The 72089-nt window shown below is 36.0% G+C and overlaps 2 protein-coding genes and 2 pseudogenes across 2 annotated transcripts; all 4 read left to right on the top strand.

Moving 5' to 3' along the window:
• The first annotated feature begins 12735 nt into the window (after positions 1-12735).
• Positions 12736-13605, top strand: LOC114046822 (annotated as a pseudogene).
• A 20630-nt stretch (positions 13606-34235) lies between these two features.
• LOC114047276 lies at positions 34236-35172 on the top strand (annotated as a pseudogene).
• A 19210-nt stretch (positions 35173-54382) lies between these two features.
• Positions 54383-55330, top strand: LOC114047277 (olfactory receptor 2D2-like). Its single transcript, XM_027868053.1, has one exon. The coding sequence runs from the start codon at positions 54395-54397 to the stop codon at positions 55328-55330; it is 936 nt and encodes a 311-aa protein (XP_027723854.1). The 5' UTR covers positions 54383-54394.
• Positions 55331-66804: 11474 nt separating this feature from the next.
• LOC114047278 (olfactory receptor 2D2-like) lies at positions 66805-67749 on the top strand. Its single transcript, XM_027868054.1, has one exon. It carries the CDS (start codon positions 66805-66807, stop codon positions 67747-67749), a length of 945 nt encoding a protein of 314 aa, XP_027723855.1.
• The last annotated feature ends 4340 nt before the right edge of the window (positions 67750-72089 follow it).

Consider the following 72089-nt stretch of genomic DNA (forward strand, 5'->3'; position numbering starts at 1 on the left):
ATGGGGACAACCATCTCAGAGTTAGCCTCCTGTTACCCAGGCAGAGTTCATTAGGAGTGTTTCCTCTAGCCTGAATTAATTAGCTCCCTCTCCCCATCTAATTCTGATTGCTACCCTGGGCCTATCCACCATGATTTAGATAGGCCACTGGGAGTCCCATTCAATCAGATTCCCTGAGCTGCCCACAAACCTCATTAATAACTTTTTAACAAGATAGCTCATTAGGAGAGATAAGTTGTTTTGCAGCCTCAGGGGTCATGGAGGAATCTGGGGACAGTAGGCAACAGTTACTGCACAGAACTAGATTTCTTAGGAGAATCTCTGGTTTTATTTGGTGACCACCAAAAATAACCTTTGCCCCATCCACAATCCTGCAATATCACCTCAATTCGCACAATCTAACTAGCCATGGGATCAGAAGTCTCAGATCAGGGATCTACCTAGTTCTTTTCCTCCACTAGGTTGAACTTTCCACTACTGAGTGCAGGCCCTTTACAGGGTTCTTTGTACTGGCTGGGTCCTCTAGACCTAGCTCAGGATGAATCAAAGGGGACTGGATAAGTGGGGTTTGGCTAGACTTGGAAACCCAGTAGACTCACTAGTTAGACTGAGGTTGGACTAAGAGGGAGGGAGAGTTAGTCTGGGAAGGAAGGTCAGGAATGGATTCAGTTTAGTCCAGTGATTGCAAGTTTAGCTAGGTTAGAACTTCCCTACCTTGGCTGTTTTCAGTCTGAAGAGCTTAGGAGCATGACTTCCCTATATCTTCAACAACTTCCTCTTAGTGTCAGCTGAGTAAAGGAAATTCCATGTAGCTGATGCTGAGTTTCAGTGTTGTCTTCATTTAGGATCTCATTTGAACCAAGTATGTTCAGTTCTTGGGTTTATATGAAAACACATTCACCTCTATATTGGAGAACACTGCAGATTTTCTCAGGGAGATGCAGTATGTACAAACATTTACTTAGCAGAGGAAAATATATTCACTTGCAGCAGGGTGGGTTTACTAAGAACAATCAAATCAAACTAATCTAGTTTAATAGTATTATCAGTCTAACTCATGAGAGGAATGCCATAAACATAGTGTATCTGGATTGAAGTAAGATTTTTGACCAAGTCTACCATGATACTTTCGTAGATAGATTATCTCATATTTTTCATGGAAGAATGTGATTGATGTAGTTAGGTAGATTAATGATTTGTTGAATGATTATAGCTAAAGAATATATGGAACCTTGAAATTTTCTTTGGACTCTTTCTTCTTTTTAACCTCTAATTTCCAGGCAATTATTACATCATCATGTACTATAAATTCCACCTCCAAATATCCCTTACATCAGACTTCTTCTCTACATAAACCATGACCACCACCCTCATTCATGTTTTCATTGCTTAACACAGTGCCTGCCACATAATAAGTGCTTAATAAATGTATTTTGATTGACTGGCAAATTCAGTCCCTCATTGCCACTTAGTAGACTGTTGTAATAACCTTTTAGCAGTTCTTCTCTCCTCCTCTCTCACCTCTATCCTGTCCTTCCTTCCCACCACTACAAGATAAATGTCTGTTTGCATATCATCATACATGTTTTGCCTTCAACTTTTCAATGGTCTGATGCTGCCTTCACCCCTGAATAGACCCTCATTACTCATTGCCTGGACTATGGCATATAAAAAAGATATTATAAGGTGGAAAGACAAATTGGATGTGGTGGGGTTGTGTGTGTGAGAGATAGTGAGAAGATGAAGATAACTCCTAGGTTGGGAGTCTGAGGGACTGGGAGGATGATGTTGCCATCTACAGTAACATAAAAAAAGATGAGGTGGGGGAGGGGAAGGGCTTAGGGGGAACAATAATGAGTTCTGTTTCAGACATATTTAGTTTAAGATGTCTCCTGGACATCTAGTTCAAGATGGTAATTGGAGGCAATTGTAAATGTGAGATTGGAGGTGGATAGAGTGTCGGGCCTGGAGTCAGGAATTCTCGTCTTTGTGAGTTCAAATCTGGCCTCAGACAGACACTAGCTGTTTGACCTTAGACAAGTCACCTAATCCTGTTTGCCTCAGTTTCCTCATCTATAAAATGAGCTATAGAAGGAAATGGCAAACCACTCTAGTGTCTTTGCCAAGAAAATCTCCAAATGGGGTCACAAAGAATCAGACATGACTGGACAACAACAAAAAATAATGCATCTACCTAATAGTGTTTCTCCTGCCACCTTCTGACACACACACACACACACACACACACACACACACACACATACACACACATTTCCTAATTTCCTATATGGTGTGTGCTGGGGAAAGGGGATCACTCATCAGAAAAGTAAGGGAACATTAGGGACCACACCCAAGAGAAATGTAGGCTCCTTTTCCCCCTCCCTGATAGGATCCATTTCCAGCAAGCATATGAGGTCTGCATGCCTGTATGAATCTTGATGAAAGTCACTTCTCAGGCAGTACTGATATAATTCACCATCATTATTTTCAATTCAACAAAAATTTTTTTTAAACTAGTTTTATTTTTGCTATTTATTTTTAACCTTGCAATAATTTCCCCTTAATAACACTATCCCCAACAAAGAAACTTTCCTTATAGCAACAAAAAACCCTACCCAAACCATTGAGACAAAGCTGATTCTGTAACAATTGCATGGCGCTTGCCACAATTCTTAGCCATGCTCTCTTCCCCCTGCTGAAGTATGTCTGGGTTCTCTAGGACTGAGATTTCAACAAATACTCATTTAGCACCTATGTGGGCCTATAGGACAGTTAGTTGGCTCAGTGTATGGAGTGCCAGCCCTGGAGTTAGGAAGACCTGAGTTCAAATCTGGCCTCAGACCTTTGTTAGCTGTGTGACCCTGGGAAAGTCACTTAATCCTATTTGCCTCAGTGTCCTCACCTGAAAATGAGCTGGAGAAGGAAATGGCAAACCACTCCAGTATCTTTGCCAAGAAAATCCCAAACAGGGTAATGAAGAGTCTGAAAAAGACTGAAAATGACTAAGCAACAATGACAAATGTGTAGCATTGTACTTGACACTGGAAATTATTGAACTGAAACCATGTACCATCTCTGAACATTGAGGAACTTTTAGTCTCATTATGGAATAGCGGGAGGAGGAGACCACATATAAATAATCATCATAAAAGACAAATGCAAAAGAGGATTCCAAAGGACTGTTAGAAGTTTGAAGATAGAGAGATCACTTCCAGTTTAGAGGTGTGAGTGCAGATCAAGGAAATCTTTCTGCAGGAGGAGATGATGCCTGAGTTGGACATTGAAAGAAAAACTTTCAATAGTCACAGATGGGGTGGGTGGAGGACCACAGGAATTCCAGGAATGGAAAACAGTGAGAGAAAAAAGTGTGAAGGTGGGAGAGGGGTCATTATTATCAACATTTATTGTGCAACTATTATGTGCAGGGCACTGTGATATGTTTAGACAGTGTGAAACATAATCCTTCCACTCAGGGATTTTTGTAATCTAGCTGGAGAGACAATGCATACACACAAATGCACAGTATAAAGTAGCCTTCCTTTCCTTCTCTGAAATGGAGAATGGATAGTGGATAGAGTGCTGGACTTGGAGTCAGGAGGGCATAATTTTGGAGCTTCCATCAGATGCTTGCAGGCCTTAACGTGCTATATTAAATGTCAGCTATTATTATTATTTGAGACTAGTAGGGGAGCACCTTCTTGAAGGAATAAGATGCCTTGTTGGGAGAGGCCAGATGGGTGGGCAAGAAGGTGATCACCTAATACAGTGCTTTGCATACAATAGACACTCAATAAATGCTCAGTTGTTTCATAGAGGTAGAGTGAGACCCGAGTTCTATCTGCTACTAACTAGTTGTGTGACCTTAGACAGATCACATCCCCTCTCTGATCCTCAACTTCCTTATTTGTCAAATGAGGGGATTGAACCATTTGATCTCTAAGATTCAAAGTAATGGAAAGAGCGCTATGATGGACGTTTCAGGACTGGGTTCAAATTTTGGCTCTACTTCTAACAGGGGTCTTGGACAACTCATTAACTTTTTTACTTCCTGTCCTCAAGATATAAAATGGTATTAGGAATCATTGCTCTGCTTACATCATAAGCATGTTGTGAAGACCAAGGAAAATATTGAATGTGAAAATGCTTTAAAAAATGTATAAAGCATGACACATATAAGATTATCTGAAGATAACTGGTGAGCTCAAGGGAAAGGGATGATTTTAGGGGCAGTGTGTTGCCAGCAGTGAGAGCTTCCAGTAAGCCTAATTTTGGTAGAAGAATGAGGTGAATCATGGAACTGTGACGAAGGAGATTTGATCACTGTAGGATAGCAATGATAATAATAACTAGCAGTTATATTTTACCTTAGAGTTTGCAAAGTGCTTTACAAAGATGATCTCATTTGATCCTCACAACAATTCTATGAGGGAGGCTCTTTTATTATTCTCATTTTACAGATGAGGAAACTGAGGCAAATAGAGGCTAAGTGTCTTACCCAGGGTCACACAGCTAAAACTGCATTCAAATTTAGGTCTTCCTGATTCCAAGTCCAGCACTGTATCCACTATATCACTTAACTGGCTCTAAATTCAACAAATCAGAAACTTTGTCATAATTCCACCTCTCTAAGGGGATTTCAGGGCAGCAACAGAATGTATTCTCAGGAACTCTGAGAAGCAGGCTCCACTGGCACAGCTCCCCCCCCCCCCCCCCCGCCTTTTTATGGTGGAAAAGACAAGAAAATCAGCCATTCATCACAGGGCTGTGTCCAGGCTGATTGGGGGGGGGGGTTGGTGTCCCCACCAGAGACAACTTGGCTGGCTATGGATACTCTGGCTACTCTTTTTTCTTCCATGAACTGTTTTGAGGGAATTCTGGGAAGGACCCTGAAGGTAGTGGAGGGTAGGACTCTAAAAGTTTCAGATTCCTCAGAAAATAATTCCTTGCATTCTTCTCTGCTCCTGGAATGCCCTTTCTCTGTTATCAATACTGTTGTTGCTGTTGTTATCATTACTGTGTACAGTTCTGAATGCTACATTTTAGGAAAAATATTGACAAATTGCAATACTTCTAGAGGAGAGTGATTGTCCAGGTCAGTCAATCAACAAGCATTTATTAAGCACCTCCCAAGTGACAGGCATTGTGCTAAGAGTACACAAGAAAAATGCAAAACATCTCTGGCCTCAAGAAGCTTACATTCTAATGAGAGACACAACATGTACATATATATGTTTATATATATGTGTGTGTGTTTATATATATGTATATGTATATATACTTACTGTAAACCTCCCTCCCCCATTTTCCTGCATTCCTTCTAATCTTGGCTGCATTGGTTTGTTTTTTACAAAACCTTTTTATTTTGATGTAAATGAAATGATCTATTTTGTATTGTATAATGTCCTCTATCACTTGCTTGGTCATAAATTCTTCCCTTATCCACAGATCTGACAGGTAAAATCTTCCATGTTCCCCTAATTTGCTTCTGCTATAACCCTTTATGTCTGAATCATGTTCCTATTTTGACCTTATCTTAATATACAGTGTGAGATGTTAGTCCATGTCTAATTTCTGCCAAAATGTTTTCTAGTTTTCCCAGCAGTTTTTGTCAAATAGTGAGTTCTTGTCCCCAAATCTTGGATCTTTGGGTTTATCCAACACTAGATTACTATGGTCATTTACTACTGTGTATTGTGCACCCAATCTATTCCACTGATCCATCACTCTATTTCTTAGCTAGAAGCAGATTGTTTTTATGATTACCACTTTGTAACACAGTTGGTACTGCTAAGCCACTTTCACATTTTTTTTATTGATTTCCTTGATATTCTTGACCTTTTGTTCTTCCAGATAAGTTTTGTTATTGTTTTTTCTAGCTGTATAAAATAATTTTTTTTTGGTAATTTGATTGGTATGGCACTAAATAAGTAAATTAATTTAGGTAGATTTGTCATTTTTATTATATTGACTCAGTTTACCCATGAGCAATTAATATTTTTTCCAACTGTTTACATTTGACTTTGTGTGAAAAGTATTTTGTAATTTTGTTCATATAGTTCCTGGGTTTGTCTTGGCAGGTAGACTCTCAAATATTTTATATTGTCTGCAGTTATTTTAAATGGAATTTCTCTTTCTATTTCTTGCTGTTATATTTTGTTGGTAATATGTATAAATGAAAATGATTTATGTGGGTTTATTTTACACCCTGCAACTATGCTGAAATTGTTAATTATTTCAAATAGTTTTTTAGTTGATTCTCTAAAATTCTCCAAGTTTACTATCATATCATCTTCAAAGAGTGATTTTTTTTACTTATGCCTGTTCTAATTCCTTCATTTTCTTTTTCTTCTCTTATTGGTATAGATAGAATTTCTAGAACAATATGGAATAATAGTGGTTATAGTGGGAATCCTTGCTTCACTCTGATCTTATTGGAAAGATTTCTAGCTTATCCCCATTATATATAATGCTTGCTGAGGATTTTAAATAGATACTATTTGTCATTTTAAGAAAAGTTCCTTTTATTCCTATGCTTTCTAGTATTTTAAAAATAGGAATGGATGTTATATTTTGTCAAAAGCTTTTTCTGCATTTATTGAGATAATTATGATTTCTATTAGTTTTATTATTCATATTATCAATTATGCTGATGGTTTTCTTAATATTGAACCAGTCCTGCATTAGTGGTATAAACCCTACCAGGTCATAGTGCATGATCTTTGTGATATATGGCTGTAATCTCCTTGTTAGTATGTTAAAAATATTTTTTACATGATTATTTATTACAGAAAATGGTCTTTCTTCATTTTTGCTCTTCCTAGTTTAGATATCAGAGCCATATTTGTGTTGGGAAAGGAATTTAGTAGGACTCCTTCTTAGCCTATTTCCCCTCACCCCCAATAGTTTATATAGTGTTGGAATTAATTGTTCTTTAAATGTTTGGTAGAATGCACTCGTGAATCCATCCAGTCCTGGGGATTTTTCCCTAGGGAGTTCATTGATGGCTTGTTCAATTCTCTGCCCCTGCCCTCATGGGGTTATTTAAGTATTCTATTTCCTCTTCTGTTAAGCTGGGCAATTTGTATTTTTGTAAATATTTATCCATTTCACTTAGACTATCAGATTTAATGCTATATAATTGGGCAAAATAGCTCTGAATAATTGCTTTAATTTTATCTTTATTGGTGATGAATTCACCCTTTTCATTTTTAATATGAGTAATTTGGTTTTCTTTTCTCTTTTCTAATCAAATTAGCCAATGGCTTATCTAGCTTATTCTTTTTTCCCATAATGCTGGCTCCTAGTTTTATTGATTAGTTTAATAGTTTTCTTATTTTCGATTTTATTAATCTCTCCTTTAATTTTCAGGATTTCCAATTTGATGTTTAATTGGGAATTTTTAATTTGTTCTTTTTCTAGTTTCTGTTTTTTTTTAGCCATATGCCCAATTCATTGATCTGCTCTTTCTCTATTTTATTGATGTAAGCATTTAGAGATATAAATTTCCCCCTAAGTACTGCTTTGGCTGCATCCCATAAATTTTGCTATATTGTCTCATTGTTGTCATTCTCTTTAATGAAATTATTGATTGTTTCTATGATTTGTTCTTTGACACACTCACTCTTCTGATTCAATTATTTAGTTTCCAATTAATTTTAAATCTGTTTCCACAGGCCTTTATTGAATATTTTTTTTTGCATTATGGTCTGAAAAGGATGTATTTAATATTTCTGCTTTTCTGCATTTGGTTGTGAGATTTTTATGCCCTAATTCATGGTCAATTTTTTTGTGAACATGCCATGTACCACTGAGAAAATGGCATACTCCTTTCTATTTCCATTCAATTTCTTTAGAGGTCTGTCATATCTAACTTATCTAAAGTTTTATTTATCTCCTTAAACTTCTTTCTTGTTTATTTTATGGTTAGATTTATCTAGTTCTGAGAGGGGAAAGTTGAAGTCCCCCACTAGTATAGTTTTACTTTCTATTTCCTCTTGTAACTCATTTAACTTTTCCTTTAAGAATTTAGATGCTATGCCATTTGGTGTATATATGTTTAATATTGATATTACTTCATAGTCTATGGCACCTTTTAGAAAAATGTAGTTTCCCTGCTTATTTCTGTTAATTAAATCTATTTTTGCTTTTGCTTTCTCTGAGATGCTGATTGTTACCTCTGCTTTTTTTTTTAACTTCAGCTGGAGCATAGTAGATCCTGCTCATCTCTTTTAAAAAATTCTTTGTGTGTCTCTCTGTTTCAAGTGTATTTCTTGTAAACAACATATTGTTGGATTCAGGTTTTTAATCAATTCTGCTATCTGCTTCCATTTTATTGGTAAGTTCATCCCATTCACATTTACAGTTATGTTTATTAACTGTATTTATTCTCATGCTATTTCCACCTTCTTTATCCTTCTATCTCGCTCTTTTTTTAATCCTGTCTCTTCAAAAATCTGGTTTGTTTCTCATTACTACCTCCCTTAATCTGCTCTTCCTTCTTTTATCCTCCTCCCTTTGTCCTCTTTCTCTTCTAATTCCCTATAGGGTAAGGCAGATTATTATACCCAACTGAGGATGTATGTTATTCCCTCTTTGAGCCAATTCCAAAGAGATTAAGGATCAAGTAATTCCCACCACCCCCATTTTGCCGTCCATTAGAAAAGCTCTTTCAAATCTCTTATGTGATATAATTTTCCTCGTTCTTCCTCTCCCTACCCCCTTCTCACAATGTATTCCTCTTTCTTACCCCTTATTTTTATTTTTCTGATATCTTCTCATCATGGTCAACTCACACCTAGTCCCTCTGTCTATATATTCTCCTTCTAACTGCTCTAATAATGACAAAGTTCTTAGAAGTTACAATCTTCCCACATAGGAATATAAACATTTTAACCTTATTGATTCCCTCATGATTTATCCTTCATATTTACCTTTTTTATATTTCTCTTGATTCAGTCTTGTATTTGAAAGTTAAATTTTCTATTCAACTCTGGTCTCCATCAAGAATGCTTGAAAGTCCTCTATTTCATTAAATATCTTTTTTTTCTCCTGAAGGACTCTACTCAGTTTTGCTGAATAGGTTATTTTTGGTTGTAATTCTAGCTACTTTGCCTTCTGGCTTATAATATTCCAAACCCTCTGATCCAGGGTGGAAGCTGTTAAATCCTGTGTGATCCTGACTATGGCTCCATGTTATTTGAACTGTTTCTTTCTGGCTGCTTACAATGTTTTCTTTTTTACCCGGAAGCTCTGGAATTTGAGTATAATTTTCCTGGGAGTTTTCATTGTGGAATCTCTTTCAGAAGGTGATTGGTGGATTCTTTCAATTTCCATTTTACCTTCTGGTTCTAGGATATCAGAACAGTTTTCCTTGATAATTTCTTGAAATATGATATTTGGATTCTTTTTTTTAAAATCATACTTTTAGATAGTCCAAGAATTCTTAAATTATCTCTCTTCAATTTATTTTCCAAGTCAGTTCTTTTTCTAATGAGATAGTTCATGTTCTATTTTTTCATTCTTTTGATTTTGCTTTATTGTTTCTTGGTGTCTCATGTAGTCATCAGCTTCTACTTGCCCAATTTTAATTTTTAATGAATTATTTTCTTCAGTGAGTTTTTGTACCCCCCCCACCCATTTTGCCAACTTTACTTTTTAAGGAGTTCTTTACATCAATGGATTTTTGGACCTCTTTTCCATTTGGTCTATTCTGCTTTTCAAAGCGCTCTTTTCTTCAGTGGATTTCTGTGCTTCTTCTTACCATTTGGCCAATTCTGTTTTTTAAGGTGTTATTTTCTTTATTATTGTTTTGTGCCCCTTTTACCTAGCTGTTAACTTTCTTTTCACAATTTTCTTACACCATTCTCATTTATTTTCTTTTCTTCTTCTTCTCTTATTTGATTTTTTTTTTTGGCTAGACAATTGGGGTTAAGTGACTTGTGCAGGGTCGCACAGCTAGTAAGTGTCAAGTGCCTGAGGCTGGATTTGAACTCAGGTCCTCCTGACTCCAGGGCTGGTGCTTTCTCCACTGCACCACCTCTCTTCCCCTCTCTTATTTGGTGTAAAAATCATTTTTGAGCTCTTCTAGGAATTCTCGTAAGGCCTGTATCCAATTCACAATTTTTTTTGAGGCTTTGCTTATAGCAGCTTTGACATCATTGTCTTCTTCTGAGTTTGTGTCTTAATCTTTCCTGTCATTAAACTAACTTGTTATGGTCAGGTTCTTTTTTTGTTTGTTTGCTCATTTTTCCAGTCTATTTCTTAACTTTTAACTTTATATTAAAGTTGGGCTCTGCTTCTGGGATGGAGGTGGCACTGTCCCAAGGTTTAGGCCTTTCTTGCTGATGTTTTTAGAGCTGGCTCTGAGGATCTATAGGATTTTGGTGCTTTCAAGGTGGCATGAACCGAGGAGATATGTGGTCACTGCTGTCCTATCCTTTGCTCTAGTCTTTACCAGAAAAGGACCTAGTTTCCCTGTAGTCATCAGTACTAGCATTCTTCCTGGCCCTGGCACTGTGACCAGGTTCCCCATTCTCTTGTAACCACAATTGCTATTACTCCCTTTTGTCTTGGAATTGAGGCCAGGGTCTTTATTCCCTCATGAGTGACCATAAGTACTCCTCTCTGCCCTGGAAACACTACCATGACCCTGTTCCCTTGCAACCACAAGGGCTATTGTCCTTTTTGGCCCTGGGACAGTGACCTAGAACTTTTCTAGTCCTGAACCCAGTGCCAGCAAAGGGTCCTCTGCAATTTTCTTTTGACCAGTGTTCCTATTTCCCCTCCCCCACTGTTCATGGGCTGAGATCTACTGGAGCTGCTGCTGCCACCAATGCAGCTGCCTCCAAGGCCTGCTTCTGGCACTGTAATGCACCACTCTGCATGGTCTGACCTGAGTTCCAAGCTGATCACCCCACAGTGAGACAGACCTTTACTATCTGACCTCCTAAGTTATCTTGGGCTAGAATATTATTTTACTTGGCCTTTTGTTGGTTTTGTCACTCCAGAATTCAATTTGAGGCATCATTTTAGAGTTATTGGGAGGAGAATTTGGGAAAGCTCAACTGAGCACTTCTCCATTCTGCCACCATGGCTCTGCATCTTGTTTTCTTAATTAATGCTTGTCAATTGACTTATTATGTTTAATTGAATCCACTTGAATTGTTATCTACCTCTATGGATGGAATACCCATACTAATGAAAGCATAGTTATTTTAAAGTATCAAAATCAGTTCTATGAACTGATTGCAATGTTAAGAACCATAACCGGCAATTTTAACAACCAGGGAAAGAGCATTAATTCAGTCCTTAAATCAACTTTGCAATTCATGAGGTGACTGTATATGTATATGTATATGTATATGTATATGTATTCAGGCTGGAGGTATAGTCCCAATCCCACTACAGATCTACATGGGAGCTTTGACTTGCTCTGGTTACAGCCTGGGCCAGTTCACTCTTCTTAGGAAACTTGGTGATCCCTTATTCCTTGGGGCCCACCATATCAATGCTAAACTTAATGAGGACACCTGATTAGCATATACACTGTAGCTCAGAATTCCCAAATTCAAGAGATCAATTAGCCTCAGCTTCCTTGGTAGCTGATATTAGGTATTGGTTCACCATGTCTAGCTGTCCATTTCTAATAAGTATATATTTATAATATTCCTATATTTACTCATGGACTTCTTAAGATTTCTGTGTTGGTGGAGCACAAAGGAGACTGTTTTTTTGCTCTAGACTTATTTTATCTTTCTTAAGTCATGGAATCACAGAATCCTAATATTGGAAAAGACCACAGAAGTCACCTCAGCTAACCCAAACCTGATCAGTTCATAGAAATATTAGTATCCCCATTTGATGGAGGTAAGAGGCCCAAATCTGTGACTGAGTTGCTCCAGGGAACAAACTCCAGGGTGAACTTCCCCTACCAGTGCAATTCAGTAATTCATCTCTAATTCATAGTCTAACAGAGCTGCCTTGTATAAGGAATGGTTAGATGACTTGCTCATGGGCATACAGTACTTTCAGAAGCAGGACTTCAACACAGGTATTCCTGATTCCATAACTAGCCTTCTATTTTCTATATCATGCTGCCTCTCACCAGCCTTGTTTTACTAGTGAGGAAATAGAGGATTAGAAAAGTGAAAAGGCTAATTCATCAGCACACAGCTAGTATCAGAGTTGATATTGTCCTTTAGAATAGTTGACATTTGTATAGTTCTTTACATTTTACAAATCACTTTCCTCACAACAATCTTCTGGGGGTAGATGGCACAAATATGATTATTCTAATTTTAAAGATAATAAGAGACTCAGAGAGGCCGAGGCACTTTCCTATAGCCATATAGCTAACCAGGATTCAAGCCTATCACTCAATTCTGCTCTACAGTGTTTTGCCCTCCACGTTCTTTAGTGATTCCTCCAAAAGAACAAATCCTGGGTGGGATAGACCCAAGACAGCAATTCTTACCTTTTTTGTGTTCATAATGGGTAAGCTACACTGTTCCAAAGGTTGACCCAGCCCTGTCTCAGAGCTCAATCTATAGGTTTTTTTGCTTGTGTCCTCAGTCTTTTGCTGTACTGGGGACCTTCTTCCTCTAACCAAGATCTTCTTGTCCTCCCATCTACTCCCTGGGGTACAGCAGAGAATTCTCAATTGGGAAACTAGACTCTGCTTTTTCCAGTAAAAACTTATCTGTCTCTATCTGTAGCTTGGGAGCAATCTCTGTTCCAATGACTGAAGAGAATTGGACAACAGTGGATGAATTTGTCCTCCTGAGTTTCTCTGCCCTACAACTTGAGCTCCAACTCCTGATCTTTGTACTCCTTCTCACCATTCAACTTGTCACCTTGTTGGGCAACATTCTCATTATAGTGGTGACTACTGCTGACTCAGCCTTGCACTGTCCCACGTACTTCTTCCTCAGGGATCTTTCTGTGTTAGAGATTGGCTTTAATATGATCATTGTACCCAAGATGCTGGGGACCCTATTGGTTCATGATACAACTACTTCCTTTCTTAGCTGTGCCACTCAGATGTATTTCTTCTTCTTTGGGGTCTCAGAGTGCTGCTTTCTGGAAACAATGGCAAAAGACCTCTATGGGGTCAGCTATGATCCCCCGTGCTGCCCAGTCATCATGAATCTCAAGTCCTTTGTCAGTCTGGCTGCTGCTTCAAGTATATTGGGTTTTCCCATAGCTACCATTTCTGTGTGTGTGCGTGTGTGATGGCCTACCTGTGCTGCGACTTGGTCTATGGAGACATAACACTTTTAGAGGTCTATGCTATTATAGGAACCATTGTATTCATCATGACACCTTGTCTCTTTATCCTAAACTTTTATGACCACGTTGTTGCTGCCATCCTCAGGGTGCCCTCAGCTGAGGGAAAATGCAAAGCCTTCTCTACCTGCTCTTCCTATCTTGTCATAGTGTATGGATCTCTTAGACTCATCTATTTTTAGTCCAAATCTGATGCTTTCACTGTCCTATAAAGTAGTGACCCCTATGCTGAATCTCATTATCTATTGTCTGAGAAATAATAAAATAAAAGCAGCAATATTCAAGACCTTCTTCAAAGCAATACATTTCTGTAAACTGTGATATTCAGCTGTAGGAGTTATTCTCCATTCTGACTTTGAAAGGACTGGAGAGTTGGGAGAGAAGGAAAAAACAATCCTTTTGGTTTGTGAGCTTCTACTTTTCTCTGAGTGGGCTTCTACTCTTCTCTATTTTGGAGGTACTTCAAAATAAGATTGAAGTTCCTTAAAAAAGTGGGTTTTGCCAACAGTAGTGTGAATACTGTAAATTGGATATACTCTTTTCTGCCTATCTCATCAGAAGGAACCAAACCAGCCAAAAGGCTGCTGACATTTTCTTCCAATATGGCTTCCAGAATTTTCTTTGAAGGAGAGAGGGCAGAGAGAGAGATAGTTTAAATTGGATAAACACACTACCAAGTACCTAAGGTTGATCTTGAGTTAACATTCCTTCCCACTAAAAACTGGGATCCATAATTTCTCTCTACTAGTACAAGTAGCATTTCAGCGCTACTCTGGCTGAATTACTGAAACACTCCGCTTTGTACCATGGTAACAATAATTATGGAAAAAAAATTTTGGGTGATTCAAGTATTTGAGGAATAGCTTTGTCCTTAGATGTCTTAAATAGCTAGCCTGCCCTTTAAATCCATTGATCTCTCCCTATTGTTTTATTGATGACCCTGGAATGTTTGAAAGGAGCCTCCCTCTATAAAAGGAGCCAAATTCACTGAGATGTAAGTCTAGATTGACTCCCCAAACTGTGACTTTAGGCTGAATTAATAGAAGTACTAGACATTTGCCTAGAGTGAGGTGATAGTTTGGCCTAGGCAGATCCCATCTGGAGGATCATGTCCAGTTCTGGGTACCACTCTTTAGAGAAACCTTTGAAAAGGTAGAATGAGAGTGACCAAAATCATGGTGGAGTAGAATGGGATTCAAAACCACACTGTAGAAGGATTATTTGAAGAATATTGAGGTGTTTAGCTTACAGAAGAACAATAGTGAGGATATGATAACTATTTTCAAATATTTTAAATTCTGTCATAAGAAGAGGCCTTAGACTTACTTTGCTTGACCAAGGGGAAATAGATTAAAGCTAAATGGGTGGAAGTCAGAATTCAAATAAAGGGAAATGTCTTAATGATTGTTTCTGTTAAAAACACATGGATGGGCTGCCTGAGGAGGTGCTGAACTTTTCTTCCCTGGAGGTCCTTGGTCAAAAAGTGGATTATCATTTCTTAGTTTTAGTGATAGTTTTATTGCAGATTAGATTCATGTTTCAAGTAGTGGTGGGACTAAATGAAGAGGAGCTGATTGAAATGTTACTTCAACTAATCATGTAAGGTAAAGGCAAGAATGTGCTGGAGCCATTTTGGACCTACTTGTGAGAGCCAATTGGTAAATTCTCAGTGTGTTTATCTACATTTTGAAAATTGGCAAACCCTACAAACCAGGGTTTGATTTATTATTTTTTTAAAACTATCTAGACTTAAGAAAGTGATGCATATATTCACCCCACCTAGAACCAATTGTTAAGCATTTACCAGCACACTCCTTGATAAAGGTTCATTAAACTATCACTTTTCTCCTGTGTCATCAATCTTCATAACTATAGGTGATGTGCATTTGAAAGGTTTTTTTGGAAGTTATAACGTTATGATAACATGATATTCATCAAGTGTCCAAAGCACTGCAACTATGGGTACTATTCCACAGAACCTTTCCTCAACCAACTGATTGTTATTTTCTAGATTCATTTGGCTAATAAATGTATCTAGATTCTCTTTGTTTACTACTTTTTCTACGTATCCTTATCTGTAAAATGAGTTGGAGAAGGAAATGCCAAACCACGTCAATATCTCTGCCAAGAAAACCTCAAATAGGGTCATGAAGAATCAGACACGATTGAAATGACTGAACATAAGTTACCAAATCTCCAGTCTGGTGATGACTTTATTCCCTGAGCCTTCTACTGTATTCCTGAGCTCAAGCAATGTTTGTGGAACAATAGAAGGGTGTACTGGTAAATTTTTAAAAATCAAACTCTCAAGGAGAAAATGCATGCAACATACTTTTAACTTTAATCTGTGTTATTGACATTATAGACAGTCAACAAACTAGTAAGTGTAGACAATCAAACCAATTAATTAAGCCCTGTTTTGTAGTGAATGCTGATTTCTGAGGTGTAAACACTCCCAATGAAAATTTCAGTTAGCTCTCAGAAGCAGGTTTGAGTTGCCTCTGAAACATCCTTGTTAAGTTTATCCACCAAGTCATCAGCTCTTCTGGCTCAGCAGACAATAAGAGGACTCAGTCATCACACAGAATAAACTTCTCAGTCATGCATGTCTAGAAGCAGGGTCTCCCTAAGGTTACATAATGATCAGGCAGGGAATATCTGTGTTTACTCTAAGGAATGGCCCTATAGGTCAGTTCATCCACCTTACAAATTTAATAAGCTCTTTATTTAAAAAATACTTTTTATTCTTTATTTTTCTGAATGTGACAAACACCAACAAACCAATAGTCCCTTTATGAACCTTGTGGCCTTCATTAAAACTGTCCTTCAGTTTCCTTTTTCACATGATGAATGACTGAAGTTTTTATAGCTTTCCTTTAGATCTTTTATTTCAATGCTTGGATCCTATGTGTTTTTTTTCCCCTTAAGTGTCATTTTGTTCTCATCACAAGGAATTTAGAGATCTTTTAATCCGCCTTTTTCATTTCAGAGATGAAAAAAATGAGACCCAGAGGAGTTAAATAATTTGCCAAAGATTATATATGGTAAAGCCATGACTTGAACCTCAGTCCTGTGATCCTGATACTGTGCTTATGCTATTACTCTACATTGCCTCTCTCTGGGTGATGGTGATTTGAGTAGAGAGTGATAAATGTAGACACACATGTCTTGCCAGAGTACACACTGCTCTAAAGTGTAGGAAGGCATAGGATTGGAGAGGAAAATAAAGGATCTGTGACGTGCAGCTCTGGGGCCTTCTTCATTTCATTGCAGTTATGGTACAGACTTTCATGCTGAGAGTGAAGGGAATTCACAAAATTGTTATTAAGCATTGGGAATAGACTTGCTGAATGCCATAGAGAAAGTGGCAGTTGATTGGGGTCAAGACTACCTGCTTTCCGTAAGAGAGACAGGGAATGAGGAGGTGCTGTAAACAGACAGAGACAACTGATTAGAGACAACACTGTGTATGTAATTGTCAGCTTCTAGAGCAGAGACAATCAATAGAAGAAGAGAAATCTCTGAATAGCTGAAACTGTCAGCTATCAATAATCTTGTCAGCTGGTGAGCAAGACAGGGAAGACCATTTTCTTTCACAACTCTTTTGCTGATTTCCTTGCAATTATTTCCTGTGATTAGAAAGTTTAGGAATTTTCTCCCATCACTTCAAGAAACATGAAAAGGCAAATAGGAGTAGATTTGGTAGCTGACTTAACATGGATGACTTCATATAGGAATACTTAATCCAATTCCTTTGATTTTCACTATGCTCAATAAACTATGTAGCCACAGCATGGTGAATATCTGATTCTTATGAATATGTGGGAGGAGGGGTTATGAGGGGTAGAGTTAAGTACATTACAAAGGAAAGTCCAGGTGAGAGGTTGGGGCTCTAGAGGTGTAGATTTCTTATTTTATGTATTTTGAGTAATATTCCATTTTATACCCTAGATAACTCTGAGCCCTGTCAGTGTGGGTTTGAACTGCGCAGGTCTGAGATTTACCCCAGATATTTGCAGGCTGAGCACCTTCTGTTGGCTAATGGGGACATGGATATTTTTAAGAAGACTATATCCATTCATGGGCCAGAAGACATCTATAGTAACTGGCAGCTTAAAGATAGTGCCACCTGGTGAGCAACACAGATATTGCACTCCCTCTCTGGATAATTGCTGTAATGATTAGACTTTTTCTTTAACGGTAGCACATAAGTCTGTATATACTACTTACACCGCAGAGTTCAACTACTGCAGTGCCTCGGATATTGGATGTAGTATACCAAATAACAACTTTTTTGTCCTCATGCTATTTCATCTTTTAAAATCATTTTACTATTTATTCCTTTACTTGAATTTGACAGTATTGGCATCCCCTTCCATCTTTTTTATTGTAATTTTTACAATTAGAAAACACATCTACAAATTGGAATGGATTTGAAGAAAATTGTTGCAAAAGTTTATGATCCAAAATGGATAATACACTACATTTTCAATAGTGCAATTTTAAGTACATATTTTTGACTGTGTTACACAGAATTACAACTCGACACTTCAACAAACAACATGCTGATAGCTCCTAACATACTTTAAAAATAAGAAAAGCATAACCCACATGTTCTCTCATTTGACCAATTCTATTTAAGTTTAGATTTGTAGACAGGTTTAGATATATCCAGAATAACCCAAATGAAACATATTACTTGCACAATTTTGCAAAATAAAGTTTCAGCACAATAACAGTAAGATAAAGGGAAGAAATAACCATGTACGAATAAAATCCTAATTGCTATATATGCATATTCTTTTGACCATGTGTATGTAGAGTACCTTTTACAGATAAATTATAAAAAAAAGGCAAATACCTTTGTACAAGAAATTTATCACATTCTGTACAATGCCTTCTCTTTGCTGTCATAATTTCTATAAATTCTTCATCTATTCAAATTCTTTTAACCATTTAGCTTCCTTGAATATTACCATCAACATAATTTCATCAACCTTTTTATTAATTTGTTAATAATATTTGTTAATAAATTCTTTTCCAATATAAAACTGTAAATGACGGGACTGAAGCTATTCAGGTCTTTGGAGGAATGATTACTCACTAGTCAGTGTTCATATTTTTTATAAGGTCTGAAATGAAGTCCATTTATTTTCTTTAATTTGTAAATAAGCCTTTTTCTAATTTAAAAATTCTTCTCCCAAGTTTTTTAATCACATAGTAAAGTTCTGCTGCACTAATATAGTCAAATACAGGAATACTTCTCTAATTTTTTCTTCAATGGTGACCACTTAGTTGGAGGAATAGGCATTTTCTCCAATCTCTGTGACCTCTCAAATTTCTCCAAACTAGAAATTATGCATGAGATAAAGCAATTTAGTTTTCTCCATAGTCTGAGACACCCATAAACCTAATGAGGTACCAGCTTGATGAACTAAGAACAGAAAAGGTTAACCCCTAAGCCTTACCTCACTCAGCAACTCCTTCCCTACCAGCCCCAATGCCTTGGTCCATCCCATCCCACACTATGGAAAGCAGAAGCTTGCTCTAAGACAACAGCAAGATTGTGCACTGTGCTAGGAAAGTGCTTAGCTAAAGAACTGAGGAAAAGAGAAAATTGGGCAGAGTGTGAGTATATGAAGCTCTGCTTGGCCTGAAGGAAGGATCTTGGAACTCAACTGAGACTGGTTCTATCTTCTCCCCACTCCACTGGAAATCACTTGGGGCAGAGACTGAAAGAAGTGAGAAGTGAATTCTCCAGTATGGTAGGAGGTATGGACAATTTTGAGGTCCAGCCTCTGGGGAAATAGGAGAAAGGATTCAGAAAGTGAATAACAAAGGAATATAAGGGAAAAAAAGACTTAAATTACCAAATAACTCAAGAGAAGGAAAACTCAGTTAAAGACTTAGAGCACAAGGAGAAAAACCAACAGGGAATATATTAATAACAGAAGTGAATATGGCCTCTATATTATCAAAATAAGCCCAAGCACTTCTGAATAAATATTTCAAGATGAAGGAAAATGAATCCACACCTAGTTAGTCAGAGTATCCTCTGGATTCTCAGAACATAGAACCACAACAACATGTTCTGGAATGATTCAAGAGAAAAATGAGAATTGTGAAAGTAAGATTAAAATCTTTCATAGCAGAAATAATAGGCAGAATAGAAAATTTTGAATCAAGGGTGGTAAATCTCACCAATGAAACAAAAAGAACAAATGATTGGGAATGTATTCACACATTTGTGAGAAAATCTGGAAGAAGAAAAGCAAAAAACAATAACATTAAAAATTATCTCTATGAATGCAAAACATATTGATCTTGAAGACAGGATACGTAGAAGCATCTTCAAGATTATAAGTCTTCTAAAAGAATTCATTGAGTAAAAAAAAAACACTTGAACACTAAGTCAAGAAATGATACAAGAAAATTTTCCAGAACTACTGAACATGGAAAATAAAATGCTAATCAAAGGAGTCCACAAATGACCTTCATTAAAAAAAGCAAGCGAACAAAAAACTCTTTTTCTACTCTTCTTTTTTTACTGTTCATATCTTCCATTTTTCTTTGCATCGTTGTCAGAAGTTCTAGAAAATCAATAGTAGCATTGTTGTTAGCACCTGCTTCATGAATCATATCTTTTAATTCAACTACTATTGGGTACCTCTCTTATTATGATCTCTATCCTTGTTAAACAACAAAAAGCTTCTTTGGATTCTGCATTCTGTTTTTCTCATAGCTGACTAGCCAGGCTGCAAGTGCTACTGGTGCTTAAGTTCTTCTCAGGTAACTTCTATGCTCACTGGCCACACATGAACTCTGCTCCTTTCTTAAATACTTCTCTTGGCTTCCGTGGAACTTCATTCCTACCATTTTCTCTTCCTACCTCTCTAACCACTCTTCCTCTGGTTCCTTTACTTTTTCATCTTCATTCTCTCACACCTTAATATTGATATTTTCCAAGGTTTTATCCTCAGTTTACTCTTCTTTTCATGCTACAAAATCTCCCTTGGGGGAACTTATCCACCCTAAATCATTAATTCATTCAATAACATTTATTAAATGCCTCTTGTTTGTTTATAATTCCTGCCAAGGTGGAATTTACAGGTCAGTAAAGGCATTAAATACAAATAGAAATTAAAGTTTTTTCCCTCTTAGTCTATGTTTTCGTTGAACAATTTTCAGTTGATGGAAACTCCTGGATGTGGAAAACCCCTTCACTGAAGCAGATTAGCAACTTTTTTGCAACTTATAGTCTTAGAGAGGTACCTGGGGGAACTGAGAGGTTAGTGACTTGTCAAGGTTTATACAAGTAATATATGTAAGAGTCAGGAGTCAAATCCCATTCTTTCTCTGAGACTGACCTTCAAACTATTATACCACATTGTATTTCACACATGGCTAAATCTCTCCAACAACTATAATGTATAGAATTATACAATAAAGACATTAGAAAGGTGCAAAACAAATTTGAAATCCTGGAGGTGGGTGCTTACTGATAGGAGAAATCAGGGAAGATTTCATGGACAAGATGGTATTTGCATTAAACATTAAAGAAGAGATAGAAATTTGATAAATAAAATAGGGTGAAGAAGGACTTTTTTTGTGTGCAGAAAACATTTGTGCTCTACCACAAATGTGGTAGAATATTTTGTGTATTCATGGGGCATAGAATAGTTCAGGTTATCTAGAACATCATTTGTCTGGAAGACAGTAATGTGAGATAAATAAGGTAGTGTGGCACTAGATTTTGGGAACCTTTTAATGATAAAAAAAGGGAGTTTGAATTTTATTTTAAGTGATTTTCTAGACTGTTCAGATATATGCTCTGGATTTTCCTATTGCTTATGTCAAATTGGCAGGTAGCTGCCTTACTACATCTCAGCAGGGAAGGATGAACCAACATAGATATTTTTTTCTTCCTCTGACCAATACTTGATGACTTTTATCCATTCAATGTCAAAATCACAGACATAGACAGACATGTATAGAATGATGCAGAGTGAAATGAGAAGAAACAAAATTATAATTTACATTATAATATCAATATTATAAAAATGGACAATTTTGAGCTTTTAAATACTAATGAAAAAAGAAAGTCACAGAACCAGGAGAACAATTTACACAACAGTAACACTATAAAAACAAAGAACTTTGGAAGCTGTTAGAACCAATGCAATGACCATTAATAAATCCAGAGGACTGATGATTATGAAATATACAATCTATTACACAGAAGTGATGGGTTTAGAGTATGAAATAAAATAGATGATATAGTAATTGGGAGTAATTTGTTTTGCTTGACTGCATATTTATTACATTAAATTTACTTTATTTTTTATTTTTTTTCTAATGGGATAGGAGGTGCGAGGGAGAAGAAATAGATTTTTGTTCATCTAAAAAATAGAGAATTGGAGGGGTGATATCAGTTGTGAAATATTGCATGAACTTTCAGATGAGGTCACTGTATTATTGATTTTACATAACTATTTTACTTTGTTACTAGAGCCCTCACAAAGTAGAAGCAATCTGTAAAAATTTATAAAGTACAAACAAAACACAAAAATAAAACATAAAGTGTAAAAGTGAAAAAAAAACTTAGAAGGTTCCTTAACAGATGTAATAGCAATGATAATTTTTTTTTTTTACAATTCATTGGTAAAAAAAATGCCAAAAATGCCTGTCAAAAATATTTGCCTCCATCATGGAGGATATCCAACACAGAATCCACTTATAAAATGTATTCTACATAGACTATATGGGAGGTAGGAGAGAAGGAACAGCTAGGTGATGCAGAGAATAGAGTGTTGACACTGGAGTCAGGAGGACTTGAGTTCAAATACAGCCTCATACACTAGTTGTATGACCTTGGGCAAGTCACTTAACCCTGTTGGCTTTAGTTTCCTCATCTGTAAAATGAACTGGAGAAGGAAATGGCAAACTACTCCACTATCTTTGCCAAGAAAAACCCGAATAGGGTCACGAAGAGTCAAATGCAACTGAAATGACTGAACAACAAAAATAAATTGTGGTTTTCTGGATGCTCTTGTTTGTGTAAGACAATTTCCATATCCATCATGAAACTCCCATGCTGAATAAATCTCACATTCATATCTCTTCTACTCCCTAAGCTCTTAGATTATGCATTGCTTATAACAAATCATTTGGCCATTGCTATTATGCTGATTGCCTCAAGTCTCAGAGCAATATAGAGTCTTTTAAATGATATCCCTAATAATGCAAAAGAGTTGCTTAACTATCAACGCAGGAAAATCCAAGCGAATTAAAATGCTCATTGTACAAAATGTCTGGATAACTGCTAGACCTGGTCTATCAGTACACATACCTCGAACTATGCTGAACAATGAGCTGGCCCAGAACTGAACAAAAGGTGAGTAAGCTGTATTGAATTTGAGAAACTACAATGTGTTTAGTGATGTCAAGCTTCTCCTCATAATAAAGGTTTGTCTTTTTTTAACATTAATATATTTTAAGTAATGTTGTATGGCTGTTAGTCATGGCATACCATGGTGTTCAAAGAATTGACACTGAAGGTCATACACAAGTCAATAAAGAAGCACATGTCAGACATGAGTAGGCTGAAAAATATTACCAGTAAAGGAATGCACAGGAGCCATAGTATAAAGTATGTCATTAGACTACTATATGATCAAAAAGGGAAATGGATGAGGTATGTAGTAAGGAAAGAGGATAACGAATGGAAAATTTGAAGACTGCACTGATATCCACACAATGTCCAGAAAGCAAGGGAAAAGTTGGTATATAGACCATCCTTTTCCCCAAAGAAATTTATAAGAAAACATAGACAGTCATGACATAGGTTGAGAAGGCAGGGATGGGTTGCAATATGCATCATTATAGGTATCTCCCCCCACCAATCAATGAGATCACATAACCATTGAAATATCAAAGAAGTTATCCCTAAGGCTTCTACCACACTTTTACATAAATGGATGACATAGTAAATGAATAAGAGGAAATGTTTAGTGGTACAGAAAAGATATAGAAGGTAGACTTTAGTTAAATGAAAGACATTGCCTAGAAAGGCTGTAGGGTGGCAGACCATCCTGAGGGACAGTCTTGAGGCCTAGGCTGCTTCCTGACCCAGTTGTTCCTAGGGCTTATTGTTTGTTGATTCAGCAGAGTTGGCCTGGAGGTGTTTGTACTCCACTCAGGTCAAACCTCTACCCCTGGAAATCATGTCTTTCCTGAGGTCCTCTCAAGTTGTCTTAGGAGGAAAACTGCTTCTGGTTCATTTTGAAGTGATGTTGTGTCTGTTTGTGGAGGAAATTTGGAGAACCTGGATTTTTCTGACCTACTCCACCATCTTCCTAGAATTCCCCTTACTTTAATCAGATCTGAGTTAAAGAGGAAACAACATATACTTCTAAAAGGGTATAAAATTCCTCTAAACTTACAAAGAAATAAGAGGATGATGGGACAAGATGGGGAGGGACTTTTAGAAGGGTGCATAGATTAAAATTTAGGAGGGTGGGAGGATAGAATAAGGGACAGACTTTTAGAATTGTGGGTAGAGTAAGGAGCAGGAGAGCAAGGGGAAGAGATTCTTTAAGGGGGTGTGGATTAGGGAGGTAGAGGTTACAAGTAAACTAGATATGTGAGGAAGGATAGGGTAAAAGGAGAGACTGAGGACAATAGTTAGGAAATACAGGATGGAGGGAAATACACAAATAATAATTATAACTTTGAATGGAAATCGAATGAACCAACTTGTAAAATGGAAAAAAGCAGAATGGATTAAAAATCAGAATCAGACAACATGTTGTTTATAAGAAACACATTTAAAAATGAGAGATACACACAGAGTTAAAATAGAGAGTTGGAATAAAATTTATTATGCTGTAGCTGATATAAAAAAAGCAGGGGTAGCAATCATGATCTCAGACAAAGTTAAAACTAAAATAGATTTAATTAAAGGAGACAAACAAAGTAACTACATTTTAATAAAAGTTACCATAGACAATGAAGTAACATCAGTACTAAATCTATATGTACTAAATACTATAGCATCTACATTTTCATTTATTTTTTAATTTTAATTTTTTTTTGCTTTTTGGTGAGGCAATCAGGGTTAAGTGACTTACCCAGGGTCACACAGCTAGTAAGTGTCAAGTGTTTGAAGTTGGATTTGAACTCAATTTCTCTTGACTCCAAGGCCAGAGCTCTATCCACTGCACCACCTAGCTGTCCCAGCATCTAAATTTTTAAAAGAAAAGTTAAATGAATTACAGGTGGAGATAGATAGTAATACTTTAATTGTGGAGAACTTTACTATTCCTTGCTCAGAGCTAGATAAATCTAACCAAAAAATAAATAAGAAAGAAGTCAAGGAAGTAAATAGAATTTTAGATAAGCTAGATATGATAGATATCTGGATAGAATTGAATGTGAAGGGGAGGAATTTGTCTTCTAGAGAGTCCAATTTCTTTCAGGGGAAAAGGTTTGTTTTGGGCAAGGGGTATCAAAGGAAAAAAACACTGTGTGGGGCAGCTTGGGGAGAGTTGTCTAGTGGAATGGGCCTGTGGAGGACTGAGAGGTAAGGTGCTCAAAAGAAGCATGTAGCACTGCAGTGTTGTTGCCCTAGAGCGAAGTAAGTCCTGTTCACTCTGCCAGAATGCAGAACTAGGACCACTAAGTAGAAGTTACGTAGAAATAGACTTTAGCTGAACATAAGAACAAAATCTTCCCAATAATTAGAGTTGTTCAATAATAGACTGAGTTGTTATAGGAAATGATAAATTTCATCACTGAAGGTCTTCAAGCAGAGGCTGGATCACGATTTGTCAGTAAGTCAGTCAACAAGCATTTATGAAGCAACTGGGATATGCAAAGCACCATACTAGGAGCTGGGGATAGAAATCCTAGTGTGAGTAGCCTGTCCTCAAGGATCTGACATTTTAATATGTGGATACAACATGATTGCAGATAACTACTTATAAGATATATGCAAAAAATACAGTTATATGAGGCTACTAACATTTGAAGAAAATCAAGAAAGGCCTCTTAGAGGGGGTAGCAATTGAGGTAAGCCTTGGAGGGAGCAATTCCAAGAACTGGGAAGGATGAGGGAGAGTATTTTAGTCTTGGAGGAAATGTTGTGAAAAGATATGGAGGCAGAAGAAGAAATATTCTGAACAGCGAACTCCTAGGAAGTAGGCTAATTTGTAAAAGATACAGACAGGATTTATACTTTGATTTGGTCTATGTGGCCTGTGTGGCTCTAACACTGAGAAACTTAGGTTCTAACTTATGACTCAAAATATCTTAATATAACCAGGCACCCAGGTCACAATCATTTCTGGGCATTAAACTGACATTTATTTCCTCAGTAAAATAAACCTAGAAATAAAGAATATTGGTTTCACATGTTCTTCTCATAAGGTAATAATCACATTTCTCCTATCATGCCAAAAAATTAATAGGCCCCATATCTGTGCAGTCAACCACATACCCATGTACCTACCCACATGGCCGAAGAGAATATGGGGATGTAAGGAGAGAGGGATTGAGAATTTTCAGATTTAAGCTTGAATTACTCGTACTAAAATGTACTTCATATTACTACCTGAGAGCTAGTTTGAAAAGAATCACCATGCTCAAGAAGCATACTAATGACATAGGAATCCTCCAGAGTATATGTACAGTAGATTCTCCAGAGACTGTCCCATACTCTAGGCTATTAAATGGGGTTTTCTTTCTAGAATCAATCCTTGTTTGAAAGACAAATCCTTGGAAACATGAAGGAGACTTGTTTGTGGGAAGGGAAGATTTAAGTTTGATTACCACTTCTCCCTTTCTCTCCCAAATCCTGCTCCTGGCAAGGAACAAATATAGTAAGAGACCTCTCTGCCTTAGCCTGTTACCTGATATTTCCATCTCTCCAACCCTGGCAACCACTTTTCATGCATCTATTCTATGTTCTATACTTGGAGGATCATTGTGAACTGTGAGATGGATTCCTAGTCTTTGTTTTTTGTCTTCCAGGTGAGAAAATGAGGCTACAGATAGAGAAGGGGAAAATAGAAAGGGTTTACTGAAAGATGGAACTTGATTTGGGATTATTTGAGTAGATTCAGAGGCTCTCTTTGTTCTTTTATTTCCCTAGCCCTTGTCTACCATATCTGATTTCCCAATGTGTTCCGTTGCAAACAACTTCACCCAGATGATTTCCCTACTGGACCCATTTCTTCCACCACTAACATTACTCAGGAACTGGCATGAAATGAGTTTGGGGATGTGATTTATATCAAAGAATTAATTTCTCTGATGCATATAGTTTGGGTGGCAGCATGACCCTCAGAAGCAGTCCTCTCTTGGCCCCAAAAACCTATTTCCCCAAGATCAGCTATGATTCTTCAAACCTCTATGTTCATTTCTACATCTGTGCATTATTAATATTGCTCTTTCTCTGGTTCTGGACAAGGAACAAGTGAGTGCCACATTGAAGCAGGATGTAGGATGTATAGACATTATGCAAATCTAAGAAAAAATCTTAGTTGTGAATTGATAAATGATGGTGTAAAGATTGGTAGTTTGAAGCAATGAAAGGGAATATAAATGCTAAATAACGAGAAGCAGAGTATCTCACAATTAAGTGAAATTGAGCTCTCTTTTGGTTCCTATATATCATTTTAGCTCATCCTATCCCAAAAGAGATATATTGATCAACTAAACATTCACTCACTCAAATAATAAGCATTTCTTAAATTCCTATTATGTGCCCTTGATGCTGGGGTTACAAAGTCTCTGTCTTCAAGAAATGTATATTCTATCTTCTATCTTCTAGCTAGAGAGATATCATATATCCTTACAAGCATATACAAATGCTGAATAAAAAAATTGCAGAGTGATTATGGGAGTTTGGGGAGGGGTCCTAAATCCTGGAGGGATCAAAAAGAGTTTCATGTAAGAGGTGGCATTTGAGTTAAGATGTGAAGGCATCTAGACATTTATAAAGGTGCAGCAGAAGGGGAAATATATTCCAGGCATGGGAGACAGTCTGTGCAAAAATATAGAGAGAAGGGCTATGTATAAAGACTAACGAGAAGAACAGTTTGGCTTGATTATAAAATTCAAGTTGGGAGACCAACATATAATAAGTCTCAAAAAGGTTAGAAACATGTAAATGAGAAACAGAAATGCCTGTTTGAGGGAGTCATTGAAATTTATGGAACAGATGACGTGGTTAGGGTGGTGTTTTAGGAATATTGCTTTGGCAGCAATGTGAAGAACAAATTGGAGAAAACAGAGATGGGGCAAGAAAACCAATAAACACAATACTGATTTCTGAGGCACTCTTGTGCCTCTCTCTGGGACCATATCTATCAGCTCTATATCTCTAATGACATGAGTGATAGACTAGGTGAGAGACATGGGCCCATGATATAACATGTTTGTAGGAATGAATTTGACCCTGAGAAGACTCAGAAGCCTGAGTTAACATCTCCCTAGCACCCATATCCCTAGAGAATGATGGAAAAAAGTATAATTGTGTAGTCTCATGCTAACTTACAGAAACCAGAAGAGAATCCTACCACTATTCTGGGACCCAAACACCCAAAGTAGTATACCTCACCAGGCTAGTTAGCATCTATTGGCAATCTCCCAGCACAGTAAATCAGAGCACAGCCTGTTATTCCAGTGAAATGCCAATTCTTTCACATTATTCAGCTCTTAAAACCCTGGTCCTTGACCCCCTCAAGGCCTTGATGTTTTCATGTAGAATCCATTAGCTTTTTCCTGTCAAGGAACCCAAAACCTGTCATGATGAATCCTGAGAATCTCTTTTGAGGACTTTGAGTTGTTTATGTTCTTAAAAGAGTTGGGGGTCAAAAGAAGCCAAATCATAGGGAATTGGCTACTCTAATAGTTGTCTTTCCTGAAGACATTTCCCCATTGGTAGGAATCTATTGGAAGTCTCCCAATAACAAGTGCTTTCAGATATTATTAGCATGGTTGTAAGCATTTAAAGAATAGCAATGATAACTAAAAACTAATAGAGCTTCATCAAAAACAAATAATGACAGGCTGACTTAATTTTTATTTCTGACAGGGTTATTAGAGCCATGAATTTGTAAAGTTTCTCATGATATTTTTGTGGCTATTACAAGGATTTCTGAAGGGTCACTGTTTCTGGTAGGTAGAAGGTAGACAACAGTGGACAGAGTAAGAGAGAATAAATTCCTATAGATCTATTCTTTGTTCTGATCATTCATGTATCATATTGTACTAGGTATCACAACTTAAGAACATGATGAGCTGGAGGATGCCCTGAACATGGCAGCCAGGATGATGGGGGCTGGGAAGTTTGTGGTCATGCCATTTGCAGACTGCTTTAAGAGTTTGGTAATACTTAGAATGCAGAGAAGAGTTTGAGTCCAGGTGGACACTATAGTTGTTAAGGATTTGAATGTGGAATAGGGATTAGGATTTTTTTCCTTGACTCCAGAAATCAGAACTAAGAGTAATAGGTGAAAGTTGCAGAGACACAGATTTCTATTCATAATAAACAAAAACTTTCTACCTATAGGAACTACCCAAATGTAGAATGAACTACCTGAGGAGGGAGGGATTGAGACATCACTGGATGTCACTGAACTCTTTTGGAGAGGTTGTAGAGAAAATTTCTACTCAATTATGGATTGGACTAGATGAGCTCTGAGGTTCCACCCCATTCTGAGATTCTTTGATACTAAGAGTTTGCTTTGCATAATGCTTCTTCATATCTCAGCAGAGAGAAAGGACAAACTGGGGGCTTACTTTCTCTTTGATCCATTTTTTTAATCCTATAGAGGGCTGAATCTGAACAAGGTATGATCATGTTGGTCATATTAATAAATGGGGAGGGAAGATGGTGAGAGCTGAAGTATGGGGAGAATAATTCTAGGGAAGAGTCAGAATGAAAACCCTGAAATTCTAACTTTCCAGAAACTTTCCTTATACATGCTCCCATCCCATTTATATCCCGTTTTTATAATGTAGCAAGAAGTTTAAATAGTCAAACTTCATTAAGCTATAATAATTAGGGGTGTGACTTAATGAATTAGTTTCATTTATAGAGTATTTATGAAAAAAGGCTGTGTATTAATTTCATAAACTCATGAATAATATCTGTTTTTAATGGAATATTGCCAAATTGAGCTCCCGGGGTAGCTGCTTATGAATAGTGGAATTCTCTTTAACTATTAGTGTATTCGAATCCTGAAAATATCTCTTCTGTTAAGACAATTAAATATGGTCTTGGCAATCTCAACCTTGTCCATATTATTAATTCATTTCACTCTTTATCATTTCTCCCTGTATAGATTCTCTCTAGCCCAGTTCATGTGACATTCATAAACTGCATTAATGGCATCTAACACTTGGTAACATTTGTAATTCAAGTAGGTCCCAATTTATAAACATGATATGCTATGTAAATTCACTTAGAAGGTAGTAATATGTAATTCAGACCTCTCTGTACAATGCAAGTAATATTATATTTGCTATTTACTAATATATAATATAATAATATCATTATGATTAATACCAAGTATAATACAGTAAAATAATACGCTAGTACTTCAAAAATCTTGTTTAAATATAGACATTTATGGTAAGATACTAAAGAAACTACTGTTCCAAATCATAAACCTATACAGCATGTTAAAATCAGAAATTCTCCTTTTCTTTGAATGCTAGTGTAGGGGAAAATGCAGATTGAATTAGAAGAGAATGGAGAAGTAGATATATATGTTTGTAGAACTTTTGAAGGGATTTTCTTGGAACTTTCAAAATTTTTAGATATTTATGGCATTGATTTCTATTTCTGTCTAATTTTGTTTCAAAATATCATGGCTTTACTTTTACTTGATGTTAGGGAAAAATCTCTATTCCTCATAAGCTTATTGGAGATGAGTTTTGGATCATAGATGGAAATAGAAATGAGAGATGGGTGTAGAGAATGGTACAGAGAGGATTAAGAGAAAGAAAGAAGAGAGGAAAGGGGGGGAAGGAAAGAGGAAGAGATAAATGGAGAGAGAATGAAAGAGGGAAAATAAGGGGAGAGAGAGAAAGAGAGATAACTTGGAGTATGATTAGATAAGAAAAGGGAAAGGACTTCACAAGAATATGTGCTCTTTGTATTTGTGAACAAAGCTCCCCGCATTGAAATTACCTGATATATGATAGTGAGTTTCAGAAGAAAAGAGGGTATCATGGCATTTTAATCGAGTTCAAAAGGAAGTCTTTGGGAGAGATATGATTCCCTACCCTGGCCATCAGGCTGTGCTCTTGGCCCATGACATTTTGGTTGCTATTTTGAGTGAGTGACAGGAAGGATATCATGGTAGTTGGGGGAGAAAGAGGAGACAAAGAGCCCCCAGACATTTGTTTCTGAATTATTTGTCAGCCAGGTGTTTTTTAATTCTAGGCATTGTCTGCATGTGAATTTTACGGCACCTTAGAAATTCAAAATTATCTTCATATCCATCATTTCACTAGATCTTTAGGAAAATTTCAGAATGTGTGTGTATCTCACCAACATCAAGAATAAAGTCTAATTGAATTGAAGATAAAGGTATGGATTGAAATGTCCTGCATTAGTTTTAGCATTGTTCATGTAACATTGACTAACAAGGAGATATTCTTGAAGATTAAAGCAAAAGTGGTTAGTTCCATAGCTTAATGACCTATGTATAGAACAGGATGTTGGTTAAAGGTTCCGTGTCCCATGCTATGGACATGTACTACAACATGCAGGGTAGCAATGGTCTCAGCCATCCATGACAAAATGTTGGGCTTCTTCCAGTTGATGGACACAGTTCTCCAAAGTCATATTAGTTGCTTGCAGCTCTTGACCCTTCAGAGAGAAATATTTTTTTCATCCTAGAAATCTGATGAGAAGAGTACATTACCAGTGGGTGGGTTGTCTCTTTGCTTATGCCTTTCTCCTTAAACGCGAAGTTGTACATAAAAAGAACTGTTGTATCTTTTCAGAGTTTTCAGTCTTTCCATAGAATTATTAGAGGGGGATCCTGGGGTAATAAAAATGGGACTTTCACAAGTGTACTTTTCAGAGTCAGAAATTTTTCTTCCTAGTTGGCTCCCCACTCATAGATGGGCCTTGTTCAGGGTGTAAATGAGGAATGCCATCAGCCTAAAATAAACTCTGAGTAGAAATGGATAAAAAAGTCCTACCTGGAGTCTTTATCATGAGCTGTAATATAATGGAGTAACTTTACTATTCATCGATTCAACTGAAAGTCATCTTCATCATGAACAAATTCCCAAAATACCGATTTGTTTTTTCAATGTGCAAATCGCAATATTTTTAGCTTCTCTTATGCCAGGCAAGGTGCTAGATACTTGGAATACAAAAACAAAGAAGAAACGGTCTCACCCTCAAGAAGCATATTCTGTTGGTATAAGTTTGGTGGATTTTTTATTTTTATAGCATAAAACACAATCTAAGATCAAAGTCAATGTGTCCTATACCTGAGTAACATAGTTATGTTCCTAATGGGAAAAACAAGAATTTTATCTAAGCTAAAATGAATCAGTTGATATTTATCAGTATCCTATGATTTCAGAGCTAGCACTGGGTTCAGAGATCACCGTGTGAATTCTCACTGAGTGGTTGGTTCTGTCTTGGATAATACAGAATCTATGAAGTAACATTTCCTCATTTCTAGTTCACAATATAGTATAGTCTAGGATAAGAGCAATTACAACTTAAGACAATGAACAATTATCAGAAAGTTTATCAAACAATAGAGATGAATATACTTTAATCTGAAGGGTTCTGTTATGTTCTCTGCAAACCACAACACCTGAAATACAGGGCTTTTCACGTGTTTTTAAAGTTTATTTGTTTTGATCTTATCCTGCGGACATTTTGTTTTTGATTCTAAAGTTTAAGATAAAGTTGAGAGAAAATATTATTGTGCCAACAGCTTATACAACATAAGGTCTAAAATGAAAGAAGCAGGGTAAATAAATATGTAATGAAAATGATGAGATGAAAAACCTCTCTGTGAGATCACAAATAAATAAAGAATGTTTTAGGTCAAAGGCAACATATGAATAAGAGGCTATTGCTAAAAGTGACCAGACATACTGCATAGCAAGATGACAAAGAATAGGGTCACATACATAAATTGACCAGCAAGCTAAAAGTTTTAAGTGCTAATAGACCCTTACATAGAGGCAGTGTATTGAATGAAGCCATTTTTTCAATTCCCAAAGAAATTCTCATATTTAGGACAAAATATTCTTTAAAACATGATTAGCATTTTGTCTGTTTGGCCACTCTTTTTCTTTTGTTTGTGTACTGAATCTGTGATTTAATGAGTGTAGAGAACTCCTGGAAAAGAGCTTCCTCTTCCAAGGCAGATTGGTACTTTCTCTAAAACTTAGTCTTAAGTTTAAAACTTAGTCTGGGGTGATGAGGTGAAATCTTCTGCCCAGGGTCACACAGTTAGTATACATTAGAGTCAGGATTTGAACTCTGGTCATCCTGATGACAACTCTCTATCTTGTAAATCATACTTTCTTTATTAAGATTTTTATAAAATCTCTCTTATTATTCTACAAGATGGGCTTCTTTCTCTCATATAGGTAATTTGAATAGGAGGTGCCACTGTCTCCCAAAGAGAGGTCTTCACACAATTTGACACTCTTTCTATTTTTTCATGAGGGTTTACAGCTCATGCTCCTCCTAATACTATGAGTTAGACCATGGAGACGAGAGTTTTGCTAAATATTTTGAGGGCCCAAACTTGGCACCAAATTCTGATGCATGATGATTCTTCTTATAAGAGAAGGTCTTCTACCATTTCTAGTTGCTCTTAAAAGCATGTCACTAATCCTAATAATGTGCTGTGGATTTATCTTGGGCCTGTAGAATTCTACACAATTTAACTCTTCCTTTAAAACAAACTTCTAGCCAGAGGTCCAATTATTTTCCAAGGAAATAGGAATAATTATCTAGCCATTTCTATCCCTTCCAAGCCAATTTGATTCCTTTAGTTTTCTCTTCTTTTTCAGTTAACTGGTACTAGTAAGGTAATGATATTTTGGTTTTTATTGTTTTCCCATATGCCACTATACTGTATCAAGAAGAACTAATAAGATGATACCAGATGAACATTAGCATGACGAAATCTGAATTCCTACACTTTAGTTTTTTTAATTACCTACATAAATACAGAATGGGTGAGATTTATCTTAGCATTAGTTCATCAGGGAAAGACCTCAAGACTTTAGTTAAAAACTCAATATGAATGAATCAATTGTAGGTAATTAATATAATTTTAGACCATATTAAATTAAATATGACTTCATTCCTTCTCCAAGGAGTCAAAAGATATATTGAACTCTGTGATAGCCAGACTGCTTATGAAGTATTTTGCTCAATTGTTTACCCAATATTATGAGAAGACAATAACAAAAAGAAGTGCATGTAGAGGTGGGTGATCAGAATGGGTAGAAGTTTCATATTAAAAAGGTTCAAGGGACAGAAAGTATTTAGCCTAGACAGGAAAAGACTTGGGGAGGAGCTCCAAGTTTTCTTCAAATATTAAAAGAGATGTTAGGTGACAGAGGGTTTAGATTTAGTCTTTGTTGCTCTAGAAGAAATAACAGAGATCAATACATAGAATTTACATAATAGGGTGGGAGATTTCAGCTTAATTTATAGAAGCATTTTCTGACAGTGTTATATGACAATGGAATGTATTCCCTGTAATATATCACTATTTTCAATGGAGGTATTCAAAGACCACATGTTCAAGGCAGCTATTTATTGATGGTTGAAGGTTTCATTAGATAACATTTAAGATTTTCCCCAAACTAAAGTTCTTTGATTCTTTAGGTTACATCTTTACATCTTATATCTCTTAATTCCTTTATAAAGAAGCAGAGAGAACATGAGCCAAACAAACCAGACCTGGGTGACACAATTCATCCTGTTGGGACTTTCTGATGACCCTCAGACTCAGCTGCTACTCTTTGTATTGTTCCTGGCAGTCTATCTGGGCACCATACTTGGAAACCTGCTCCTCACATCCTTGGTTCTGCTTGGCTCACAGCTCCATACACCCATGTATTTTTTCCTGTGTAATTTATCTCTGGCTGACCTCTGCCTCTCGACTACCATTGTTCCTCAAACCCTAATCTACATGTTATCTAGAAGGAAGCTAATTTCTTTCACAAGCTGTACAGTTCAACTTCTTTTCATCCTGTTTTTTGGATGTACACAGTGTTCCTTGTTAGCTGTGATGTCTTATGATCGGTACTTGGTAATCTGTGACCCTATGCACTACCCCCTCATCATGACATGGAGGGTGTGTAGCCTTTTGGCTTTGGCATGCTGGTCAAGTAGCATTTTGGTATCAGTGGTGAATGCTACATTCACATTACACCTCCCTTAACAAGGAGACAATAAGAGTAGCTCATTTTCTTTGTGAGCCCCCAGCCCTTCTGATTGTGGCATCTGCAGACACACACAGCTCAGAGATGGCTATTTTCTTAATGGCTATGGTGATTCTTCTTGCACCTGTGTCCCTGATTATGATCTCATATGTATGTATCATAGTGTCTGTGGTCAAGATGAAGACAGCCTCAGGGAGACTCAAGGCCTTCTCCACCTGTGGATCTCATCTCATTGTGGTCATCATTTTTTATGGATTAGCCATTATCAACTACATGATACCTAAGTCTGCCAAGGAACTAGGAAAAATGGTATCTGTGTTCTATGCAGTGATAAACCCTATGCTCAACCCCCTCATATATAGTCTGAGGAACAAGGATGTAAAGAGGGCATTCAGAAATGTTGCCAATAGGAAACTGTTCTGCAGTACCTGATCCTCTCATTTGTCATTGAATTTGACTTTATATTACACTTCCAAATCTTTTTGTATAGCTCAATAGGAAGAACTAGTCTCTTATAACTCATATGATTTGGCAGAGATGCATGTTTATATTGCTATATAATTATATGTAGATTGGTCATTTATCATAACCTTGTAATATGTATGAGTTGTAAGGAGAGGTAGAGATGATATATTTATTCCTCTGAAGAACTAGGTAGAACTATGTTAATTTGAATAACTCAGAAAAAGTCTAATTAATATGGCATTATCATAGCTATTGAATATCTTGCACTTTAATTTGGAGGGTGGAGCTAAATATTATGGAGGGATTCTTGGGAACAAGAAGAGGCAGTCAAGCCTTTAGGAAGGTGGTTCAGTGATGCACTCACACAAAAAACTCAACAAAAACTAATGTGATAATGGATTGCTCTTAATAGAAATACAGTTCTCAAAATATGTAAAGTTATAATGCCATTATTATTCTAACATAGATATACTATCATAGGATTGTGTTATCTCCTGAATATAACTTTTTTGGTATTTAATTAATCTATTTTATTTTTTGATATTCTAAATTTCTGAACATATCTGTTCATTTTCCCTTATCCATTGGGCTATACCTCGTAATGAAGTAAGAAAAAAAGCAGTTTAGATTACCAACACCACAACCATGTTTGAAATAACAGAGTATTTCAAATCTGTAGTCCCATATTTCTGGGATGAGGGAGGTAGGTTTATTTTCTCAGCTCTTCTGAGGCTAAGCTTGGTCATTATAATTGCATAGCACTCAATATTGTTTGTTTGTTTTACATCATTGTAATAACTCTTTATATTGTTTTTTTCTGACCCTACATATTTAACTCTGTGTCAGTTGACATAAGTTTTTCTAGTTTTTCTGAATTCACATTTGTCATTTCTCATGGTATAGTAATCTTCCACTATATGTAGGAATCATAATTTTCTTAGCCATTGCTAAATCAATGGAAATCTACTTTTTTCTAGTTCTTTAATACTACAAAATGCTGCCATGGATATTTTGAAATATGTGAATAATATTATTAATATCATTGCTATTGTTTTGAATATTATTCTTGTTTTTAACTTACTTGGGCAAGTATGAGTAGCTATGGTATCTCAGGATCTAAGTATATATAGACTTTTAAAATATAAATTTTTATTGATAACTTTTGTGTGTAATTTTTTCCAACTTCAAAAAAGAAATAAAGATTAGAAGGTATAGTAGAAGCAGCCCAGGAAATATCACCACATTTGTGAAGTCTTACGAATAAATTGTGAAACATAATAATAAGTATTGCCTCATAAAATAGTGAGAAAGAGAAGAAAATAATATATAAAGCTTAGCAAGAGACCCAGCTAGTATAAATTATCTCAGTAATAATTAAGGCATTTTAAGGGTCAAACTAGAAGGAGGGCAACAAAAACAACACAAAAAGAATATGTGAAAATTGTTATAGCAATATCCTTTCTCCATTAATGACAGCATATCTAACATCTATGTAACATGGAGATATTTTTATATCTCTGGCTATTCCACTTCCTGATATGCTGTAAGCGGAAGCACTAAAAATGATGGCAAGAGCAGCTGGACTAAACCAAATAGAGTCAGAGTAGGTCTGTGCTGGAGGTGATATAATTTGGAAGATATCAAGGGAACAATATTGAAGACACTTGTTAGATAAAAGAATGTCAATTCATGGAAAAGATGTTGGATTTCATTTTTGTCAAAAATATCAATACATATCAATAATTACTGACTCATAAGCTTACTTTTCCCATCTCTACGAAATCATCCTGAGAATATAGTATATTTGCACCCAGGTCATTATTTTGTGGAAGGAATGGCAAAGTAATGCACAGGATTTTGCAAATGATATTCTACAGTAGAATACAACTTTATATTCACAAAATTTGCTAAAAGTTACAAAAATACAAACTCTCATTGTGCTTATCATCCTATTCACTATGTAAAAGTACTTGATCTTCTAGAACAAAATTCTGCCTTAAAGGCATTCTTCCAGAAGGGTGTCTCCCATGCATATGTCAAAATCATATAAGGTTCCTTGATAGATGTAACAGCAAAGAAAATTATGATTGACAATCCTGTGACATAAAGCAATGCAAAAAAACCATGGAGACATATGCCTGTCACATGAATTTTCTATCATTATAGGGAATGTCCAGCACAGAATCTAAATATAAAATATAATCAGTATCTATTGTGGTCCTCCAAATGCTGCTTTTTGTGCATAGCAAATTCCGTAAATTCCACATCCACCATGTCAATTTCCATGTACAATAAATCTCAAATTGATATCTCTTTGCTAAATCTCTTAGATTATATACTACCTATACCCCAAAATCTTACCATTGTGCCATCTCAGAGTAAAAGAGAGACTTCTAAGTGTGATCTTTAATCACCCAAAAGGTTTGGTTTAACTCTCCACACAGGAAAATCCAAGCAAATGAAAAATGCTTATTGTTATTGTCCAAAATATGAGCAACATTTGGATGGACAATCCATATTCCATGAGTACAATGCACCATTACAATCCATCAGCATGCATATCTTGGAACAGTAGGGCCAGGAATTGATCAAAAAGAGAGTGACTTGATTTGAATTTGAGAAACTGCAGTGCTTTTAGTGATCCCAAATTTTGCTCTGTAAGAAAGGCTCATCTTTTTAACATCAATATATTTCAAATAATATTGTATGACTGTTAGACATGGAATAGCACAGTCTTTGAAAACTTGACATTAAAGGTCTCCCAAAAGTCAATAAAGAAGCAACTGGGAGATGTGAGTATACTGAAAAATATTATCAGTGAAGAAATGCAGAGGAGCAACATTATAAAGCATATGGCCAGAAAAAGAAATGTCAGTGATGCAGTGAAAATGTGGGATATCTAATGGAAAACCTGAGGACTACATTGGTGTCCACATAATGTCCAGAGACCTGTAGGAAGCTTCTGGCACATAGAATATATTTCCTTCACCAACCCTTTCCTTAATGGAAGATTTTGGGGAGGATATAGTCAGGAGTGGTAAAAGATGTGAAGGTATGGATGTGTTGTAATGTACACATTTGTAGGTGGTTTGCCCTTTCCCCATCAATAAGATCACAGAACCAATGAAATATCAAAAGTAAATATACCTCATGATACCTGCCACACCACTATCCACATACTAAAGACCAAATATAAGGGATTCAATAAGGTCAAACTAATTACTTCTTATATGGGAAAATGTTCTCTGTACTCTTAAGAATATTACCATCACTTGGGTAGTTTGAAAAAACATACATAGATAGACAGCATGGGGTTGAGTTGAGTGTGATGGGATGGTTCTAAAAAGAAAAATTGGGCAGGAAAAGGTAAAATTATGCAATTATCTCATACAAACAAGGAATGAATGTGAGAACTGTTATAGTGAAAGCAGGTAGGAGTGGAGGGCTGCTAGTGCTGGAACCTTATTCTCATTAGAACTAGGTTAAAGAGGGAATAACATGTATACAATATGTATATATACACATGTATGTTATATATATGTATAAAAGTCTTTGAAATTTATAAAGAAATAGGACATAGGATAACAGAGGGGCTTTTAGAAGAGTGTGTAGATGAAGAAGCAGGAGGGTGGGGAAGAGGATAAGGGAGGGACTGTTAGAAGGGTGGGTAGAATAAGTAATGTGAGGGTTAAAAAGCAGGAAAAGGAAGGGATTCCTAAAAAGAGTGAGGATTAGGGAGGTAGTGGTTAGAAATAAGATATATGAGGAGGGATAGTGTTAAAGGAGAGGGAAAGAAGGATAATAGCGAGGAAAAATAGGATAGAGGGAAATATACATCTAGTAATTATAACTTTGAATGTGAATGGGATGAACTCACCCATAAAATGCAAATGGATAGCTGAATGGATTAAAAATCAGAATTCGATAATATGTTATTAACAGCAAACACATTTAAAAATGAGAAATATACAAAGTTAAAATAAAAAGCTGGAGTAGAATTTATAGTGCTTCAATTAAGGCAAAAAGGCAAGGGTAGCAATAATTATCTGAGACAAAGTTTAAGCTAAAATAGATTTATTTAAAAGAGATAAATAGGTAAACTACATTGTGATAAAAGGTACCACAGAAAATGGAAAAATAAAAATAATAAACCTATGTGCACCAAATGCTATAGCATCTAAATTTTAAAAGTTAAGTGAATTACAGGTGGAAATAGATAGTAATACTATAATAGTGGGGGAATTTAACCTTCTCCTCCCAGAATTAGATAAATCTAACAAAAAAAAAGAAGTTAAGGAGGTGAATAGAAAATTAGAAAAGCTAGATATGATAGATATCTGGATAAAACTGAATGGAAATAGAAAGGAATACACCTTTATCTCAGTGGTACATGGTATCTTTACAAAAATTGACCATATATTAAGGCATAAAAACTTTATAGTTAAGTGCAAGAAAGCAGAAATATTAAATGCATCATTTTCAGATAACAACGCAATAAGAATTAAATCTAATAAACCCCCTTAGAAACACAGATTAAAAACTAATTGGAGACTAAACAACCCAATCTTAAAGAATGAGTGGATTATGGATGCAAAAATCATAGAAATAACCAATAATTTCATTAAAGAGAATGACAATAATGAGACAACATATCAAAACCTATGTGATGCTGCAAAAACAGTAATTAGAGGAAAAATTTTAATCTATAAATGTTTATATCAATAAAATAGAGAAAGAGCAGATCAATGAATTAGGTATGCAATTACAAAACTAGGAAACAAACAAATTAAGAATCCCCAATAAAACACTAAATTGGAAATCTTAGAAATTAAAGGTGACTAATAAAACTGAGTGTAAGAAAATCATTGATTTAATAAATGAAGCTAGGAGTTAGTTTTATGAAAAAAGCTAATAAAATAGATAAGCCATTGGTTAATATGATTTTAAAAAAAGAGAAAGGAAAGCCAAATCACTAGTATTAAAAATGAAAAGGGTGACTATACCACTAACAAAAATGAAATCAAAGTCATTATAAGGAATTATTTTGGCCAATTATATTCCAATAAATTTAAGAATTTAAGTGAAATGGAATAATATTTACAAAAACATAAACTGCCTAGATTAACAGAAGAGGTAAATAGAATATCTATATACAATGATTTTAGAAAAGGAAATTGAACAGGTCAAAAATGAACTTCCTAAAGAGAAAGCATCAGGACCAGATGGACTTATGAGAGAGTTCTACCAAACATTTAAAGATGAACTAATTCTAATATTAAATAAATTATTTGAAATAATAGGCAAAGAAAGGGTCCTACCAAGCTCCTTTTATGAAACAAATATATTAGTGATACCTAAACCAGGAAGAACACAGAGAAAGAAAATTATAGATGAATTTCATTGATGAATATTGATGCAAAAAGCCTAAATAAAATATTAACTAGGTGACTACAACAATATATTATAAAGATTATACATTGTGACCAAGTGAGATTTATACCAGGAGTGCAGGGATGGTTTAACATAAGGAAAACTATTAACATAATTGGTTACATCAATAACAAAAGTAAGAAAAATCATTGTTATATCAATAGATGAAGAAAAATATTTTTTTACAATCTAAAATTTTATTTCTCCCCAATTTAAGTAAAAAACAATTTCTTACATTTGCTTTAAAATTCTTTTTGAGTTCCAAATTCTCTTCCTCACTGCCATCCACTACCCAAATTGCGAAGGCAAGCAATTTAATATAAGCTTAATATATAACATATGCAGTCAATCAAAACATATTTCTATGTTAGTCATCTTGTGAAAGAAGACCAAAAAAAAAAACCAAGAAAAATTAAGAAAAAAAAGGAAAAAGCATACTTTGATCTTCATTCAGACTATGTCAATTCTTTTTCTGGAGATGGATGGCATTTTTCATTGTAAGTCCTCCAGAATTGTCTTGGATCATTGAATTGCTGAGAATAGCTAAGCCATTCATATTTATTATCCTACAATATTGCTGTTATGTATACAATGTTCTCTTGGCTCTTCTCATTTCACTTTGTATCAGTTCATGTAAATCTTTTCAAGTTTTTCTGAGAGCATACTGCTTGTCATTTCTTATAGTACAATAGTATCCCATTTGTTCAGCTATTCCCTGAATGATGAACATCTCCTCAATTTTCAGTTTTTTGCCACCACTAAAAGAGCCGCTATGCTATACATATTTTTGTGTATATAGATCCTTTTCATTTTTTTTCCTGTCTCTTTGGGATATAGACCAAGTTGTAGTATTGTTTGGCCAAAGGGTATGCATGGTTTTAAATCCCTTTCAGCATAGTTCCAAATTGCTATAAAGAATGGTTGAATCAGTATATAACTTGACCAACAGTGCACTAGTGTCTCAATTTTCCCACATCCTCCCCAACATTTGTCATTTTCCATTTCTGTTATATTAGCCAACCTGATAGGTGTGGGGTGATAGCTTAGAGTTGTTTTAATTTGCATTTTTCTAATCAATAGTATTTAGGGCATTTTTCTATCAAACTATTAATAGTTTTGATTACTTCATCTGAAAACTGCCTGTTCCTATCCTTTGAACATTTATCAATTGAGGAATGGCTCTCATTTCCATAAATTTGACTCAGTTCTCTATATATTTGAGAAATGAGGCCTTTATAAGAAAAAATTGGTGTAAATTTTTTTTCACAGTAATAATTACTATGTATTTCCCTTCACTCCATTTTCTCCCTGTTCATCCTCCTCCAGGGGTGAGAAACCTGTGACCTAGAGGCCACATAGGGCCTTGTAGGTCCTTGGATGTGGCCTTTCGATTGAGTCCAAGTTTTATAGAACAAATCCTTTTACCAAGGGAATTTGTTCTGTGAAGTTTGGATTCAAAGGGCCACACTTGAGGACCTAGAGGGCCACATGTGGCCTTGAGACTGAAAATTCCCCACCCCTGTGACCTACTCTCCTTTCACCCTGTCTGTTCTCAAAAGTATTTTCTTCTGACTTTTACTTCCTTCAATCCACCCTGCTTTCTATCAAGCAACACCCCCCACCCCCACACTTTCCCCTATTACCTTCTCCTACTTTCCTATAGGGTAAGATAGATTTCTATATCCAACTGAGTGTGTATGTTATTCCCTCTTTGAGCCAATTCTGATGTTCTGATGAGAGTAAGGTTCAAGCAATGTCCACTGCCACCTCTCCCATCTTCCCCTCCACTGTAATAAGTCTTTTGTACCTCTTAATGTGAGATAATTTACCCCATTTTACCTCTCCATTCTGGTTCCAGTGCAATCCTCTTTCTCACCCCCTTAATTTTTTTTAAGTATCATCCCCTCAGAGTCACCTTATAACTGTACCCTCTGTCTGTATACTCCTTCTAACTGCACTAATAGTGATACAGTTCTTAAGAATTACAAGGATAATCTTCCTGTGTAAGGATGCAAATAGTTTAGCCTCTTTGAATCCCTTATACTTTCTCTTTCCTTTTTATCTTTTTGTGCTTTTCTTGAGTTTTGTGTTTGAAAATCAAATTTTTTGTTCAATTGTAGTTTTTTCATCAGAAAAGCTTAAAAACCCTCATGTCATTGAATGACCATTTTTTCCCCCGAAGGATTGTGCTCATTTTCAATGGATAGATGATTCTTGGTTGTAATCCTAGATCCTTTGCCTTCTGGGATATCATATTTCGTGCCTTCTGATACTTTAATATAGAAACGGCAAAATCCTGTGTAACCCTGACTTTGGCTGCATTGTATTTGAATTGTTTCTTTTTGGTTGCTTTCAATATTTTCTCCTTGACATGGTTGTTTTGGAATTTGGCTATAATATTCCTGAAAGTTTTTGTTTTAGTATCTCTTTCAAGAGGTAATGGCTGGATTCTTTCAATGTCTATTTTACTTTCTGGTTATAGGATATCAGGGCCGTTTTCTTTGATAATTTCTTGAAATATAATTTCCAGGTCATTTTTTTATCATGGCTTTCAGGTAGTCCAATAATTCTTATATTATTTCTCCTAGACTTAGTTTCCACATCAGTTGTTTTTCTTTTATGCTTTTTTTTTCTTTTTTTGCCTTTTTGGTGAAGCAATCAGGGTTAAGTGACTTGCCCGGGTCACACAGCTAGTAAGTGTCATGTATCTGAGGCTAGATTTGAATTCAGGTCCTCCTGACTCCAAGGCTGGAGCTTATTCACTGCACCATCTAGCTACCCTATCAGTTGTTTTTCTAATGAGATATTTCACAAGTCTTCTATTTTTTCATTCTTTTGATTTTATTTGACTGATTCTTGATGTCTTATGGAATCATTAGCTTCCACTTGTCCAATTCTAATTTTTAAGGAATTATTTTCTTCAGTTAGCTTTTATACCTCCTTTTCCATTTGGCCAGTTCTACTTTTTTAAGGAGTTATTTTCTTCAGTAAATTTTTGTATATCTTTTTCCATTTTTGTGCTTCCTTTATCAAGCTATTGAATCTTTTTTTCATGGATCTCTTGCATCACTCTCATTTCTTTTCCCAATTTTTCTTCTACCTCTTTTATTTGATTTTTAATCTCCCTTTTGAGCTTTTCCAGGGTTTCTTTTCTGGATTTGAGACCAATTCTCATTTTTCTTTGAGACTTTGCTTGTAATTTTGACATTGTTGTCCTCTTCTGAGTTTGTGACTTGATGTCACCACAATAACTTTCTATGTTTGTGTTTTTTCCTTTGTTTTGTTTTGTTTTACTCATCTTTTCCAGCCTATTTCATTACTTTTAAAGTTAACTTGTATTCCTGGGGTGGATGGGGCACTACCCCAATCACCTTGTATTGGGGGCTCCAGTCCCTGGCTACTTGCTTGATGTTGTGCTAGTTGTGTGGGGGATCTGGTTACTTGCCTGGAGATGCTTTGGTAAGCAGAAGGGGGTCTGGCCACTTGCCTGTTGCTGTGCTGAGGCCCATGGGGGATTTCTTGCTGTGCCAGGGTCAAGAATGGGGCAGGTCTGGCCACTTACCTGATGCTTTGTGAGAGCCTAGGGTGGGCCTAGTGCTGAGCTGGGACCCAAGGGGGCTGGTGCTGCATCTGGGTCCTGGAGGTTGGGTTCTGTAGGCTGGCTGCTCTCTTGTTGCTGCTCCAGGGGCATGGGCCTTCAGTTACTTACCTGTGCTGGGGCTCAGGGCCTCCCATTGGCTTGCTGAGGTAGGCCCTGCTGCTGGCTTGCTGATACACTGCCTGCCCTGGATTGAATTCTCCTTTTACCTGAGTGAGCTCTTTCTTGCCAACACACACACACATAAGTGAAAAATGAATAAAGATAAAAATATATGCTGAGTATCAAACTGATTCAAATATATACAAATAATAGCCATTCCCCATTTGATAAATCATCAAGTGGTATAAACAGGAAGTATTCAGAAGAAGAAATTAAAGCCATCTATAGACATGTGAAAAAATGCTCTAAATCACTATTGATTAGAGAAAGGCAAATTAAAACAACTGAGGTAGCACCTCACACCTATCAGAAATTACAAATGCTGGAGGGAATGAACAAAAAAGGTACACTAATGAACTGTTGGTGGAGTTGGGAACTAGTCCAACCACTGTGGAGAATAATTTAGAACTATACCCAAAAGTCTATACAACTGTGCATACCTTTTGACCCAGCAATACCACCACCAAATCTACATCCCAAAGGGATCAAAGAAAAAGGAAAAGGACTTATATGTACAAAAATATTTATAGCAGTTCTATGGTGGCAAAGACTTGGAAATTGAGGGGATGTTCATCAACTGGGGAATGGCTAAGTGAGTTGTGGCATATGATTGTGATGGAGTACTATTGTGCTATAAGAAATGATGAGAGAGTGGTTTCAGAAAAAAAGCAGAAGACCTATATGAACTGATGCAAAGTAAAGTGAGAAGAACCAGGAGATCATTGTTCACAGTAACAGCAATATTGTAATGATGATCAGTTGTGAAAGACTTGGTTACTCTGATCAATACAATGATCCAAGATAATTCCAAAGGCCTTATGATGAAAAAAAAATGCTATCCATGTCTAGAGAGAGAACTAATGAACTCTGAATGCAAACTGAAGTATAATTTTCTCTATTCTTTTGAGATATAGCTAATATGGAAATGTTTCACACTATTTCATATGTATAACTGATATTTTATTAGCTTTCTCAATGGGTGGGAATGGGGGTTGGGAATGAGGGAGAGAATTTGGAACTCAAAATTTAAAAATAAAAGAATGCTAAAAATAAATAAACAACAAATTTATTAAAATAGAAAAATATTAAATTAAAATTATTGAGAAATAAATAAACACATATTTATTAAGGGCTTACTAAATTCTAACCACTAGTTTAAGTAAGGGAGAGAAGAGTCAGTTTATAAAGTCAAGTCAAATCAACAAACATTTATGAAGCACCTACTATGTGCCAGGCACAGAATGTTTTCGGAAAAGCATGGCAGGATCTATTTGAAATGAAGCAAAGTGAAATAAGAAGACCTGGGAGATAATAGTGCACAGTACCAGCGATGCTGTAATGGTGATTGACTATGAAGGACTTGGCTACTCTGATCAGTACAATGCTCCAAGACAATTTCAAAGGACTCCTGTTGAAAAAAGATGCTGCCTACCTCCAGAAAGAAAACTGATGACCTCTGAGAATAAATTGAAGTATAATTTTCATCACTTTATTTTTTTGAAACATTTGATAATACAGAAATATGTTTTGCATCATTTCACACGTATAATTAATATCATATTCCTTTTGTATTGCATGTGAGAAGGCATGAGAGGGAGGGAGAGAATTTGCAATGTAAAACTTAAAAGTAAAAGAATGTTAAAAATAAAATGTTAAAAAAGCAAAAAAAAAAAGATTATTTTTTAATTGCTTAAGTCTTTTTCTTTTTACCCAATCTCACTTCTCCCACAAGCCTTTCCCACTAAACCATACCTGATAATTAGTCTTCAAGTAGAGAATGAATGAACACTTGACAGTTAAAGTTAGGTAAGAGTTGGACTAGATGGCTACTGAGGTGTCTTAAAACTTGCAAATTTTGAGATTTGTGAAAGGGAGCAACTTGTCTTCCAGAGATCCCAGTCTCTCTTTCTGGAGGAAAAGCTATGTTCTGGGAATGGAGTATGAGATGGAAAAGACCCTGAGGGAGGCAGCCTGGGGAGAATTGTCAAGGGGTGTGGGCCTGTAGAGGACTATGAGGTAAGGTGCTCAGAAGAAGCATGTAGCACTGCAGTGTTGCTGCCCTGGAGCAAAGTAAGTCCTTTTTACTCTGCCCTAGTGATCATTCTACCAGAATGAAGAACTAGGACCACTGGGTAAAAGTTACACTGAAGTAGACTTTAGCTCAATATGTGAATAAAAACTTCCTAATAATTAGAGTTGTTCAATAATAAATTGAGTTGACAGAAGGTGATAAGTTTTCCATCACTGAAGATCTTCAAGCATAGACTACTTGTAAGTCAGTGAGTCAATCAATAAGCATTCATAAAGTAAATAGAATATGCAAAGCACTATACTAGAAATTGGGGATAGAAAGACAAATGTGAGGAGCCTGCCTCCTTGAGGATCTGACACTACACTAGGAAGATGTAACTTTTCAGATTTTTACTGATAAATATTGAAAGGATATATGGCCAAAAACAAAAACAAAAACGAAAACAAAAAAAAGAAATTGACATGGGGATTACTAACAATGGGGAACAATCAGAAAATACTTCTTGATGGAGGTAGCACTTAAGCTGAGGCTGGAAGGGAGCTAGCAATTTCAAAATGTGAAGGTGATGAGGTAACATTTAAGGCATTGTGGACAGTCTGTGCAAAAGCATGAAGGCAGAACGTAAAATATTAGATGAAGGGAAAAGGAAGTAGGGTAGTCTATAAGAGATATAGACACCCTACCCCTAACCATCTAGGGGCAGAAGCTTGGATCTCTCGCTCCTCCATCATCCCCCAAAGCCCAGCGGGCGGGACATGGGAAAATCCTCAGTGATGTAACCCACAGCATCATTTTGGGAGTCTCTGCCAGCCAGTTGACTCAATTGCTCCAGGTAACTGCGGCTGAAGTAAGTCCAAGTTTACATCCACCACTCTATTGGGTTCTCCCCGAACCTCTCAGCTAAATATTCACAGTGCTTCAGAAGGCTCCACTTGGAATCCCTTTGATGATTACAATTTCTCCAAACTCACAGCTGAGGAGCTACTGAACTGAGGACTTTGCAAAGTTTGGAGACGGCAAACCTCTTGAAAAACCTGGAGGTTCAGCAGAGAGTTGATCCCAGGCTTTCAGCCAGGTCCAGCCACTACTCAAGCACATGCTTCTGGCTCCTTCTCCTTTTCTACTGGAACCACTGAAAAAAAACCCCAAAAGATGTGTTTGGTCTGGATGCTAGCTTTCATCTTCTGAACGTGTCTGATCCTTTCATCCCTCTCCCAGTACCTAATGCACCAGATGAGAAAACAACAGCTCACTGAAGTAACATGGCTTGTCCAAAGTTATGCAATTAATAAATTTCGGAGGTGGGATTTGAACACAGGTCTCCTAACCTCAAATACTCTTACCACTATTCAATATAGCCCTCTTGACCATTCTGGGAAGAAAAATGCTTTGTAAACTTTGCAAAATCTCAAACATAAATTATTCTTGAAAAAAAAAAAGAGTTACAGACAGAACTTATAGTTTGATTTTTACCTAGGTGGCCTATATGGCTCCAGTTCTGAGATTCTTTGTTTCTGTGATTTTGTTTGTTGTGTGATTCTTTGTTTCTATTCTATGATTCAAAATATCTTACTATAACTAGGCATCGAAGCCATAAAATTCCTTCAGTTTATGTAACTTTTTGACATTAAAGTGACATTTGTTTCTTGGGAAAACAAACCTAAATATATATGTGATAAAAGTTTCACATAAGCTATCAATCACATTTTTTCATATCATGCCAACAAAATTAATAGAACTGTACCTGGGCTCTCAATCACACATCCATGCAAATACCCACATTGCCAACAGAGAATATGAGAATGGGTGAAAAGAGTAAACTGAGAGTTTGAAACTGAAGATTTACATTTTAATTACTTGCACTAAAGGATATTTCTTTTGTCCACCTGAGAGAGAACTACACTGAAAAGATACATTCACTTCCTGATTTTTCCTAATGACTTAGAAATCCTCTGGAGTGTGTGAGATACTCCAGAGACCATCCCCACACTATAGACCATGTAACTAGGTTTGTATTTATGGAAACAGTCCTTGTTTGAAAAGCAATTCCTCAGAACCACCAAGGAGACTTGTCTGGGGAAGGGAAGATTTAATCCACTTCCTCACTCTTCCCCTTCTCCTCCAACTCCTGCTCCTGGCAAGGAACAAAGATTGGATGAGAGCTCTCTGATTTAGTATAAGTTACCTGATGTTTCCATCTCCCTAACCTAACAGGTACTTCTATTCTATTTTCCGTATTTGGAGTATCTTTCCCTTCTATGAGATGTGTTCCTAGTGTTTTCTGTCTTCCAGGTGAGAATATGAGGTTCTAGATAGAGAAGGGGGGAATAGTAAAGGCTTACTGAAAGTTGCAGAGTTGGAGCTGGAATTTTCTGAGTAGATTTGGATTGGACTAGGAAAAAGTAAATTCCACACTGATGCAGGCAAATCTAAGAAAAAAAGACATTAGTTGTGAATAGGTAAATGATATGTAAATGATGGCAGTTTGGAGCAATGAAAGGGGGATGTAAAGGGGATATAATAATAAAGGAGATATAAAGGCTAAATAACAATGGGCAGAGTGTCTCAGAATCAAGAGACATTTTGAGTTCACTTTCCATTTTAGCTTGTCTTATTCCCAAAGGAAACACATCAACCAAACCAACACTCACTCAGTTGATGAACATTTCTTAAAATTCTATTATGTATTGCTGATCCTGGAGTTACAAAGTCCCTCTCTTCAAGAAATGTGTATTCTATCTTCTATCTAGAGAGATAACATGTTTCCATATAAGCATACACAAAAGGTGAGCAAAGATTGCAATGTGATTATAGGTGTTGGAGGAAGAGGCCTAACCCCTGGAGGGATCAAAAAAGGTTTCATATAAAAGGTAGTATTTGAGCAAAGATATGAAGGCATCTAGACATTCCAAAAGGTTTAACAGAGGAAGAAGTGTATTTCTGGCACTGGAGAAAGTCTGTACAAAAGTGGAAGTGGGGAAATGAGTGCGCTGTGAAAATATTAACAAGATAACAAGATAAACTGTTCAGTTTAGCTTGACCATAAATTTATAGTTGGGAGAGCAATGTATAGCAATTGGTTGTAAATGAGAAACATAGGAATGCCTATCTGAGGGAGCCACTGGAATTTATTAAGCAGACAACATAGCCAGGTTGATGCTCTAGGAATATTGCTTTGAGAGCATTGTGAAGGACAAGTTACAAAGGACATAGACAAGGCAAGAAAAGCAATAAACAGAACACTGGTTTCTGAACTCTTGTACCTTGCCTTGGGACCATATCTATTGGCCATATAGCTCTATTGATATGAGTGATGGACAAAGTTAGAGACACTTTGGACCCTGGATATGATGTATTATGAGAATAAGCTTGTCCTTGAGAAGAGACTCCAGGACACCCAGGTTAACATCTCCCGAGCACCCATTTCCCTAGAGAATAATAGAAAATAACATAATTGTGTTGTCTCATGCTAACTTACAGTAGCCAGAAGAGAATCTTGTCACTATTCTGGGACCCAAACACCCAACGTAGTACACCTCACCAGGCTAATTAGCAATCTCCCAGCATAGTGAATCAGAGCAGAACCTGTTATTTCAATGAAATACCAATTCTTTCACATTACCCACCTCTCAGAAACTTAATCCTCTACTCCCTCAAGGCCTCAATGTTTTCATGTAGAATTCATTAGCTTTTCCTTGTCAAGGAACTCAAAACCTGTCATGGTAAATCTGAGAATCTCCTTTGAAAATCTTAATTCTAGAAGCAGATCTAAGAGTAATTGATGAAAATGGTAAAGAAACTGATTTCTATTCATAAAAAGAAAAAAAACCTTATTTTCCATGATTACACATATATAACATGTCAAATTATCTTAGACAGGGGGTGGTGAGGGGGAAATGAAGAAAATTTGGACTTAAAATTTAAAAAAAATGAATGTTAAAATTGTCTTTATATATATAATTGGGAAAATCCTATTTAAAAAATAAAAGTTAAGAAAAAAGAAAAAACTTTTTTTTTTTTATCAATTAGAATTGTCCTAAGGTGGAATGAACTACCTTAGGAGGGAGATATTGAGATACTATGGTATGTCACTGAGCCAGTTTTGGTGATGTTGTTGACAGTACTTCTACTCAAAGATGGATTGGACTAGATGAACTCCAAGATTCCAAGTCATTCCAAGATTCTTTGATTCCAGATGTCTGGTCTGGAAAACACTTCTTCACATTCCAGCAAAGAGACAAATTGAGGGCTTGCTTTCTCCTCAATTCATCATTTTGGGTAATATGGAGCACTGAATCTTAACAAAATATGGTCATGTTGATCATATGAATAAATGAAGAGTAAAGATGATGAGAGCTGAGGCATGAGGGGGAATAATTTTAACAGTCAAAATGAAAAACCTACACTTTCCCTATGCATGCTCCATTCCATTTATCTCTTCTTTTTATGATGTGGCAAGAAGTTTAAATAATCTCATTGAGCTCTAATAATTAGAGATGCAACTTGATTGAATTTTTTTGAACAGTAGAATATTTGTAAATAAAGATCATGTATTACTTTAAAATATTTATGAATAACACCTACTTTTAATAGAATATTGCCAAATTAATCTTCTAGGGTAGCAGGTTATAAGTAGCAGAATTCTCTTTAGCTATTGGTGTGCCAAAGTCCTTTAAAGACTTCTTTTAATGCAGTTAAATATGGTCTTGACAATCCCAACTTTGTTCCTATTATTAATTCATTTCATTCTTCATGATTTCTCCCTAGAGAACTTCTCCCTAGCTCACTTCATGTGATATATCCATCAATTTCATTAACGGCATCTAAAATTTGTTGACATTTGCTATTCAAGTAGGTCTTCATTCATAAACATGATGCATTACATAAATTCACTAAGAAGTTAATCATTTGTATTTCAGACCTCACTACACAACAAAATAATATTATAATTGTAACTTAATACCAAGTATAATCTATTGTCATTATGCTTAGTACTAAGAATAATATGATAATGTTATACTTAGGCATTTACAAAAGTCTATTCTTTAAATATAAGACATATATGATGAGATATAGCAGAAATTACTGTAACAAATGATGAATCTATATAACATGTCAAAATCAGGTAACAAATTCTCCTTTCCCTTGAATGTTAGTGCTGGAGAAAATGCAAATTCAATTAGAAGAGGATGGGGAAGTAGACAAAGTTGCTAGTGGAACTTTTGAAGGGATATTATTGGAACTTTCAAGTGATTTAGATCTTGATGGCATTGATTTCTCTTTCTGTCCACTTTTTCAAAATGTCATGGCTTTCCTTTTCCTGGCGATCAGGCAAACATCATTCCTCACAAGCTTATTGGAGATTAGCTTTCCATCAGAGATAGAATTAGGAATGAGAGATCGGTGCAGAGAATGGTAGAAAGGAGGAAGGAGAGAAAGAAAGAAGAAAGGAAGAAAGGGAAGGAGATAGAGAAGAAGAGAGAAATGAAGAGGAAAAGAAAGGGGGAGAAAGAGGAAAGAGAGAAAGAGCAATTGGATAAGTGGATAAGTGGAAAAGAGTTTGATTACAGAGGAAAGGGGAAAACACTTCATGAGGATATATACTGACTATATTTGTAAACCAGGCTGCTTGCCTTAAAATTAAGTGACATATGATAGTGAATTTCAAAAGAAAAGAAGGAATTGTGGAATTTGCATAGAGTTCAAAAGGAAGTCTTGGGAAGAGATTCTTGAAACTGGCCATCAGGCTGTGCTCTTGGCCCAGGCCATTTTGATGGCTATTTTGAATGAGTGACAGGAGAGTTATCATAGTAGTTGGAGGGAAAGAGGAAAAGCAGAATACCCAGACATTTGTCTATGTGAAGTATTTGTCAGTCTGGTGTTCTTCACTCTAGGCAATACCTGCATTTGTAGGAATTCGAAAGTATTTTCATATCCACCATTTCATTAGTTCCTTAAAAAAAATATAGAATACATGTGTGTTAATCTAAGACAAGGTCTAAAACAAAGGAGGGAAACTTAGGATGAATAAAACTGTGATGAAAATTAGATGAAAAACCTCTCTCCAGTACCTCATACAAATGAGGAATGTTGTATATGATAAAAGGTGACAGATGGATAAGAGGCTATTGCTAAAAGGTTTCAGAGATAGGACATAGCAAGATGACAAAGACTATGGTCACATACATAAATTGGCCAGCAAGGCTAAAAATTTTAAATGGGAACAGACTCTTATATAAGGGCAGCATATTTAATCAGACTCTCTTTCCAAATTCCAATGGAACTCTATTTTAAAATATGAATAGTGCTTTGTCCATTTGACCATTCTTTTTCTTTTCTTTATGGACTGAACCTATAATTTAATCTGTGTAGGGGACTGCTGGTAAAGAACATCCTCTATCAAGGCAGATTGGCACTTTCTCTGAAACTTAGTCTTAGAGCACTGTCTGGGGTGCTGAGGTGAAATCTACCCAGTGTCACACAGTCAGTATGTATTAGAGTCAAGATTTGAGCTGCAGTTTTTCTGATGCTGAACACAGCTCTCCATCTTATACACCATGTTATCTCTCTTTATTAGGAGTTTTATAAAACCTCTCTCATTACTGTGAAAGATAGGATTCTTTCTATTATATAGGCAATTTAAACAGGAGGTGCCACTGTCACCCAAACAGAAGTCTTCACTCTGTTTGACACCGTTTCCAGTTTTCATGAGAGTTTACAGTTCATGCTGCTCCTGATACATTAAGCTGAACCATGGACACCAGTCAAGATACGAGTCTTACTGAGTATTCCGAAAGCCCAAACTTGGTGCCAAATTCTGATGCATGATGATTATCCTTACAAAGGTCTTCCAGCATTTCTAGTTGTCTTAAAAGCATCTCACTATTCCTCACAATGTGCTGTGGATTTCTCCTGGGCATGTTGAAGAAATGTATACAATTTAACTTTTTTTCACTAAAACAACCTGCTAGCCAGAGGTCCGATTATTATCCAAGAAAATAGGAATAATTGTCTAGTCACTGCTATCCCCTTCAAGGCAATTTGATTCCTTTTAGTTTTCTCTTGTTTTTCAGTTAATTGGTACTAGTAAGGTAATGATATTTTGATTTTTGATGTATTCCCATATACCACTGTACTCTTGTCAGGAAGAGCCAGTAAGATGATACAAGATGAACCTTAGCAAGAGTAAATATGAAGTCCTACACTTTAGTTTGTTTTAATTACCTGTACAAATGGATAGGATTTATCTTAGTAATAGTTCATCAGAGAAAGACCTCAAGTCTTTAGTCATTGAGTTTAGTTAAAAGCTCAAGATGAATGAGTCGACTATAGGTCATTAAAACCAATATAATTTTAGAAAGTATTAGATAAGATATAGTTTCATTCATTCTCAAAGAAGCTCAAAGATATATTGAACTCTGTGATAGTCAGACCACTTATGGAGAGTTGTAATCATTCCTTGACTCAATATTTTGAAAAAACATTAACGAAATGAAGCACATATGAGGTAGGTGACCAGAATGAGCAGAAGTCTCATTTTAAGAAGGTTGGAGGAACAGGAAATATTTAGCCCTGACAAGAATATATTTTTTGGGGTGGAGCTGAAAGTTTTCTTTAAATATTAGGGGGGTTGTTAGGTGACTGATATTTAGTCTCTCCTGCTTTAGAAGAAATAACATGTCAATGCATAGAAATTATCTAAGTAAGTGGGAGAATAGTTTAAAAATTAATTAATTAATTAATTAATTTTCTAAGAGTTTTATCCTGAAATTGAATATATTCCTTGTGATATGAGTCACTATTTTCAATGGAGATGTTCAATGACCACACATCAAGGCAGCTATTGATAGTTGAAGGTTGCGCTAGATAACATTTAACGTTCTTCCCAAACTAAGGTTCTATTAGTCTTTAGGTTACATCTCTACATTCTATATCTCTTGGATGGATTACAAAGAAGCAGAGACAACATGAGTCAGACCAATCAGACCTGGGTGACAGAATTCTTCCTATTGGGACTTTCTGATGACCCTCAGACTCAGCTGTTGCTCTTTGTATTGTTCCTGGCAGTCTATCTGGGCACCATTCTTGGAAACCTGCTCCTCACATCCTTGGTTCTGCTTGACTCACAGCTTCATACACCCATGTATTTTTTCCTGTGTAATTTATCTTTGGCTGACCTCTGCTTCTCGACTACCATTGTTCCCCAAACCCTAATCCACATGTTATCTAGAAAGAAACTAATTTCTTTCACAGGCTGTGCAGTTCAACTTCTTTTCATCCTATTCTTTGGATGTGCAGAGTGTGCCTTATTAGCTGTGATGTCTTATGATCGGTACTTGGCAATCTGTGACCCTATGCACTACCCCCTCACCATGACATGGAGGGTGTGTAGCCTCTTGGCTTTGGCATGCTGGTCAAGTGGTGTTTTGGTATCAGTGGTGGACACTACATTTACACTAAACCTCCCTTACCAAGGAGACAATAGAATCGCTCATTTTATTTGTGAGCCCCCAGCCCTTCTGATTGTGGCATCTGCAGACATACACAGCTCAGAGATGGCTGTTTTCTTAATGGGTGTGGTGATTCTTCTTGCACCTGTGTCCCTGATTATGATCTCATATGTATGTATCATAGTGTCTGTGGTCAAGATGAAGACAGCTTCAGGGAAACTCAAGGCCTTCTCCACCTGTGGCTCCCATCTCATTGTGGTCATCATTTTTTATGGATCAGCCATTATCAACTACATGACACCTAAGTCTGCCAAGGAACTAGGGAAAATGGTATCTGTGTTCTATGCAGTGATAAACCCTATGCTCAACCCCCTCATATATAGCCTGAGAAACAAGGATATAAAGAAGGCATTCAAGAATGTAGCCAACAGGAGACCAATTGGCAGAACATGATTCTCTAACTCCTCATTCAATTTTACATTATCTCTCTCATTCAATCTTTTTCTTCAGCCTCCTAGAAGAACTGGCTTCTCTTGACCTGTATTACTGAGCAGTGGTACATGATTATATGACTATTTAATCTTCCACAGCATGGTTACATACAGTATATTTGTCATATGTCTGAGTCAAAGGGAGACATGTAGAGACGACACATCTAATTCCTCTGGAGGACTGAATGGAATCATGTCAATTTGGAGGACTTGGGAAATAGTCTAATTAGTATGGCATTATCACAGCCATTGAATATCCTGTACTGGACTTTAAGGAACAGAGACAAATATGATGTAAACATTCTTAAAAATAAGAAGAGGGAATCCAGCCTTTGGGAGGCTAGTCAGAAGCTTCACTCACAGAATAAACAAACAAAAACTAACTTGATACTAGATTGCTCTTAATAGAAATAAAGTGTTCAAAATGTGTAAGGTCATAGTGCCATTGCATAAACTATATGTAAGACTATATTATCAACTGGATAAAACTTTATGTTACTTTATTGATATTTTTGCTTTTGGATAATGTGTCTATTGTATCTATTATATATCTCTCTATTCTCTCCTACCCATTGGGCTTTCCATTGAAACAAAGTGGAAAAAAAAAGCATTTTAGATCAATACCACAACCATGTTTAATATTTTATGAGTATTCCAAACCTGTAGTCTTGCATATCTTTGACAAAAGAGGGAGATTCATTTTCCAGGTCCTCTGAGGCTAAGCTTGGACATTATAATTGAATAACATTAAATATTTTTTGTTTTTAATAGCTATATTATTTTTCTTACTCTGCTTATTTAATTCTGTATTAGTTCATATACTTCTTTCCCATTTTTTAAAATTTGTATTTGTCCTTTCTTATGGCATAGTATTCTTCCACTACATTTATGAACCATAATTTGCTTAACCATTACTCTGTCAATGGAAATTTACTTTTTCAAGTTTTTTCATACTACAAAAATGTTACTATGAATATTTTGAAATATATAGATAATATAGTTAAATATTTTGAATAGCATTCCTATCTTTCACCTCCTTGAGGAGATATTATTTACCACAGAATCTCAAGATCTAAGTATATTGACCTTTAAAAAAGAAATGTTTATTGATAATTTTTTTTGTTGCATAATTCTCCCAATTTAAAGCAAATAAGGAGAGAAGTTATGGAATATACTTAATCTAATAGTAATTTAATGTATTTGAACAAAGTCACATTAAATGATAGGAAATATATAAAAGTACAGACATTGACACAAATGATCGCCATTTCCTCAGGAACTTTAATTGCTGTAAATCAATTATCACAAGGAGATGAAAAAAATTAAAACAACCTTAGCCAGAAAACACTTGACCTTCTTGCAAAGAAGAAGCCCAAGGTAGCATCATTTTATAATGTCACTACATTGTAAAATCCTATGAATAAATGTGAAATATAATAATCAGTATTGCTCCATGAAATAGTGAGACAGATGGAAGGATAATAATGGCTACAGCTTGGCAAAAGACTCAACTAGTATGAATGATCTCAATTGTAATTAAGGGACCTAAAGATAAAACTAGGAAAACAACAAAAACAACACAAAATAATCTATAAAAACTGTTATACCTAACTCTTTTCTCCATTAATGATAGTATATTTAACATGTTTTGTAAAATGGAGACATATGCCTGTCCCTGTTCTTAATGTGCTGCAAGAGTAAGTAGAGATAACACTAAAAAATGATAGTAAGAGCAGCTGGAATAAACCAAGTAGAGTCAGAAGGAGTCTGAGCTGGAGGTGATATAATTTGGAACGTATCAAGGGAACAATTTTCAAGATACCTGTAAGATAAAAGAATGTCAATTCATAAGAAAAGTGTTGGGCCTTATTATTATAGAAAGTATGATGAATACGTATTAATAATTGCTGACTTAAAACCCTAAGTTTCCCATCTCTATGAAATCATTATGAGAATACCTTATGCTTGTTGAAGAAATGGCAAAGGAACACACATGCTGTATCAAATAATATTCTATAGTAGAATACAAATTTTTACTCATAAAATTTACTAAAAGTTAGAAAAAATACATCTCATTGTGTTTAGTACCTTTTGACTATATAAAAGCATTTGATTTACTAGAACAAAATATCACCTTAAAGGCATTCTTTAAAAAAGGTATCTCCTATATATATGTCAAAATTATATAAAGTTCATTAATAGATGGTTTTTTTGCTTTTTGGTGAGGCAATCAGGGTTAAGTGACTTGCCTGGGGTCACACAGCTAGTAAGTGTCAAATGTCTGAGACCAGATTTGAACTCAGGTCTTCCTGACTCCAAGGCCAGAACTCTATCCACTGTGCCACTTAGCTGCCCCTTAAAGGCTCATCTTTTTAACATCAATATATTTCATGTCAGTCCTGGAATAACACACAGTCTTTGAAGACTTGATATTTCAGGTCTCTAAAAAGTCAATGAAGAAGCAAATGGGAGATGTGAATATGCTGAAAAATAGTACCCATGAAGAAATGCAGAGGAGCAACATTATAAAGTATGTCATTATAGAGTTTTGTGGTCAGAAAAAGAAATGTCAGTGATGTAGTAAAAATAAGAGGTAACTAATGGAAAGACTGATGACTGCATTGGTATCCACATAATGTTGAGAGATCTAAAGGAAGCCTCTGGTACATTACAGACACTTTCTCCACTAACCCCTTTCTTAATAGAAGATTTTGGGGAGAATATAGTCAAGTGGCAGAAGATGAGAAGGTATGAATGTGTTGCAATACGCACAATTGTGGATAGTCTTCCCTTCCCCCATCAGTGAGATCACAGAACCATCAGAATACCAAAATAGATATCCCTCATGGCATCTACCACACACCTATCCACATAATAGCCCTGGATAGCTTGGTGAATGCTTGCTGAGTAGTATGGAAAAGCCATTGAAAGTGAGCACTAGCTAAAGAAAGACATTGTCTATGGAACAGAAGACTGTTGCAGTCTGACAAGGATCAAATCTGTCATCCTCCACCATATTTCTCCATTGTCCCTTCACTTCCATTTTGTTTAGAGACATTTCATATTCCCTAACAACCTGGAGGGAGAAGTAGACATCAGATCCCTTCAATTTCTCCTCCAAGAGGAAGATCTGACTGCCCTTACAAGAGAGATGATAGACTCAGCTGGGCTAGAAATAGGAACATTGCACCCTTGATTTAAGTCACTATACAATTACCTCCAGACTCCACATTGGTTGAGATTTCAACTTAAAAAAAAAAACAAACAAACAGGAACTCCTTGTAGGTATTTCCATTTCAATTGCAAACACTTAGTTAAATCTTATATTCTCAATTATCATCTCTTAATTGCTTATCCTTTCCCTTTTAGCCAATCTCACTCCCACCATAAGCTTTTTGCATTAAACCGTACCTATTAGTTGCTCTTCAAACAGAGAATGAATGAAGACTTGACACTTAAGTTATAGTAGAAATTACTTTCAGGTATTTGTTGGATTGCTGAGGTGTCTTAAAACTTTATAATTTTGGGACTCTCTGAACTTCTCTATCAGAGAGTCCAATATCTCCTTCTGGAGGAAAAGCTATGTCCTGGGAAAGGGGTAGGAAATGGAAAAGACTCTGTGGGAGGCAGATTGGGGAGAATTGTCTAGTGGTGTGGGCCTGTGGAGGACTGTGAGGTAAGGTGCTTAGAAGAAGCATGTAGCACTGCAGTGTTGCTGCCCTGGAACAAAGTAAGTCCTTCTAACTCTGCATTAGTGATCACTCTGCCAGAATACAGAACTAGGGTAAAAGTTACATAGAAGTAGACTTTAGCTCAATATGAGACCAAAAACTTCCTAATAATAATTAGAGTTGTTTAATAATGAACTGTGTTGTCACAGGAGGTGATACGTTTCCCATCACTGAAGGTCTTTAAGCATAGCCTGGATGTCAGTCAGTCAGTTAATCAATAATTTAATAAATAAATAATAATTTATAAAGTAACTAGAATATGTTAAGCACTGTACTAAGAACTGGGCAGAGAAACACAAATGTGAGTAGCCTGTCCTTGAGGAGCTAACATTATACTAGGAGGACATGACTTCTCAGATTTTATAGATAAATACTTGCAGGATATCACAAAAATGCATATTAATATGGTGATTCCTAACAAATAGGGATGATCAGGAAGACCTCTTGATGGAGGTAGCCCTTTAGTTGACTCTGGAAGGAAACTAGTGATTCCAAAATATGATGAGGAATCATTTTAAGCATGGAGGAGAGTCTGTGCAAAAGCAAGAAGGCAGAATATGAAATATTAGGTGAAAGGAAAGGGAAGCAGGCTAGCTTGTAAGAGATGTAGACAGGTTGTATATCTTGATTTGGTCTAGTTGATCTGTGTGGTCCCAAGTCTGAGATACTTCATTTCTTTTTTTTTTTTTTTTTTTGGCCGGGCATTGGGGTTAGAGTTTTTCCCCGGATCACATAGCTAGTAAGTGTTATGTGTCTGAGGCCAAATTTGAACTCAGGTCCTCCTGAATCCAGGGCTGGTGCTCTATCCACTGTGCCACCTAGCTGCCCTGATACTTCATTTCTAACTTGTAATTAAAAAAATCTTAATATAACCAGGCTCTCAGGTCATAACATTCCATCAGTTAATATGATTTTTGAACACTAAACTGACATTCATTTCTTGGTAGAAACAAACCTAGAAATAAAGGATAAGGATCTCACAGGTTCTCCTCATAAGCCAATAAACACATTTCTTACATGATGACAAAGAAATGAATAGGCCTCACTTCTGGGCACTCAGTCACACATTGATGCAACTACCCACATTACCAAAGAGAATATGGGACTTGGAGAAAAGAGTAGATTGAATGTTTGGAGCAGAAGATTTGTATTTTAATTACTTCCCCTAAAGAGTACTTCTTGTGTCCACCTGAGGGAGAACTATGTGGCAAAACCACATTCACTTCCAGATCTATCCTAATGACTTAGGAATCCTCTAGAGTATGTGAGATACTCCAGAGACCATCCCCACACTCCAGACCATTTTACTAGATTTATCCTCAAGGAAACAGTCTTTGTTTTGAAGCAATTCCTCAGAACCACCAAGGAGACTTGTTTGTGGGAAGGGAGGATTTAATCCACTTCATCGCTCTTCCCCTTCTCCTCCAGCTCCTTCTCCTGACAATGAACAAAGATTGGATGAGAACTCTCTGCTCTAGTATGTTACCTGATGTTTTCATCTCCCTAACCTAATAGTTACTTCTCATGCATCTATTCTATTTTCCACGTTTGGAGTACCTTTCCTGGCTGTATGATGCATTCCTAGTGTTTTTTGTCTTCCAGGTGAGAAAATGAGGTTATATGTAGAAAAGGGGTAAATAGTAAGGGGTTATTAAAAGTTGCACAGTTAGAACTGAAAGATTTTTTGAGTAGATTTGGACTCAGAACATTTCTATTTCTGTCCTTTTGTTTCAATATCCCTTGTTCACCGTATTTGGTTGCCCAGTGTTTTACTTTGGAAATAGTTCCATCCAGAAGATTTTCCTACTGGACCTATTTCTCCCATCACCAGCGCTAAGTCCTCAAAAATTTGCCTGCCTTGAATTTGGGCATAAGGTTTATACCAAATAATGAATTTCTCTAAGGCAAATGTGTTTGGGTGGCAGCATGACCTTTTAAAGCAGTCCTCTCTAGGTGACCATGACTAACTTCCTTGAGATTAGCTATGACTCTTCAAACCCTATGTTCATTTCAATATCTGTATATTATTAAATTTGCATTTCCTCTGGTTATGGACTGGGGAACAAATGAATTCCACATGGGGGCAGGCAAATCTAATAAAGTCTCTGTCTTCAAGAAACATATATACTATCTTCTATTGAGAGAAATAACATGTATCCATACAAGCATACACAAAAGCTTAACCAAAATTACAATGTGATTGTGGGTTTTTGGGAAGGGGGCCTAGCCCCTGGATGGGTTTAAAGAAGGCTTCATGTAAGAGGTGGCATTTGAGCTAAGATGTGAAGGCATCTAGCACAGCAGAGGAGGAAGTACATTCTTGGCATGGGAGATAGTCTGTGCAAAAGTTGGTGTGGAGAGATGAGTGCCAGGTATAAAGAAAGAATAACAAGAAAAAACAGTTTTGCTTGACCATAAATTTCAAGCTGGAGAGCAATGTATGTCTCTGAGAGGCTGTGAATGGGTTGTGAATGAGAAACAGAGCAATGCCTATTTGAGGGAGCCACTGGAATTTATTGAGCAGATGACTTGGTCAGTCTCATGCTCAAGGAGTATCAATTTGACAGTAATGTGAAGAGTGAATTGGAAAGGACAGAGATGGTTCAAGAAAACTGATTAAACACAACGCTGATTTCTAAACTCTTGTACCTCTCTCTGGGACCATATCTATCAGCTGTACAGCTCTACTGACATGAGTGATGGACAAGGTGAGAGACACATAGGACCCTTGAGATAATGTATTTGCAGGAACAAGCTTGTATCTGAGAAGAGGCTCAAGGACACCTGGGTTAACATCTTCCTAGCACCATATCCTTAGAGAATGATAGAAAACAACAAATTGTGTTGCCTCATGTTAACTTATAGAAACCAGAAAAGAATCCTGTCACTATTCTGGGACCCAAACACCCAAAGTAGCAACCCTTCCCAGGCTGGTTAATATCTACTGGCTATCTCCCAGCGCAGTGCATCAGAGCAGAACTTGTTACTTCAGTGAAATGCTAATTCTCTCACCATTATCCACTGGTCAGAACCACAGTCCTCTACTCCCTCAAGACCTCAATGTTTTTATTTAGAACTCATAAGCTTTTCCTTGTTGAGGAACTCAAAACCTTTCATGGTGAATCCTGAGAATCTCCTTTGAGGGCTTTGGATTATTTATGTCCTTAAAAAAGATGGGAGTCAAAAGAGGCAAAATCCTGAGGAAAGGGCTACGGCAGAAGTTGCCTTTTCTGAAGACACTTCTCTATTGACAGGTATCTCTTGGAACTCTACCAATAACAAATGTTTTCAGATATTATTAGCATGGTGGGTTGTAAGCACTTAAAAGATTAGCAATGATAAGTAAAAACTAATAGACTTTCATCGATAACAAATAACTACAGGTTCACTTGATTTTTCTTTCTGATAAGGTTGTTAGACTGGCAGCAGTGGAGCAAGAGAGAATAATTTCTTGTAGGTTTATTACTTGGTCTGATTACTCCATGTAAATGTATACAGTTTTAGGTACCACAATTTAGGGACATAATGAACTAGAGCATGCCCAGAGGATGGCAGCCAGGATGATGGGGACTGGGAGGCTTGTAGCCATGCCATTTGTGGATTGCTTTAAAGCATTTGGTGATATTTTAAATGTAGAGAAGACTTCAATTCCAGTTGGACATGATTGCTGTTGTTAAGGTTTTCAATGTGGAAGAGGAATTAGGATTTTTAACATGGAAGTGGGATTAGGAATTTTTTCCTTCACTCCAGAAACCAGATGTAAAAGTAAAGAGTGAAAGTTGCAGAGAAGGGGATTTCTGTTAATGATATAGGAAAACTCTCTACCAATTAGAGATGTCCAAATGTAGAATGAACTACCTGAGGGAGGAGGGATTGACACATCACTGAATGTCACTGAGCCTTTTTGGAGAGGTTGTAGAGAGTATTTCTATTTAATTATGGATTGACCCAAATGAACCCTGCATTTCCACCCCATTCTGAGATTCTTTAATGCCAGGTATTTACTCTACATAATGCTTCTTCACATCTCTGCAAAGAGACAGGAGAAATTGGGGGCTTACTTTCTCCTCGATCCTATGGATCCCTGAACCTGAACATGGTATGGTCAAGTTGGTCACACGAATAAACGGGGAGAGAAGATGGTGAGAGCTGAAGTATGGAGGGGATAATTCTAGGGAAGAATCAGAATGGAAACCCTGGACTTCTAACTCCTTGACACTTTTCCTATAAATGCCCCGTCCCATTTATCTTTTTAGAATGTGATGAGAAGTTTAAATAGTTGAACCTCATTATGGTTTAATAATTAGGGGTCCAATTTTTAAAAATTATTTTGCAAAGTAGAATATTTATGAAGAAAGGTCACGTGTTATTTCCAAATACTCATGAATAATATCTACTTTTAATAGAATATTTCTAAATTGGGCTCTGGGTTGTACCTGGTTATGAATATTTGAATTTTCTGTTACTGTTAGTGTGCCAGAGTTCATCGAAGTTCTCTTCTCTTTACACAGTTGTATATGGTCTTGACAATCCCAACTCCACCCATATCATTAATTCATTTCACTCTTCATGATTTCTCCCTAGAGACCTTCTTCCTACCCCACTTCAAGTGATATATCCATCAATTTCATTAATGGTGTCTAAAACTTGGTGGCACCAGCTTTTCAAGTAGATTCTCATTCACAAATATATTGTATTAAATAATTTCATTAAAAAGTCATATGTAATTAAGCAGTCAATGCCCAATAAAAATAATATTCCACTTGGTACTTGTGTCAAATATAATCTATTATTATTGTTATAAAGTCTATTATTATTATACTTAGTACCAAAAATAATATAATAATGCTATACATAGGTACTTACAAAATTTTTGTTTCGATATGGGACATGTATAATGAGATATAGTAGAATCATTGTTACAAATAATAAGTCTATACAACATGTTAAAATCAGACAATAATTATTTATCCTTTCTATTGAATAGAAGTGCTAGAGAAAATGCTGATTGAATTAGAATAAAATGGGGAAATACACACATGTACATAATGTTTTTGAAACTTTTGAAAGGATTTTCTTCTTTCAAGTGATTTAGATCTTGATGACATTTATTTCTCTTTCTAACTTTGCTTCAAAATGTCATGGTTTTCCTGTACCTGGATATCACAAAAACTCCTCTATTCCCCAAAAGCTTCTTGGAAATTAGTTTTGGATTAGATATAGTATTTGGAATGAGAGACTGGTGTAGAGAGGAGGATGAAGAGAAAGAAAGAAGAGAGGAAGAAGGGGAAGAAGAAAGAGAAGAAGAGAAAATGGAGAGGAAAAGAGAGAGCAGGAGGAGAGGGAAGTGGACAGAAGGAAGAAGAGGAGGAGGAAACAAGACAGAGAAGGGGAGAGACAGAGAGAGAGAGAGAAACACAGAGAGAGACAGAGAGAGTGATCCATTGGATAACTGGAAAAGTATTTGATTGGATAGGAAAGAGGAAAGGACTTCACAAAAACTTATGCTCATTTTATTTGTAAGCAAGGCTATCTGCATTGAAAGTACCTGATATGTGATAGTGAATTTCCAAAGGAAATTGGGAACTGTGGAATTTGCATAGAGTTCAAAAGGAAGTCTTGGGAAGAGATATGATTCCCTATACCGACCATCAGGCTTGCTCTCAGCCCAGGCCATTTTGTTTCCTGTTTTGAGTGAGTCACAGGAAGGATATCATGGTGGTTGAAGGGAAAGAGGAAAAAAGGAGCATCAAGACATTTGTTTGTATGAGGTATTTGTCAGTCAGGTGTTCTTCACTTCAGGCAATGCTTGCATTTTCCTTTATGTAGCATCTTAGAAATAGAAAAGTATTTTATCCATCATTTCATGATCTCCTTAGGAAAAATATAGAATACTGTGTCTTATATAAGACCAAATCAAAGACAAAGGAGAGAAACTTAGGGTGAATAAAAATGTAATGGAAATAATTAGATGGAAACCTTTTTGTGGGACCACATATGAATGAGAAATGCTATGTAAGAGAATAGGTGACAGAGAGATAAAAGGCTATTGCTAAAAGAATTCAGACATATAACATAGCAGGATGACAAAGACTACAGTCACATGCATAAATTGGCCAGCAAGGCTAAAAATTTTAAATGGGAACAGGCCCTTATATAAGTGCAGTGTATTTAATGGAGCTATCTTTCCAGTTTTTTCCATAGGCCACTGTACTTGCATGGGGAAGAGATAATAAGGTGATACAAGATGAATATTAAGAAGGCTAAATATGAAGTCTTTCACTTTATTTTTTAATGATCTGCAAAAATATGGAGTTGGTAAGATTCAACTTGGCATTAATGAGAGAAAGTTCATGGGAGAAATAACTCAAGACTAGCTATTGCATTAAGTAATAAGCTTAATATAAATGTATACCACTGTAGGTAATTAGAACTCATACAATTTTAGACTATGTTAAATATAGTTTTATTGATGATCAAATGAACTAAAAGATATATTGAACTGTGTGATAGCCAGACTACATATGGAGTCTTGGGTTCAGTTCTTTAGCCCTTGTTCAAGGGGTTAGATTTTGTTTGTGCTGCGTTAGAGGATATTGTAGAGATCAATGAATGGAAATTACAGTATAGTCCTTTGTACTAAGGCACTTGTTTGCAAAATGTGATTTTATTCCAAAATAATTACTATATTTGGGGATAATTTGATAATGTTGCATTTATTTATGCAAATTTCATTAAAGAACAGAGAAAACTGAACCACTTCACAGTAACTTGGGAAGTATAACCCTTCTGACACTTATTTCAGCAAGTAAACTCCAGGTCTTTTTCAAGCATACTTCCAGGTAAAGTGTCACATTAATTGTATATCTTCTGGTATAGGAGGAGCTATGGATGGAAAAGGGCTGGTCATCACCTACACACTTTACCCCAACTCTTCTACCTTCCTGCCCATGGTCCTTTGCCTCTGAATTCAAATTTGCAAACCTGTTGGATCCAGGGCACAAGCTGAGCAGCAACTGTGGACACAAATACCAGCAATATTTATTGTAGCATTTATGTATTTTAAGCATTAAATTTCTGTAAAACTATGCTATTATTCTTATTTGTTTCATATCTTTTTATGTCACAGTTGAAATTCTTGAGTTTTGTGGCCCTAAACCTATTTGCCCCACAAGTTCTATGCTTTTAATTGTATGATTTTGCACAGTTTGGTGTTATTTAGAACACATTTGTCAGCATTAACAGAACTGGTAATAGAGAGTGGAAAATTTCAGCTCAATCTGAGGAACCATTTTTTAACAGTGCTGTCCAACATAGAAGGAATTTCTTGTGATGTAGGACATTACTTTCAGGTTGTTGTGTTTGTCTTTTGTTCTCAAAGAGGACCGTGATATCAGGGAGATGATGATATGACTTACAGCTGACATTGTGTTGAGTGAATGAGCACTGTGCAAAGTCATCAGCCTCTTTTTCCTCCAGAGCCATCTGGGTCCAGTGGCCAGATCCTCACCAGGATGACTAGAGATAGCTCAGCGCACAACTTTCAATGGATATATTAAATGACCACACATCAAAGTGGCTATTAATCATTTAAGGTAGCACTAGAAAACTTTTGACATACTTCCCAAGTATGGTTCTATGATTCTCTAGGCCACATCTTGACATTCCATATCTCTTGACCCCTTTATAAAGCGGCAAAGCGAACATGTACCAGACCAACCAGACCAACCAGACCTGGGTGACAGAATTCTTCCTTTTAGGTCTGTCTGATGACCCTCAGACTCAGCTGCTGCTCTTTGTGTTGTTCCTGGTAGTCTACTTCAGCACTATACTTGGAAACCTGCTCTTTATATCCCTGGTTCTGTTTGACTCACAGCTCCATACACCCATGTATTTCTTCCTGTGTAATTTATCTCTGTCTGACCTCTGCTTCTCAACCACCACTGTTCCCCAAGCCCTAATCCACATGTTATCTGGAACAAAATTAATTTCTTTCACAGGCTGTGCAGCTCAAGTTCTTCTCTTCCTGTTCTTTGGATCTACACAGTGTGCTTTATTGGGTGTGATGTCCTATGACCGGTACTTGGCAATCTGTGACCCCATGCACTATACCCTCATCATGACATGGAGGGTGTGTGCCCTTTTGGCCATAGGATGCTGGTTCAGTGGCCTTGTTGCATCCTTGGTGGACAGTACATTCATACTTAGCCTCCCTTATCAGGGAGACAATCAGATTGCTCATTTCTTCTGTGAGTCCCCAGCCGTTCTGGTTTTGGCTTCTGCAGACACTCACAAAACAGAGTTAATCATTTTCTTCATGGGTGTAGTGATTATAGTTACACCTCTGTCCCTGATCCTGGTGTCATATGTGTGTATCATAATTTCTATCATCAAAATGAAGACAACCTCAGGGAGACTCAAGGCTTTCTCTACCTGTGGCTCCCATCTCATTGTGGTCATCCTTTTTTATGGAGGAGCAATCATTAACTATATGACACCTAAGTCTTCACAGGAGCTAGGGAAGATAATATCTGTGTTTTATGCGGTCATGAACCCTATGCTCAACCCCCTCATATATAGCCTGAGGAACAAAGATGTGAAGAGAGCATTCAGGAATGCAGTCAACAGGACACCATTCTGTAGAACCTGATCCTCTCACCTGTCATTGAATTTGACATTATCTGTCTCTTCTCATCTTAATCTTTAACCTCCTGGAAAAACTGGCCTCTTATGACTAGAATCAGAAGGCAGCAATACATGTTTGTATTGCTATGTAATCATACATGAGGTTGTTACATATTGCACACCCAGCATATGTCTGAAGTGAAGAGAGAGAGAAGTAGAGATGATACATTTACCTCTCCGGAGACTTGTGTGGAATGATACTAATTTGGAGGACATAAGGAATAGTCTAATTAGTATGGCAGTATCAAAACCATTGAATATTCTGCGTTGGACTTTAGGGGACAGTGACAAATATGAAGTAAGTATTCTTAAGAATAAGCAGAGGTAGTTAAGTCTTTGGGAGACTGATAGGAAGATCCACTCACAGAAAAACTAAACAAAAAGTAGTAGCTTCTAATTGATTACTATTAATCGAAATACAGTGTTCAAAATGTGTAAAGTTATAGTACCATTATATTTGCTGATGAAAAGACTATATTTGTAGGTCTGTGTTTTCTATTGGATACAGTTTTCTTTTCTTGTCATTTTATATCAATGTATATAAATTACCTATATCAATGCTGTCAAACTCAAATTGAAATGCGGGCCATTAATTCAATACATAAGTATTCTTATGGGAAGCTTTTTAACTTAGCTTTAAAATGTAATATTAAACAGGTTTTATTGCATTTTTATTTATTTAATTGAATATTTCTCAATTATTGTTTACCCTAATTCTAGATGCATTTTCGAGTATTTGGGGGGGCACAAATCCCTATGGATTGTGTGCTTAACATCTCTAACCTCCATTTCTGGTTATAAGTCCCTTTTCCCTTACCAATTTGGCAACTCCTTTTAAAAAAGTGGGAGGGGGATTGGGGGAGAAGCTGTTTAGGAAAACCAGTCAATATCACAACCTTGTTGGATAGTACATGGCGAATTCCTAAACTATAGTGTTGTGCTTGTGCTACTTAGGGAGGAAAACAAAATTTCTCAGCTCTTATCTGGTGCTATTTGGTCATTATAATAGCACTGAATATATCAGTTTTAAATAGTTTATATTTCTCTTTTTATTAATAATTTGAGGTAAGATTTCATGTGATTTTAGCCAGTACCAGATAGTTTTAATCATTACCACCTTTTAATGTAGTTTAAGCTCTGCTACAGCTAAACTTCCTTCCTTTACATTTTTTTCATTAGTTCCTTTGATATTCTTGAACTTTTGTTCTTCTAAATGAATTTTGTTATTATTTTTTTCTAGCTCATTAAATAATTTTTTGGTAATTTAAGTGGTATGGCATTGAGCAAGTAGATTTAATTAGAAAGAATTGTCTTTTTTATTTTATTGGCTCTGTCCACCCATTCGCAATTAATATTTCTCCAATTATTTAAAGCTAAATTTATTTGTATAAAAAGTGTTTTATAATTATGTTCACGTGTTTCCTGGGTTTGTCTTGGTGAATATAATTCCAGGCATTTTATGCTGTCTTTCATTGCTCTAAATGGGCTATTTTTTAGTTTCCCGTCTCGCAGAATTTTGTTTTTAATATATAGAAATGCTGATGATTTTTGTAGGTATATTTTATATACTGCTACTTAGTTAAAATTATTATTTCAACTAGCTTTTTAGTTGAATGTCTAGGATTTTTCAAGTATATCATCATATCGTCTGCAAAAAGACATAAATTTATTACCTCATTGCCCGTTTTGATTGCTTCAATTTCTTTTTCTTCTCTTATTGCTATTGTTAGCATTTCTAATGCTCTTGAATAATATTGGTGATAATGGGCATCCTTGTTTTTCTCTTTATCTTATGAGAAGGCTACTAGTTTATCTCCAATACAAATTATGCTTGCTGGTGATTTTAAGTAGATTTTTCTTACATTTTTAAGGAAAAATCCATTTATGCCAATGCTTTTGAGTGTTTTTAATTGGAATGAGCATTGTATTTTGTCAAAAAGTATTTTAGTATCTATTGCTATAATCATATGATTTTATTACTTTTGTTACTGATTTAATCAATTGTGTTAATATTTCCCCTTTTGTTAAACCATCCCTGAATCATTGGTATAAATCCTCCTTGGTCACAATGTATACTCTTTGTGATACATTATTGTAACCTGCAAGCTAGTATTTTATTTAGGATTTTTGCATCCATATTCATTAGTGAAATTTGTCTATAATTTTCTTTTTCTGATTTTGGTCTTCCTGATTTGGATATCAGCACCATATTTGTTTCATAAAAGGGGCTTGGTAGGACTCATTCTTTGCCTATTATTCCAAATAATTTGTTTAATATTGGAATTAGTTCATCTTTAAGTGTTTGGTAGAATTCAATTTTAAATCCAACTGGTTTTGATGCTTTTTATTTAAGAAGTTCATTTATGACCCATTTAATTTTTTTAAAAAAATAAGTTTATTTAAATATTTTATTTCCTCTTCTGTGAATCTAGGCAGTTTATATTTTTGTAAATATTTTTCTATTTAACTTAAACTGTCAAATTTATTGGCATATAATTGGGCAAAATAACTACTAATAATTGCATTGATTTCATTTTCATTACTGGTATATTCATCCTTTTTTTTGATACTATTGATTTGTTTTTCTTCTCTCTGTCTCTCATCATGTTAACCAATAGTTTATCTATTTTATTGTTTTTTTCTCATAAAACAAACTCCTAGTTTTATTTTTTAATTTAATGGGTTTCTTATGTTCATTTTTATTAATCTCTCCCTTAATTTTAAGGAGTGCCAACTTGATGTTTAATTGAGGATTTTTAACTTGTTTTTTTTCTAATTTCTTTAATTGCATACCCAAATCATTAATCTGCTCTTTCTCAATTTTATATATGAGTATTTAGAGATACAAATTTTCCTCTAATTACTGCTTTTGTTGCAACCCATAGATTTTGGTATACTGTCTCATTATTATTAGTCTCCTCAAAAAATTATTTATTGTTTTTGAGACTTGTTCTTTGACCAATTCATCATTTAAGATTAGATTATTTTAGCCTCCAATTAATTTTTTTTTGGCTAGGCAATGGGGTTAAGTGAGTTGCCCAGGACCACACAGCTAGTAAGTGTTATGTGTCTGAGGCTGGATTTGAACTCAGGTCCTCCTGAACCCAGGGCTGGTGCTCTATCCACTGAGCCACCTAACTGCCCCCTTCAATTAATTTTTAATCTGTATTTCCATGGTCTCTTATTAAACATATTTTTTTGTGTTATGATCTCAAAGAGATCCATTCAATATTTCTGCTTTTCTGCATTTAATCATAACAATTTTGTGTCCTAATATATGGTCATTTTTTGTAAAGGTACCATGTATGGGGGCAAAAAAAGGTATAATCCTTTCAATTCTCATTTAATTCCCTCTAGATATCGATCATATCCAGCTTATCTGAGATTATTTTCCCCTCCTTGATTTATGTGATTTATTTTTTGGTTAGACTTATAGAATTCTGAGAGGAAAAAGTTGAAGCCCCCCTAATATTATCATTTTGCTATTTCCAATTGTAATTTATTTAGCTTTTCCTTTAAAATGTGGATACTACAGCATTTGGTGCAAATAGTTTTACTATAGATATTACTTCAGTATCTATGGTACCTATTAATATCATGTGGTTTCCATATTTATGTTTTAATAAAATCCATTTTACTTTAACTTTGTCTGAGATCATGATTGCTAATCCTGCTTTTCTTCCATCAGTTGAAGCATAATAAATTCTACGCCAGCCCTTTATTTTAATCTATATATGTCTCTCATTTTTAAGTGTGTTTCTTGTCAACAACATATTGTCTGATTTTGGCTCATTTCTGCTTTAAGAGTGAGTTCATCTCATTCACATTCAAAGCTATAATCACTAGATGTGTATTTCTCTCTATCCTTTAAACAAGGCCAAAAAAATAGAAGGGAGGGAAATATACAGTTAATAATCATGTGAGCTATGAACCAAAACCATGAACTATGAATGGGATGAACTCACCCACAAAACAGAAGTTACTAGCAAAATGGACAAAAAACAAGAACCTGATAGTGAGTTGTTTACAAGAAATACCCTTGAAACAGAGAGGCATACAGACTAAAAATACAAGACTGCATCAGAATCTATTATGCTTCAGCTGAAGTTTAAAAAAAAAAACCCAACATTGGTAGCAATCATGATTTCAGAAAAAGGAAAAGCAAATATAGATCTAATTAGAAGAGATAAAGGAGGAAACTGCATTATGCTAAAAGGTGCCATAGACAATGAAGTAATATCAATGCTAAGTACATATGCACTAAATGGTATAGCATCCAGATTCTTAAAGGAAATATCAAATGAG

This window comes from Vombatus ursinus, unplaced genomic scaffold (assembly GCF_900497805.2).
Source record: "Vombatus ursinus unplaced genomic scaffold, bare-nosed wombat genome assembly UNPS02014786.1, whole genome shotgun sequence".
NCBI classification, from domain to species: domain Eukaryota; kingdom Metazoa; phylum Chordata; class Mammalia; order Diprotodontia; family Vombatidae; genus Vombatus; species Vombatus ursinus.

Bases quoted from the DNA above. Each gene is read 5' to 3' on its own strand.
- LOC114047277 (XM_027868053.1), top strand. From the start codon at position 54,395: ATGAGTCAGACCAATCAGACCTGGGTGACAGAATTCTTCCTATTGGGA.
- LOC114047278 (XM_027868054.1), top strand. From the start codon at position 66,805: ATGTACCAGACCAACCAGACCAACCAGACCTGGGTGACAGAATTCTTC.